This window comes from Telmatherina bonti, assembly GCF_933228915.1.
Source record: "Telmatherina bonti genome assembly, chromosome: 16".
Classification (NCBI taxonomy): domain Eukaryota; kingdom Metazoa; phylum Chordata; class Actinopteri; order Atheriniformes; family Telmatherinidae; genus Telmatherina; species Telmatherina bonti.
This window is the reverse complement of record NC_136614.1, coordinates 13095789-13159904: the sequence shown is the minus strand read 5'-3', so window position 1 is coordinate 13159904 and position 64116 is coordinate 13095789. Positions and strand designations below refer to the sequence as shown.

The window sequence follows — 64116 nt, the reverse complement described above, 5'->3', positions numbered from 1 at the left end:
CGTTGCAAGGCTTGGGCGACAGTAAACCTTCCGAGCTCATGGACAGAATGTTGGCTCTCTTGGGGGACCACACGCCTGACTTCCTCTTCGTACAACTCTTCTTGAGACAGCTGCCTCCCCAGGTACGTGCCACTTTGGCTAATACCACCATAAGTGACTGCCGCGCCCTGGCTGAGGAGGCTGATCGTTTTTTCTGGCAAGTCAGCACCACGGCACAGCTCCCACTGCACTCGCCACATACACAGCTGCTGCTCCGAGCCCGGATTTCCCCACCACCACATCTTTCTCCAGCGGTGCATCGCTTACCGCTACTACGGTAGCACCCCGTCAACACTCCGAACACTGTTTGTGTTACTACCACGCAGGTTTTGGACCCAAGGCCAAGCGCTGCCACGCTCCCTGCAGTTACTCGGACACGGGAAACGCCAGGGCCGGCGCTCAGTAGTGGCCATGAGCGCCGGCCACACTGGTAGGCTGCTTTTCATCCATGATGCCATTTCCGGGTGTTGTTTTTTGTGCGCATCAAAAATAGATATCCTGGCGGATGGACACGGCCCTCCCCTGGAGGCTGCTAATGACAGCCCCATACGGACTTTTGGTACCCATAATACGGAACTGAGTTTTGAGGGACAGTTATTCAACTGGGACTTTGTCACTGCCAAGGTGGCTGTTCCCCTCTTGGGTGATGATTTTCTGTGTGCTTATGGCCTGCTTGTGGATGTCAAAAACCGTCGCTTGTTCAATGACACCACCTACTCTTCCTACAATTGCGCCCTGAGCAGTTTAAATTCCATCAGGCTGTCTGCAGTGCTCCCACAGACTGACGTGTTTCATCACCTGCTGACTGACTTTCCAACGCTCACACAGCCTACCTTCTCATCTACGGCCACGAGACATGGGGTGGAGCACTACATTGCCACCACCGGTCCACCAGTCCATGCCCGCCCGAGGCATTTGGACGCAGCTAAGCTAACCATAGCTAAAGCAGGGTTTGACAACATGGAGCGCCTGGGGATCATTCGCCGCTCCAACACCCCTTGGTCTTCACCTCTCCACATGGTCCCCAAGCCTAATGGGGGGGGGCATGTGGGGATTACAGTCGACTGAATGACGCTACAATTCAAGACCGCTATCCAGTGCCCCACACCCAGGACTTTTCAGCACACCTAGCTGGTAAGGTAATCTTTTCCAAGGTGGACTTAGTCCGTGGCTATCATCAGGTCCCAGTGCACCCGTTGGATGTCCCCAAAACTGCTGTGGTTACGCCTTTTGGACTGTTTGAATTCCTGCGGATGCCGTTTGGCCTTAAAAAGGCCGCTCAGTCATTCCAACGTCTCATGGACTCTGTTCTGCGTGACCTGCCTTTTCTCTTTGTGTACCTGGATGACATTTTGGTGGCGAGTACGTCCACCTCGGAACACCTGTCACATCTGCGAATAATTTTTGACCGCCTCAGCCAACATGGACTGATCATCAACCCAGCCAAGTGTCAGTTTGGATTGACCACCATTGACTTCCTGGGACATCAGATCACCAAGGATGGAGCTATTCCGCTCCCATCTAAGGTACAGGTGGTTTTGGATTTCCCACAGCCAGTTACAGTGCGGTCCCTGCAAGAGTTCCTGGGTATGGTGAACTTCTACCACCATTTCATTCCCAGAGCCGCTGCTCTCATGCAACCACTGTATGAGGCTCTGAAGGGCAGGTCTCCTAAACATTTGGTTGAGTGGTCTGCTGAGAGACTCGCTGCTTTCACAAACGCCAAACTGGCGTTGGCCCAGGCCACAATGCTTGCACACCATTCTCCAGGAGCCCCCATCGCAATCACTACGGATGCTTCGGACTATGCCGTGGGCGCTGTGCATGGGCAGTGGCTGAACGGTTCTTGGCAACCCCTTGCTTTCTTCAGCTGGCAATTGCGCCCTAATGAACGCAAGTATAGTACTTTCGATCAGGAGCTGCTAGCCCTCCACCTGGCCATTTGGCATTTCCGTTCGTTTCTGGAGGGCCGACAGTTCACGGCTTTTGTAGACCACAAACCACTCACTTTTGCTATGGCTAAGGTGTCTGAGCCTTGGTCTGCCCGACAGCAGCGGCAGCTGGCCGACATCTCCGAGTTCACCACAGACATACGGCATGTAGCTGGCAAGACCAATGTTGTTGCAGACTGCCTCTCCCATGCTTTAGCAGGTGCTGTCCACCTGGGGCTTGATTATGCCCGCCTGGCAGCCAATCAAACCACTGACATTGAGGTCCAGTCGCTCCGGACCACAGCTACTGGGTTGCAGCTGAAGGATGGCGCCTTTGGTGGGGGCAACTACACGGTATTTTGTGACTTTTCCACTGTGTTCCGTGCCCCGTCGTTCCGACTGCATGGCGGCGGAGTGTGTTTGATGTGGTACACGGTCTTTCTCATCCAGGCAGGAAAAACGTCCCAAAGGTTGGTCGCCTCCAAGTTTGTCTGGCGCGGTCTAAAGAAGGATGTGCGAGGCTGGGCGGATGCCTGCGTGGACTGTCAGCATTCAAAAGTCCACCACCGCACAAAGGCTCCCCTGGCACCTTTCCCTGTTCCAGGGAGGAGCTTCGACCATGTTAATGTAGACCTAGTGGGCCCCCTCCCTCCCTCCCTTGGTTTCACTTACCTCCTTACTATGGTTGACAGGACCACTCGGTGGCCAGAAGTTGCTCCGCTTACTGCGGCAACAGCGACGGACATGGCATGTGCATTCATTGGAGTTTGGGTGGCCCGGTTTGGGACCTCATCTGACCTCTCCTCAGACCGGGGCTCACAGTTTACCTCCGAGCTCTGGAACGCGGTGGCAAGCAGCCTGGGGGTGAAGCTACACCGTACCACCTCCTATCACCCGCAATCCAATGGCTCGTGTGAACGTTTTCATCGCTCTATGAAGGCGGTGAAGGAGGTGGGGGATAAACACTTTGTGGTTGACATTGGGGGTAAAGTCGAACGCATCTCTGTGGACCGCCTCAAGCCAGCCCACTTGGATAATTCACCATGCAGTAATTAAAAGTATGTTCTCAGTTGCTCAGGAGCCCTGGGCCAGCTTTTGGTCTGCGGAGGACGCTGTCCCTTTAAAGACGGGGTTTCCGGGGGTTTTGGGGTAAAAAGGAGCTGCACCATTTTGTTTTTCTCTCTTCAGTGTTAGACCTCTAATAAACGACACGCTGTTGCGTGATCAAAGTGCGAAATTGCTTCTTCGTCTGTTACAATTTCCACAGTGTACTGAAAAATATTGAACAGATAAATGAAAATATGCAATAATAAATCTTAAAATAAAATAATGAAATAATCATACAGTGAATGCATGGCTTGATATATCCCAGCAAATGTATACATTTTTCTTTCTGATTGGATATTAATTTTAAATGGACTAATCTGGAAGAAGGCCTTAAGGCGAAAACATTGATCAATAAACCTGAATCTGTGAGTCCCAGTCCATGTTGCTTTCACTATGTAAATATTAACTAACCTAAATACACATTATTTATTTATGAAATTATTGTGAGGAAATTCCTGTCATGTTGAGGGTTTGTTGCATGTTCGTTAACTTGACTCTTTCTGTTTGTTCTGCTCTTTTCACAAACACTAATCGACTAGTCATCAATAACCTCCCATTTACACTAATATAGCTAATACATATATATATATATATATATATATATATATATATATATATATATATATATATTAGCTATATTGGTGTAAATGGGAGATTAATGCGGAAGAGACTTTTCTGCATTAAGCCCCGCCTCCCGCCACTGCACTACATCGGGAGTGCGCACCGCAACTGCTTTCACCGTCATTGTAACTTCTCATAAACAGAAGGATTAGGCTAATATGAACTCAATAAAAAAAAAAAAAATACAATGTCAACACATAGCATACAGCCCTATATGTTGGAACCTGAATCAGACCCTGAAAACGAATTGGAAAACAGCAACCCACAGCAACGAATGCAGCAGGATGTCTCTCTTTGGTAAACTCACCAGCCATCGTTCGAAATAACTTTATCCTACGTTTTCCACCTGCCTGATGTATTTGTACATGCCCTTGTTAACCAGTAGAAGGTAACCAATCACCAAACATTATCCCCCAGGACGTCACAAGGATTTCCAAGGAGAAAAAAACTCTCTAAAATGACTCGTTTTTCGTCACCATGGAAACCGAACGGATAAAGTGCTGGAACTCAAACATGCATTCAGGTGATTAAAAAAAAGCGGTGCCGTTGACATGTCTGATGAGGATTCAACACTGTAACACTGTAGAAAGCTCAGAAAACTTAAAATACCATAATAGCACCCCTTTAACTGAACTGAGGAATTTTGGTCATTTTGTTCGATGGGTAAATAAATTTACGTAACATCTGCAAAGTGTGGTAAGAAATACCAAATTGTCTAAAAATGCCACCAAGCAGGATTTCAGCCAAGAGTTGAGGAATTCAGCGTTCAGAGTCTTGTAGAAAACTGCCTGTAAGAGAGTCAAGATTTGAACTACTGGCCCTGTAGCTGCAACATAAGATTTGCATGGCCATCTAATCTATGTGAAACGCAGCAGTGAGGTCTAAAAGCAGCACAAAGTAAGAACAACTATTATTTTAATTACATCATTATTTAAAACCAGAATGAATCTTTTCAAGAATATTCTATGTATTAAAAAACAGAGGAGACCTCTTTAAAGAGATGGGTTGGTACAACATCACCTCCAAATAGGATACGGATGTGGAGCTAACCCAGCCAGACGATGGTGAAGCTTACTGATGTTTCAGTTATTTTTCCGTTTTCTGTGATCTTGCTGTCAGGGGGTGTGGGTTCTTTTCAGGATCCACCAGAGGGAGCCAGAGAAACCATTTTCTGGAGGGTGTTTTCACCACAGGTGTGCAGGTCTGCACACCTGTAGAGAATTAGAGATCTTCTGCCAGCACTATATCTGCAGCTGATTGCCAGTCCTTCGTCGCTTGAGCGTTGAGCCTCTGTGGTAAAACCTAAGCCCTCCAGAGAGTTCCTGTATCCTCTAAACGTTTGAGAGACTTTACAAATTCTTGTTTTTTCCAGAGACACTCCTTTGTGGACTCTCCAGAGCTACCTGCGATTTCCCTCCCAGCAGCCAATCATCACCAGCAACCACTCCCTACCAATAACCTGGCTTTCTCTTCACTGGCTATCCTCCGGATCCGATCAGCTTGTCGCTGCCTATCTGCCCTCCACCGAAAGGACCCTCACTGGCACCCACTGCCAACATCCATCCTCTCGGACCTCCTGACACCACCCGAATTCACGGCAACTCCGAAACAAGTAGGACACCTTCACTTCCCTGAGAATTATTCCATCATTTCCATTACTCATACATCTATCTTTGCAGAGAACCCTGCCTTCGGGTCTTTCCGGAACCATCCCCTCAGTTCACCAAATAAACCATTTTCACATTCTCCAGATTGCTTAATCGTGCATGTGGGTCCAACATCTTCACACCATGACACTTGCATAGCCTTCAGAAAACACCGTAAGAGTTACAGGACAGAAACATAATATGAGCTCTTTTGTTTATAAGTGAAGCTTTATTGTTTTAACCATTAAATGCACAAACTTCCATTCATCAGCATAATATTTTGACACAAGATAACATAAAGTCCTTTACAAACAGGAGGCTAACTTATTAGAAAAATGACTTTGATTTCTTACAGCTTGAAGTTCTGATCTTGGCATAGCTGTTAGAAGAGTAATGAAACATATTAGAAAACACAATCATAAATGGTTAGAACCGAACAGTACCTTGTTCCCATTCCAGCTAGGTGCTCAATCATCAAAGATCCGAAGCTTTGCGATCTAACAGCCATTTCTTAGACCACTGTTTCTCAAATGGGGGTATGCGTACCCCTGGGGGTACTTCAAGGCAATCCAGGGGGTATGTGAAAAAAGGTTTTGAAAACATATATGTTTTTGTGTTTTCTTTAAAACATCCTTAAACAAAACACTAAAAAAAATATTATATAAATATTTAACATATTTTATCCAATGTAAGTATACATTCATAAACTGAATTTACATTTAGATTTACACCATTTCATTCCTCCCAGAATCCCACTTTCCGATATGAATTTTACCCCTTCCATTACAAACAAAAGCATATTTGGCAGTCACTGTCGCCTTGACAACACAAACAATGGAGTCCTGGTTGAGATTTTCATTGTTTTGCACGGTTAAAAGTTTAACAAACCAAACACAGATGACAAAGGACTGTATTTCATGTTTCTTCTTAACCAAAAATACTTTGCAGTAGTTAGGGGTACGTGGTTGAAAAAAATGTTTTACAAAGGGTACTGTGTTGCAAAACTGTTGAGAACGGCTGACTTAGACGATGCAAATTCCCTCTGTTTTTACAGTCATTTTCCTGCTTATAAGATGATAAAACCGGAAGTTCACAGGAACTGTGCCAAAATAAAAGCCTTCAGAGTGCAAAGAGTAACATCAAAATAAAAGCTTCAGGAAGTGGTTACCATACAACCATGTCACAAAGAAGTCACATATTAGGGTTTATTAAGCACCATTTACAGGATGATATTAGGAGATGGATGCATTCTCTTTGCAGTGCGATCACAAGTTGTCCCAACCTATAGTGGTCTGATGTCCTTCCATATAAACATAACACGTATCTGTCTGCATACCCACATGCTACATCGGCACATTTAATGCATTAGGGTCAACATGCTAAACCTAACTGGTTTAATAAATTCAACTTACTGAACCTGTTATAAATGGTTTTGTTACAGCTGCCATCAATACTACCGAATCACTCGTCTGTATGTCAATCATCCTTTCATCACCTAGCTGGGATTGGCTTCTCCTCACCAAACCTGCTAAATGCTTTCCAATTCGCTGCATTCTAGACCAATGGCTGCTGCAGATGCCTCCTCCCCAGGATAAAAAGCGTGGAAACGCTGTGTTCTGTTAAACAGCTCCCCCACAGTGCCTTTTGATTTCAGGACTGATTTCTTTTGTGGAGCCTTTAAGGCTTGTTTCAAACAACAGATCCTGTTGTGTTGTGAATTGTGTGTGGATATTCGGCCAGGATTTTGTTTTGCTTTACTGTTAAGTGGTTCTGCTGCTGTTTATGTTTCTGTTTTGTTGTGGTCTATCTTCCACCATCCGACCGTCCCTCCTGTTTGTTTATTCACTTGTCAACTGGGACAATGAATTTTCTCAAACTACTTTTTAAGATTATGTTCCATCCCAGTGAACTGGTTCATAATGGGTATCGTTATGCTTTTTGTTTTTAGTCTTTACACCTAATTTTGCTTTTGACGTCAAGAGGGTATGAGGCTGTGCTGAAAAATTCATGTTTTAATCTCAAATATTGAAGAATTGTACTGTCTTTGCATTATCTGACATGTTTAAACTCCAGTTTGGACATATTTCAATAATCCACTTAGCTGATTTCAAGCTTCCTGATATTGTATGAAGAAATGTGAATTGGCTCAAGAGTATTGTAATTTTTTCACAAGCAGGGATACAGTATGAAACGTCTGAAAAATTCAACATGAATAATGCCATTTGTCCCAATGTTAGGAATGTCATTTAGGCAGCAATTATGTCTGTCAAATGGATTTCTTATAACTGATCTCTAAATATATTTCAGTTTTCATGGCAACAGTTTGTTTGCATACAAATTAAATGACACTGAGCCGAAATACTCAAATCTGCAAATGTTTATTCAAGTTATGACACAAAAACTGCATTGTGGTGAGTGCATTCAACATCTTATACAGCAGACATTTTCAGCATTGTGATATTTCAACAGCTTAAATGTCACTCGCAGCATATAATTAGCTCCTTAAATGTGACTGGATCAGGCTGCCAGCCCTATTAAATCATTCAATCTGCTTTATCTTACATGCAACATGTAGAATATGTTGACTTTTTCTGAAAGAGTTAAAGAAATCGCTCTCATTGTCTCTTATTATTCTGAACAAACAAACATGTCACTCTCTAACGTAAATACATGGCAGGACTTTTCAGTTACTGGACCGAGTGAAGCCACGACTCTTCAGAGTTCAACAAATAAAAAGCAAACCATTGTAAATGCAACACCTGAGTGACTAGTTGTATTTTACACTGGGGTGATATTCACCAGAATTAAAGCTGAATCACAACAACAACAACAACAAAAATTCTTTTTTTATCATTCAAATTGCATTGTCATGCATAAAACTTTACATATTATTAACAATATATAAGTGACACATTTTCATAAACCAAGCAACTTTAAACTTAAGTTCTAGATTAAAATGAAACATTACTCTTATATGCACTTTTAACAATTAGTTCACTCTTATTGCTGCAATTAGTCTATAAAACAATTATATAACTTAATTTCAGATGTTTGTTATTTTTGACCAGTGCTGTTATTGTCAAAACAAACAAACCTGGGATATCCATGTATGCTACAGATTAGTGAGTCAACATGAGAAATATGAAGAATAAAAACTGAGTAATTCCAATCACTGACTATCGGTGTTATGAAATAACAAATAATTGCCTTGCTTACAACCAAGGCAATGCTTTACATTTAAAAACTGTTTGTCACAACAGAAACCATCATGCAAACATCCATTCTTGATAGTTTTAGATCATATTCATGCAAAAGAGCAGAGACAATAAGATGTGGGACTTTCTGTGCATGTGTTAGAGGTGCCGCTTCATAACTTGGCAAAGGTATAATTTGCCTTTTAATGCTGGGAGTTAGATGAGAAGATTTACATCACTGTCCTGTCAGTCTGTTACTACGTACAGGAGGTGATAAGCCTAGCTTAGCAGGACATTTTCCCACTGTATGTAGCATAAAACAAATAACATGTAATGTTAGTCAGCTTTAAAAGTGAAAAGCAATATAGCTGTAAAATTCTGACAAAATCATATTTTTGTATCCAAATAACCAAAATGACCAAATAGATTGCTTGCTCATGACCTTAAATATGACCCATAAAGGTGTTGTCTACACTATCAGCTCGACAAAGAGAAGGAGGGATTTACCACTCATAAACGCTTTATGCTGATGTATTTCCTCCCACAAAGTACTGAAGGACACAAGATGTTGCAGAGAGGATAGATTACAATGCTCTGTCACACTTTGAGCTGTGGGATAGGAGTTTGATTTGTGCTTTTCTAAGAAATAGATCCAGTTTACAGCCTGCTTTGATTAATTCATCAATGTGTAAAACTTCTCAACATTTATGGACTGAATGCATATTTCTCTTCATGTCTGGTTTAATTCTAACAATCCAAACACTGATTTCTAAACGACAGTTCAACAATGTGTTCCAGAGGCTAAAAGCTCAGCAGGAATCCTTTCATTGGTCAAGTGGTTGGTCGGAAGAGGGTGAGATTGTTGCAGCAATAAGAGAATTAAAAAGTTAATTTAAAATCGAATACATATGTATGAGATTTCACCACTGAGCCGCTTTGTTGAAGGATTTCACTAGTCTGTGATGCTCTTTTGTCAAGCTGTCCAATCATTTTTCTGCTCAGAGGATACAGGTCAGTACAAATGATGAAAAACATGTTTAAAGAAAACGTCCAGCCAAATGGATAGAAGAAAATGAAAGAAAAATAAAACATCAATCATTCAAAAGTACCCCAGTGATAAAACATACAAACGTCACATAGTATATTTTCAAAAGAACATGCATAACAAAAATCAGGTCACTTGATTTTAACGGCATCAATCAAACACGTGTTTAAACCCTGGAGGTCTTCAAGCTTTGACCCAATTTTCCACCTCTGTGCTCACATGAATATGTATGAAGACATTAAATTTTTAGCAAACACAGAGGTTACATCAGATTAGATTGATGTCTGATTGCTTCATGTTCCTTTTAATGTTTTTTTCCCTCTATGCAATAATAACTCATCCAACTGTAACTCACATAAAATCAGCAATAACAACATTTAAATACATAATAACAGCATGAGCCTACAGCTGTACAGTGTAATTACTGTCCTCTCTTTGAACACATTCTCAGTCCCCGCACACCTTGGGGGCAAAAACCAGACCACTGCTGTATACTTTAAAAAGAAAAAACAGCTATTTGTTTCTTTCACACCTGAAGTAAACACCACTTTTTAAGGTGTGTTTTAAAAGGACACTTCAGCAAACACATTGGCTGGTTGTCACATCTCATCTAGCCATGACACATGATGACTTTTCACACATGGATTTCTCAGGCCTGCAGGAAAACAGAACATCCAGGGCTTCCTATAACCCATCACACATGTGGCGTGTAACAGCCCACCACTGATGTCCTGTATATGATAAGCAAATATCATATTGACTTTGATCTGACAGCAAACAGTACATTGCTGCTTTTAATTAGGATTTACACCCTTGATGGAGTGATAATGAAGCAATTAGCTTTATCTGGCGAATGAATGCAGGCAAACGGGCAATCGCAGGTTTGAGCTGTTGCCACGAGCTTCAGGTCTTTAAAAGCAGCTCAGATTTCCTGTTTTTTGCCTTTTTAAATCCTCAGCTTAGTGTGCATCTATGAATGATGTTGTCATCTTCCTGTTTTCTTCCATACTTTGCCATTTACTTTGTGTGGCTTTGGATGACATCTAGAATGGATCTTCTTTTTATGACAATGCGTCTTTACATATTTGTAGCCTGAAAAGTGACGGATTGGCATCAAACGATGAGAATCACAAAACACACAGCTAAAGGTCAGTCACCCCCACTTCAATGCCATGACTCACTTGTCAGTTTATCATTCAATAAATAATTCATTTCACCAGGTGAAAGAAAAAAAGCCTGATGGAAAATCATTCATATGAAACCATTCCAGCTGAATAAACTAGAGTAAATCTCCAGGTAATCATGGGGTAGAATGGCTTGTAGATATCTGGATTTAAACCCCCTTTTGGTTCTTTACATTTAAAGTTTTCTTTCAGTAAGACAAGATAATAAATGGCTGGTATAGCTCAGCAACGGCCGTGTAGCACCAACGAGGCTGAGCCACAAAACCAGAGCCATGAAGGACTGAGGTAAATGAAAATAGAACACATCGGTCTTATTTAATATCCCGATGATGAACACAAATGACATTCATTCACTTTAGCAGACATCACAGTGTCTCCTGAGTTGGTCACTTTATGGTTGTCCCAAACAGATTCTCCGTCTCTGAACATGCAAAGGTAGAATAACTTAGTCTAGAAGAGAACCGCAGTTAATTAAAGCTCTTTTGTTATAAATGCTACAAACTGAACACACGGACTTTCCCTCAGTAGAACAGTTTTAACATGATGTCTTTGGTTTTAAGGAAAGTGCGATCAGTTTTTCAATAGTTTTTATGGTGAACATGCAAATAAAAATAAAAATGGAGACGGCCTCTTCAGACTAATTTATGGCTTTTATTTTATCTCTGATGCCTATACATATACATGTTCTACTTGATCTTAATTTTGGCAACTTTATTTTTCATCTACACCTTTGTTGTGAAAGGTTTTGTGTGTCAAATGATTTGCTTTTACAGCAAGTCTGTTTTTGCGATATTACTATCCATATTTTCATTATTGAATGATGGTAATTCTGGATGATATAAGGGATATTATGGTGGCTGTAGCTCAGCAGGAAGAGTAGTCGTCTTTCAAATGGAAAGTTGGCAGATCGATTCCACTGACTATGTGCCGAAGTGTCCTTGGCCAAGACACTGAACCCCAAATTGCCCCCCATCGCTTTAGATAAAAGCATCTGCTACACCAGTGTTTTTCAACCACTGTGCCGTGGAACACTAGTGTGCCATGAGAGATCATCCAGTTGCACCTAATTGGTCTAAAAAATAAAGGGGAAAATAACTAAATTCCCTTTTCTTGTGTTTATCTGATGGCTATGTAAGAATCTTTGATAAGATGGACTATAAATGATTAATGATGATAATGATAATGATAATGATGATGATTTTTTTTTTTTAACAATTTGGTTTGTGCTGTGCCTTGTGACTTTTTCTGTGGAAAAAGTGTACCTTCGCTCAAATAAGGTTGAAAAACACTGTGCTAAACAACTGTAGAATCAGATAGAATAAAAGCTGCATCGCATTAAAACAGATCTTGTGAAAGTATTGCTTCAAACTAAGAAAATGGAAACACTTTAGATTTCTAAAAATAAACACATGACGTGGAATTGGATCTGTGTGTGTCAGTCTGTGTGTAGGAGAGCGTGTCATTGCTCATCGGCGTTGCCCTGCATGTCTGTGAGACTGATGAATGTTCAGTGACGGGGATGCTGCTGGGATCGATGTGGGAGCTCCTGGAGGTTGACTCTCCAACTGTTGCATGCTAATATTTTAAAGCCACAGCTAAGCAGCGGAAATGAGCAGGAAAGTCACGGCTGCAATGTTGTAAAATGTAATTATGTAAATCCAATCTAAAACTGGGAGGGAAAAGAGTTTAAAATTGGTAGTTTGGTGTCGTTATCAAATTTCAGTTCAGGACATTGATTCACAACACTGCATTGTGAAATGGTTTGTTATTAGCATGCTCACTGGACTGATGTTTCATCTCATAAATCATTGCATGCTCTTTTCTTCATGGTTTCTCTACTAAATTTACTTTTTATATTTCAGTATAAGAGAAAAGATCTCTTATACGCTGTGACTCATTCTTCCAACAGCAAACATTTACAATATCTACATTATAAATGTTCTTAAATCATTTTAAAGAGTTTTTATATCTAAATCACAAGCAAAGCATGTATGTGCTGGAATACAGGAAATATAAACAGCAACTCCAGGAGCTCAACCATTAAACAAATACATCAATAAATTAAAGACAAAGTAGTACTGTCCATTTTTTCTCCCAGTGGTTGTCCTCTGAGACAGAAGATACCACAGATTCAAACATCTTCCACTGCTAAAGCGGGAGCTGTAGGATAACGAGAAGTCAGGTTATCCTAGTGCCCCGATGCCCTGGCTGCTCGCTGCTGCTCCAGCATCGACCTGAAAGCAGGGGACAACATGGCGGGGGACATGGCGGGGGTGAATGGTCGTAAAGGGTACTGTGTATTCTTGCCCGGGATGTAGACACACTGGAAGTATCTCTGGCCTGAGAAGAGAGCGAAGTGGAATGTGTAAATGAACACTGTGGGATGTGATTTAATGTGAAGTTAGTGTTTAGATGTAAGCAGGTTAGAACAGAAAACCACTCCAGTCGTAATAAAATAAACTGCTGCAAACATGCAAATCCATTTTCTAAGTATGTTGAGTTGATTATCATTAGTACTTTGTGTCAAACATGTGTTTCATAGATTCTTAAGTTAAATTTGGTGACAAAAATTTGAAATGTGGCTATAAAGACATCTTCAGGAGAAACAATTCCTCTCTAGAAGCAAGGCGTCATCATTACTAATAAAGTGCAGCATCACTGCGACAGAGAACGGAACAAAGTGTGGCGTCCAACAGCATCCAAAGAGAGTAAAGCAGAAGACAAGAAGTGCTTCTTTTTGGTTGATAGATTAAAATACTTTCTAGGTGCTCTTTGGTAGATGGTCAATAACTGTGGCAAAGAAAGAAAAAGGTGACTAAGGTATTCTTAAGATCCAAAATTTACAAAAGCCATTATGAAAAGTGTCTAATGCATGGAAAAAGTTCAAATGTTCCCACACGTTGTGGCAAAATGCCGTCATCAGGGTGACAAGTCATTAAAGTGTGGATTTTTTCATCCAAGAAGAGCTTTAGAAAGTTTTAGAAGAAGCCTGGAGAACTGTTCCTGAAGATTACTTCAATTGCAAGAAAGTTTGTTCAAGACCAAATATTTTCTCTCAAGCTTCTCAGAATGATACAGACTGTTTATGGCCGATATACTGGACTTATGGTTGCACATCTGTCACTGCTATGTGCATCAATAACAAAAATATTTCCTGTTTCTCTGGCAGTATGTAAAAACAAAAAGGTCAATGCTTTTGCAAAGTTCTGTTAAACATGAGAGAATTAATGTAAGTTTGCAGTTTATTGATTCACGTTTTTTCCATCCTGCTCTGCTTGTGGAAACTCTGAGGCAGGACTGTAAACAATAAAATAATAGAGTGACTAATTTCAACAACTCTTACCTGTTTTCTTCTTTTCTGTAATATCGTCTTCAGCCTCAGGCTCTTCTGCAAGAAAAAGATTAAACAAACTAAAATATGAGAAAAATTTGCTGCTTGTTTCATACAATCAGAGAGAAGGAGTGTCCACATGCTTTGCCGGAGGATAAGAAAAAACGTGCTCTTGGTTTTATTCTGAAATACAGTGATTTTAATTAGCATTCTTGTGTTGTTCAAGCATCAAAATCTAATTTGCTAAAAAATTAAAAGTAGAAAAGAATGGAGAGAAAAAAAAGCTTCGTGATCCATTTCTTCTGTGAGATATAAATTTATCTTTTATCAAAATAAAAGTACATTTTATTTGGAGGCTTGCTTTTCAGCATGACAATGTAAGTATGCGCTAAACAACGTAGCGTTAAATATAGGTGATGATTATCATTTTCTGTTCATAACAGAATCAGGTAGGGTCATTCTATCATTTAATACTATATACAAGCTTTGGCAGATATAGGAAAAAATATGTGATTTTATATATGCTTCTTTCTTAAAATACTTATATATGGATAAATTAGGGGAAGAGTTCTGGGGAGAAAAATTATGTATAAATGTTTACTTTGTAATATTGCCTTTTAAATACTACTTTGTTCTTGCTGATGAAGACGTTTGTAACAAACTAGAGAGCTACAATCCATCATCACATTGAAAGACTTTGTCTTTTAGTGGACACTCTTTTTTATACCTAAGCGTGACACCCTCACCTGTCACCATCATGTTCTTATATTATCAATCATTACACTGTGACTCCTCCTTTAAAATTCTCTCTGTGGCTCTTTCTCTTCTTTTTCACTGTTTTGCTGGAAATAAATTGGGTTTACTCAGATTGTAAAGATGTAACCTCTGTTATCAAAAGACTGAAAGCATTTAAAATGTCAGGTTGCTTTTGAAGGCAATTCATGACTTGAACATCCTAGGCCTTCAAAAGGAGTCGGCTTCGCTGTTGTTGTTCTGAAAACTCACAAAGACAGACCACTGATAGAGTTCTGATCATGGTTGGTCTAGTTTCAGCAACATCAATAAACCAACAGAGGAAAAAACAATCTAATTGTTATAAAGTTGAAGGAAAGAAATGCAATAAAATTATTTTTTATGATCACAGCCTCAGAAACAGGAACTGCAGTGTCGGGTATTAGGAACGTGTGGGGACACTCGGGGGCAGTGTTGATAATCCACTCAATGACTCAATATGAACAGAACACTAAAACCCCAAATTAGGTATTTAATCTATCAAGTTAAGTATTATTGTTGCTAAAAAGCCATAATAATTTCATGTAATAATTTCAGATAGGTCATAAAGCCTGTTATCTCCGCTCAATCAGCTCATCTTTTTAGATTTTATTTTCTTCTCCTCGTCATGCTGTTAAACTAAATGTCTTTTCATATTGAGTTATTTAGTGGAAAGATGAAAAGGGTGAAATCTGACTGAATACCTCACGCCTTACAGGAAGAATCTTTTTTCCTTTTCTCTATTAACAACAAGCACATGGTACACAGCATGTCAGAAAATGAAGCGGTTTCCTGCATCATGTCACTGTTTGCATAATTAAGAATCTGCAATAAATAATTATTGTTTAATTTTTACCCAAGAGGTTAAATCAGTTCTTCTAAAAGTAGAACTAGAACCTCAGATGGGACCACTTTTCCATTATCAGTCAACTTTATTAGTATGTTGCATCAATTTTTAAATTTGCTACAATACAAGAATAAATTCTTATTTCTGACCCTCCTCTTTCTTAATCAAAAAGGAGAAAAAGACATCAAAGAAATTAGTATTTTGCAGGATGACAACAAAATATGTGGTTAAGTAACCAACTACAGCACAGCTAGAAGTACTGATTAGTGTTGGTAGTAATGTCTTACTGGTGTTAAATCTCATCAAATCATCTAGTTAGCAGAAGCAAAACTCAGGAAGACACCAGTCAGTTAAAATGTCTGAGATTTCATCTCTGTTTACACCAGTTTCACTTCAACCCCTGGACTTCTGGTGGCCAAACATAATGATGCATAAAACCTGCATAAAAAGGATCTACAAGCTGCCAGAGGAGCTTTGAATGTCTGAAGTCGTCAGAAGAACTGATGAAGCCTGCATAAAACATGATTAGACTTCTGCAGATGGATAATGTTCATGCTCCTGCAACTTACGAGCCTGTGGTCGTTTCTCTGCATCTGAAAGGAAAAACAGGAGTTGTTGAATATTGTCAGATGAACACAGATGATATTTCATTTTATTTCAAGTCCAAACCTTCTTTGGCAGATTTCTTTTCGGCCTTTGCAGCTTTGCCTGTGTGAGAGGAGTGCTGTTAAATCCTTGCAAACAGCTTGCCATTATGATGGTTTATTCAATACTCTTGTAATATTATTTTCCCTCTGTGTAATACAGTGTGACATGTCCCTCATTACGGCTTTATCATGCATTAAACAGCCTGGTAAATCACATAATCTGCATCTCTTTCCAGGATATCTTTTTCTTAGAGATTAATCTACAGGAGAGCTTCAACATGTTTCAGATGCATCTAATTGGCTTAGCTGTTGGAGCTTAAATGCAACCCTGTCACTTCCATTCCTGTTTTAGACTGAAGGTACTTTGGCTTTAAGATATCGATCTGTTGGAACAGTCTGTCTGGTTCCCCCCCCAGAGCCAAAATCTCTTTTATAGAACTTGTTTCCCGTGCTCCAGCAGCTGCCTCTGACTTAGAAAGAGATCCCCGTGTCTCATGAGGAGAACTCCACAGGCCTCACACTAGGTTTCAATGACATTCATGAACACTTTTTTTTATGAAAATAATATTTTGGTGTGGGATGTGCAATATCTGTCTTCATCACTCTTATAAAAAGTGAGTCATTGTGAGTCACAAGGCAGGAAAGTAGCAGGGTACGTTTTTAGACACGTAATGTTACTTTTTTCCTGCAGTAACACTGAGAATAGAAACCAGCTGAACATTTCCTGGAATTCAGTCTTATAATTTAAGAATTATACAAATTAGCACATACAAATTGTAGCTTTTTTAGTTTTTTATCAAGATTTTCTATTTCCTGTATTATTTCAATACCTGCCTTGTTTATTTTTATTGTGCTTATATATTTTCTACATCCTTGCTTCACTGTTGTACCTGAAACTGACATGTTTTCCCAACCATGTAACTTCAGTTCCAATTTGCAGTGAAAAGCAAGAACAAGTAGAAAAGAAGACTTAAATTTTGTGGTTTAAACACATTTTTGGGCAGCTGTGGCTCAAGAGGAAGAGCAGTCACCTAACAACCTGAAAGTTGGAGGATAAAGTCCAGGCTTCCCCTGAATGGATGTCGTTTGGCAAGACATTGAACCCAGCATCACCCACAGAAATGCCTATCAAGGCATGCATGTGTGTGTGTGTGTGTGAATGAGTCACTGTGACATGTAGTGTAAACCGCTTTGACTGGTTGGCATAACTGGAAAAGTACTATATAAGTACAAGTCTATTTACCATTTTTGAACGATGCTTCTAAAACAATCGCATTGATTACGGTGATATTTGATCCACAAATTCATGATCAGCTGAGCGTGTAGTCCACCGGATACTTACTTCTTTTCTCTGCCGATGACTTTGAACTTGTTTTAGCTGGAAACAAAAAGAAACAAATAGGAATAAACTTTATCAAAAACACAGAAATAAACAGTAAAAAAAAAAGGAAGTCTTAAATGTTAGAAGGTCTTTTTATCTAAATTAACATTGATCTAATAACGAGTTGCCTGGTTCAGATGAAGCTCTGGTGGGCTTCTCTTCTCTGGCCTGAGATGTTATATTTGCCCTCTTGCCAACTTCCATCCTCATCCTCATACTTATCCTCTGTGGATGATGTTCTGCACCTGAAACTTTTTAACACAAAGACCATTTTTATCCATCGATAGGTGTTTTGAATAAAGATGAACAGATCCACTAAATAAGATGAGATAAACTTTATTTATATAGCTCTTTTCAGAGACACAAGGTCACAAAGTGCTTCACAACAATAAAAAGATAGAAAATCTGAAAGCACAGGGTTTGTTTTTTAATGTTGTTTAACTTTAACTTTTAAACAAACCTTCATCAGGCGAAGGACTTGTGTTCATCAGAAACCAGTTTACACAGGAAGTGAAATTAAGATCATCCAAATGTCAGAAAGATCATCAGTCACTGTAATCTGAACTGATGTCAAACCCAGTTGTCGTCACACACCCGGATGTCTTAGACTGAAACTAGAAACTGAAATCTTCCATCTTACTCATGGTGTGGTCTGACTTTTACCTTTCTCATCTTTAGACGCTTTCACTTTCCTCTTGACAGCTGAAGCTCCAGCTGAAGAATAAAAACAAAGTTTCCAATCATCTCCCCCCATCACTGACATGAATAATGATTGATTTTGGGCGGGTGAATCCATGTCAGTGTGTGTTTTTACCTGCACGTTCAGACACTGGTTTCCTCCTCTGTTTTACAGCCGCAGGCTCTAAAATAATAAGGAAAAGTTGTGATTATTGCCGTCAATTATTTCTTAAGTACAAATTCTCCCTCTCACCAGAGAAGGTTGATTCCACCTGCATGTAATTTGATTAAATAATACAAATTATGTTTACAAACTTTGATTTATTTGAAGCTGCAGGAGATTTAGTTTCGTCTCTTACAATCAGCTTCATGCAAACAAACAACGGAGCCAAATATTAAGACTTTACAATCCCTCACTGTGCTGGTGCTTCTGTTTGATGTAAACATGACAATGCGAGTATTTTTTATTATAAATGAGGACAAAGATTTTCAGGAGGATAAATACAACCTCTGGTAAATGTCTTTATGTCATGATGTGGAGTTTGTGTTGTCTTTAGTTCCGGTTTCTTGTTATATTTTGTAGTTTTCCTTGTTTATTTCCCTCATGTCCTGTTTTGCCTACCTTTGGTTAGTTCACCTGGTTTCAGGTAATCTGTTTATTACACCTGTGTCTTGTTCTGTTTCTGTATTTTAACCACTCGGTTTCTGTTCCGAGTGCTGGTTCATAGTCGCCTGTGACGTCTATGTTCTGTCTTCTGTTCCGTTTCTGCTGAGGATTACATTTAGTTCCTGCATCTGCTTCTCTGTGCTGCATTTGGGTCCCCACACCTCCACAAACCTTGAGCTTCATTTATTTTTAAAAGCATTAAGCCAAACTTCAGCAGCCGTGTGTGAAAGACTAAACATTTAAGCTGATCTGACAGCTTTTAGCAGCAGAGATAGACGCAGCAGAGCTCAGCGAGGTGGTTTGTTGCTGTGTGTCATGACCACACACTTTGGTATCATCTGTCCAAACATTGTTGCTACAGTTTTTGCTCTGATTCAACTTTGTTAACCTAAGCTGTGCGACATTGTTCATTTTAACCGACTGCAGCTCCTCCAAACACACCATCCAGCCTCCCATTTCTGTCCCCGCCTGTTCAGACGCAGGGCTCTGGGAGAGCTGGATCCTATCCCAGCGGTTATCAGGTCAAAGGCAGAATTCACCCTGGAAAGATACACACCTGATCAGATTATTTTTCTCTCATTTTACTGTCTTTGATGTTTAAGATGCTAACTGCAGCTTTCAGAGTCCAGGATGTAGCTGTTAGGTTTAGCAATGAACTACTGCGTGGTCTGACTTTGGGATGACATGGTGAGAAGTCCATGTTTCCCTTTGTTTATAATCTTTCTCACAGCAGAATGACGGACAAATAGTTTGGAAAGGGTCGGTAACTCTTCTCATACTGATGCACTGCTGCAACACGTGCTTCTCTGAGACCAATGCTGATGGATTTTCTCCTCTGCATGGTGTTAAAACACAACTAAATGATCCAGAACAGTGAAAATACCAACGTCAACAATGACAACACACTTCGTATCTTCGTTCCTATAGGTGGCAGTGGGGCCAGATGTGGTGCTTTTTTATTTGTAAGCTGCTTTTATATATTACTGACACTGTAAAATGGGTCATGTTGATCATCTGAGGTTATATTTGCCTCACTTTGAAACCTTGTAAATCATTTTTGATTTTTTTTTAATACCTTAATGTTGTGTTCACGTGGATTTATAGGCTGCCAAGATCTTTACCTTTCTTTATCGCAGCTTGAACTTTTCTTTTCTCTTTTTTTGCAGATGGCGCTGGAAAACAAAAACCATGTAATAATAAATGTCAACAATTAAATATGTTTCACATATCAAACATTCAGAACTGGTAATTATTCTTAACGTTGTTTGTTATTTATTGAACACTTCTGATCAAATTAAATCTGTTTACAAATTGAAAACAAAGCACGGCTGGAATTGCAGTCCGTGGTGTGTTTTTGTTTGTTTGAGTATTTTTAATAACCCTCAAGGGGGGTTTTTATAACAACACTAAATTACCCAGCTGTAAACAGGAATTACCTTTCTTTGTTTCATCCGCGGATGCTGCGGGCTCTGAGGGGATAATTGCAGTGAAATGACCATGGAGAGTTAATTTTCCTTAATGAATGCATTCATAGCACATCATGTCGTTGCATATTACTGTTTTATGCTGCAGCTGTAGTTTCTTACAGGGAACATCACACTGAGTGTTAAATCTTTCTGGAGAAGCATGCAGTACCTTTTGCTGCATCTGTAGCCTTGGTTTTCTTTTTTGCAGCTGGAAATGATGAAATATGCAGTAATTATGGGAAATAACTGCATAGCTGCTGCATGTTTAAGTTGTTTAACAGTTTGTACCTTTCTTAGAGGCGCCCTTGACTTCTTCCACAACCGTCTCAGGTTCTGCAAGGAGGAAACGTTTTGGACAGAATGACTTTGCTGGTTTATCCGGACATGTAGGATCAGTAAAATCCTAAAATCAAAATTTTAATCGAAACAAAAAAACATTAAAACAATTTTCTTTAATTAACCATGAAAAGATTTATTTGTATTGTAGTTGAGTTTCTGTTTCGTGCTTTTGTTTTCCGACAGAATTCTTCAGTCATCGCTGCTGGCCGACAGGAAGTCCCACAGTGTGGTGCCACTTTGGATGGATTCTAGTTTTTACAGGTTTTAACTTCGCATTGTGTTAACTGTGTTTGGCCCCAACGGTGCCTCCGACAACAAAAATATTCCATATCTATCGGTGGGTAGGGTGGGATGGAATGCTGGTCCGGGGACGGGGGGCTTCAGACAGGTTCTGGTCTGCAGGGGTTCTGGTCTGCAGGGGTTTTGCTCTTGGGGAGCTGGTCCCGCTCAGTTCTGGTCTTGGCTCTGCTGGGGGGAATGGATGGTCCTGGGGCCTGTGGGGCCCTGGCTCTCCATGCGGCCTGCACTTCGGCGATCTCAGGCTCCTCCCTGACACTGTGGGCTCTGGCTGTGGTCCCCTTCCAAAGTCAAGGCTCACCGTTGCCGCATGATCACACACGTGCACATTCACACGTGCATTCCCATAAAGAACTTTGTTTTCTATCTGCTTTCTACTGAATGTTTCTGATATTTATATGTTGTCAGGTTCCCCTCAGCTGTGTTTGCGTGTACTCTTACATATCATTAGGTATCCTGTAGTACCATAGTACTGTTTGTGTGTGTGTGTATATATATATATATATATATATATATATATATATATATATACATATATATATATATATATATATATATATATATATATATATATATATATATACTTTTGGCTCTTTAATTCTGCACCTTTCTCTTCTTTCTTTTTTCCCTCTTCCTTTCCTTCCCCTGCCAGGTTCAGCATTGTCATGTCAGGACTGATAATTACTACAAAAATAATAACAAAAAATATTTAGATTATCAAGGCCAGCTATATACAAGACAAGTCTCCCTTGAGTGAATCTGTCTGGCTAAACAAAACTTGACAATTTGCCCTTCATTTCTGCAACAACATCCAGTCTTGCTTCTTTTACATTGCAGGCATCATCTCGGTGCAGTAAGCGAGGTACTGCACTCTATTTCTCAAATATATTAATGTATAAATATATGCCAATATTGCCGTCTCTAACTTATTTCTCCTTTTTTCTGCAGGTCTTCCTGAATAAGTGCAGTTGTACATGTTGTTCTGTCTTTCCTGTCGGCTGCCCTCCCTGAGCCGGGTTCTGCCGGAGGTTTTCTTCCTGTTAAAGGGGAGTTTTTTCCTTCCCACTGTCGCCACGTGCATCTCAGGATGAGGGGTTGGATCGAAGTCATGACTCGATGCAAACAGTTGGTTTCTATTACAGGATATGTATGAATTAGCTTGAAATGATGTGCATGTAAAGTGTCCTGTGACAACATTGTTGTGAAGTGGCGCTATACAAATAAAGCTGAATTGAATTGAATTTCATTCAGCAAAAGGCATTCACACATCTTTATTACAAGAGCTAATAATTTGAGTATATTCTAGCATTCATGTCTAATTAATCTATTCAACCATGACTCAGCAAAGTCTAAACCTGGAACAATCTGCAATGTAACACCATCATCCATAATCTCCTGCATTTTTAACTTCTTCATGTAACTATAACTGGTGATGTTGGTGAAAAACATGTTTGACCAGTAAAGATGTAGCAAAACCACAATTTTTGTGGGTATTTCATGTCCAACCATTTCTCTTCCCCAAAAGTGCCTTTATTTTTCTGTTTTTGTCGGTTTATTGTGAGACTGCAACATTTTGTGCTGTGGATTATCAGAAATAATCCACAATATGGATTCTGTCCATATTGTTCTGTCCACAATATGGACAGAATTTCTAGGCGCAGCCGAGGTGTTGAGGGGATCCGACTTGGTGGCCTCAGGATTGGGTCCCTGCTTTTTGCAGATGATGTGGTCCTGTTGGCTTCATCTGGTCGTGATCTCCAGCTCTCGCTTGAGCGATTCGCGGCCGAGTGTGAAGCGGCTGGGATGAGAATCAGCACCTCCAAATCTGAGACCATGGTCCTCAGCCGGAATAGGGTGGATTGCCCTCTCCGGGTCGGGGGTCAGGTCCTGCCTCAAGTGGAGGAGTTTAAATATCTCGGGGTCTTGTTCACGAGTGAGGGAAGGATGGAGCGCGAGATCGACAGACGGATCGGTGCGGCGTCTGCAGTAATACGGGCTCTGCGCCGGTCTGTCGTGGTGAAGAAGGAGCTGAGCCAGAAGTCGAAGCTCTCGATTTACCAATCGATCTACGTTCCTACCCTCACCTATGGTCATGAGCTGTGGGTCGTGACCGAAAGAACGAGATCTCGTATACAGGCGGCTGAAATGGGTTTCCTCCGCAGGGTGGCCGGGCTCTCCCTTAGAGATAGGGTGAAGAGCTCGGTCATCCGGGAGGAGATCAGAGTAGAGCCGCTGCTCCTCCGCATCGAGAGGAACCAGTTGAGGTGGCTTGGGCATCTAGTCATGATGGCTCCTGGACGCCTCCCTGGTGAGGTGTTCCAGGCACGTCCCTCTGGGAGGAGACCCCGGGGAAGACCCAGGACACGCTGGAGGGATTACATCTCTCGGCTGGCCTGGGAACGCCTCGGGATCCCCCCGCAGAGTTGGCATGTGGCTGGAGAGAGGGAAGTCTGGGCTTCCCTGCTTAGGCTGCTGCCCCCGCGACCCGACCCCGGATAAGCTGCTGAAGATGGATGGATGGATGGATGGATTATCAGAAATAGTTGATACTTGTGGGGGAACGCTTTCTATGTCTGTTTAATTGTTTTGTCAACCTAATGCAGTTTTACTATCTGAGGTTAAAAAAAAAAAATTGTAACTTTTTAAAAAATATTTTGCAAGTAGTTTGATTGTTGTTCATTAATAATAAACAGATCAGATGAAACCAGTGGTTGGGATTTCAACAGGGTCTGTTTTCATCAAGTTTCAGTCCACCTGTGATTTTGGTAAAACATGCAAACCTCATCCTCACCTGGAGCATCAGCAGGTGGAGCCTCAGCATCTGGCGTCACACTCTCAGCCTGAACTTCCTGTTCTGACACCTTCGCTGGTTCAGGTTGGACTGGTTGAACTGGCTGAGCTGGTTCAGGTTGGACTGGTTGAACTGGCTGAGCCGGTTCTGGTTGAGGAGGCATGACTGGCTGCAGAGGTGGCTGATAGGGCTGAAACTGTGCATACAGGGGCTGCATCAGAGGTGGAGGCGGTTGTTGCTGATAAGGAGGCTGCATTGGAGGAGCTCCAGGATGGACAGTTAGAACGGGAGCAGATGGAGCTGAAAATATGAAAATTAAGTTTTCTCTTGCAGGAAAGTGGGAAAAATCTATAATCACACAGTTCAAAGCGTATCAGCAGTGTTACCTGTCATGGTGGGAGGAGGGTACGGGTTGTCTGTGACTATGTGATGAACTGGAAAGTAAGATATGTTCAGCAGATTAATAAAATAATGCAAAAACACACAAACATAAGAAAGGTTTTAATATTTGCTGGAGGCTAATAATAATAACCCCCAGGGTGTATTTAGTATCGTTTAATTCTGTGGTACTTACCATACCAACCAGGAGGGGAAGGACAGTAAACCGGTGCAGGTCTGCAGGGACTGACTGCGACAAACATAAAACCAGAGTTTATTTATGTAATACAATTAATCAAATCATCAGATTATACTGAGCATAATATAAATCATTATGTAACTAAACAGATGTTAGTTTCTGTGTACAAACACACAAACTAAATCAAATGGATTAATGGTTTTATTTTTCATTTTGGAATTTTAATCTACATAAATAAAGGAACCCAGAGCGTATTTAGTATAGTTTGATTCTGTGATAGAAGATGACCATTAGAAGATGCTCCTGTTGGAGACGTTACTGTTGCATTTAGGATAAACACACAAATGTCAGCTTGGGACATGTGTCACATTGTGAGACACATTTCCCATTTCAGAAGTGATTCTGACGGCTTCAGGTGGTTCAATCTGGTCGAAAGTCGCTTCAAAAAGTTGCTCTCAGAAGAAAACAAACTTTATCATTTCTGCTCACAAGTAAAATGAGAATAAAATGTCTCACTTCAGAAGCATTTTCACCTTCTGATACAATTGGGATGAAACATTTGAGTCTTTCCTGTTTTCTCTGAAGTTCCTGGAACTCGTTCACTCAGTTTGTATTCTTCTGGCTTAGAGATTCTACTGTAACTAAATAAATAAATCCATACACATCCAGTCAAAGTTTGAACACACTTTTTATGTTTTTGTGCTTCAGAATTTATTGTAAAGGAATTTACAAGCAATAAAAATAATAATGGGAATTTTTTTACCTTCTTGTTCAGATTCTGTCGCCTGTTCTTGCTGTTTTGTCTCTGCTGCTGTTGAAAACACATGATAATAAAAATAAACAATACAAATAACAGCATAAGTCACTACAGATAAAAGTGCATCTATAGGTGTGTCACCTGCTTTTGCGGTCTTTGCCTTCTCCTTTATCTTAGCTTTTATGATTTAGAGAAAAGCATTGATAGTTAAAAATAATGAAGCAAATTTTGTGGGTTTTTTTCTGTTTATTGACTCTCTTCAAAATAAAAGCACTTTTAGAATACCTTTAAGAAGAGGAGCGATCTTTCTGATTCTTCTTACTTTTGGCTCCAAACCTGGAATTCTAGGAAGAGCTGGACGACAGCATCACAATTAAAACAGATTATAAAAAAAGATATGAGTAGTTGTGTTTTTCTGCAGAAAAGTTATATAAAAGCAATATCCAGTGTTTTACCTTCTCTTCTGAGCTTCTCGTCTGTCTTCACAACTTGATGCTCTTGAATTAAGAATAAAACGATTAAAAGCGTCTCAACAAATGAAAAGAAATTAATTTTTTCTTCTTTTTATGTTAGTGGAAATCTCTTTAGCCAAAAACCTTTTTTTTTTTTTTTTTTTTTTATTAGTTACCTTTCTTCCGTCTCACAGCTGAGACCCTCCTGGGAGGAGCTGGAAACATAAACATGACATTTAAACCATAAAGCAACAACATGGAAGAAGAAATGATCAGTGCAGACCTGCAGCTGTAACACCAACATTCAGTTCATACTTCGGGTTTAAAGGTGGACTATGTAAGATTTTCAATATTTTCAAAATAAATTAACTCATAAAATAACTACCATCATAATTAGATAGTTTTTTGAACATGTAGGTTCCAGTCTGTCCATATCTGATGCGTTATTAAATTACAAGTTTAATTAATGACAAATGACAAAAAGCACTTTTTTTTACGGGTAGGCAAACATTTAAGAAGAGTCTTTGTCATTAATTAAACTTTTAATTTAATAACACATCAAATATGGACAGACTGGAACCTACATGTTTAAAAAAAAAAACTACCTAATTATGATTTTAGTTATTTTGCTCCATGAAAATGGCATGATGCAAGTTATTTGCATCATGTAACGTTCAGCGTTCAGTGCAATGAAAACGCTGAAAACAAACCTTTTGTCTCTGCAGGCTTGCCGGCGGACTCTCTGGTCTTTGCAGAATGCATGCAGGGACACACTGAAAACACACAACACGCCGTTAAAGTTCAACTGAAAACAAATGAGGCCTGCAGGGTTCCTTCATCCGCAGACCTGCAGGTTCGGGTTCCTCCTCTGGTTCAGGCACAGGTTTCATCACATCCACTGCTGCTTTCTCCTCTTCATCGTCTTCATCATACTCCTCTTTCTTATCTTCAGATTCATCCACAGATTTCTGAGGCTCCGTCTCCAGCTTTTCAACTTCTCCCTCCTCCTCTTCCTCCTCAGGAGCAGCTGATGGAGAAAGCAGCAAGTGGCTCTGAATGTATTGATTCAGCATCATTCATACAAGGCTTGCATAGTTCTAGACGAACGAGGCGAACGAGGATCAGAGGTGAAATCTTAGCAGGTGTTTAGAAGTTTTTTTCTCCTTAACAACCAAAAGAAGATAGCTCGTCTGTTTTCTACCCACCAGCTTCTTCTGCTTCACCGTCCTCCACCTCGTCTTCATCACCAGAGTCTATGAGCTCATCCCCGTCCTGAGCATCATCTGCCTCAGTCTTTGCTGCCTCCTCCTGGGAAGTTACTGCTGCTGCAATGGCAGCTTCAGAAACACGGTAAGTACATGATTATAAGCATCACGTCATTGTGGGCAGAATTTTAGGTGGATGAACTTGTTTAGCTGGACTGTGTCAATAAAGTTTGCAAATTAAGACAAAAAGAACACATAATTGTGCAAAAACGAAACAATTTTATCTTCAATCTTTTAATCATTATCAGTTTTGCCAAAGTAGCAAAACTATATAGAAAACTGCACATGACATATTTTATATTTAGTCATTTTGAGCTGTAGAGTTTGATATATAATATGTGCAAGTAGGGTTATTAAAAAATTAGAAACCCATACCAATATTTTTTTTATATTGTATTTTAACGTCAATATCGTCAATATCTCTAGTAATTAGGTTTAAAAATGTAATTATATCGATTGAAAAGTTCATTTGAATATAATGAAATCTAAAAACAAAAACGAAAAAAAAAATAGAAATAAAAGCTGACAAAACATTCAAAAGGAGTGGGTAGAAGCATAAGCTTAATATGTAATCCCACCCCAGTGATGAGTAATACAATACCTATAACAACAATATTAACCCGTAGTAATACAACAGTAATACAACCCAGCATATTAGTAATACCTGTATAATAATAATGACAATCATAATGGTAATAATGATCATAACAATAACAATAATAAAAAAAAATAAAAAAATAAAAAAAAAATAATAATAATAATAATAATAATAATAATAATTGTTATTATCATTGTAATAACAATAATAATAATAATAATAATAATAATAATATAATTGTTATTATTATTGTAATAACAATAATGATGATAATAATGATAATAATAATAATGACAATAATAATCACAATAATAATAATAATAATAATAATAATAATAATAATGAAAATAATAATAAAAATAATAATAATGACAATAATAATAATATCAGTGTTCTATGTATATATGTTCTGTAGACCGTCATGCTGAATCTGCGACAGCGCTTATTATTTTATAGGATAAAAATTTCTGTAAGTGTGAAATTTCTTTTTTTTTTATTTCTGTGAGTTTTATTGTTTATAAACTAAAAGTTAAAAATGTCTCGTTTGCACTGAGCTGCTGTTTGCCGGGAATAAACCGACAATACAAGACCGATCTGGTCAAAGCAAAGTAATATTGGAATATCTTAAACTTTACCTGCCCGCATGATGTCATCATCTTCATCATCTTCATCATCGTCATCCTCAGCCTCCTCTTCATCAGCTAAGGGTTCTGCTTCTACATCTTTTAGCTCGTCCTTATCTTCATCAGAGTCAAATGTCTCAATAAATATCGTTTCCTCTTCATCCTCAAGAGGAAGCTCTAGAGAGCTTGTGTCGATATCGTCATCTTCATCAGTGTCATCTTCATCAATTGTCTCATAGGAGAAATCATCGCTGAGGACGGTGTCTCCAACGAATTCTTCATCAAGTTTCAGAGAAATGTCATCTTCATCTCCGTCACCCAGAACTCCACTGTCTGAGCTGACATAGGGAGGAATGTCCTCTTCATCCTCATCCTCTTCCTTTGTTTCATCAGCTTCATCCTCATCCTCACCAAAGAGATCCTCAGTGGCATCGTGAGGTTTGTCCAGATCATCTTCATCTTCAGCACCTTTGTCAAAGTCATCTTCGTCTTCATCTTCATCATCTGCGAAGTGTTCAGAGGATGCCACCGAAAGGTCATCATCCTCAGCATCATCATCATCATCATCGCCGTCTTCAGCTAGTTTTAGGTCTTCCTTCAGGTCTTCCTCATCATCATCATCAGCAAGTAGAGGAGAAAGATCTTCCTCTTCCACCGGTTTATCATCATCATCATCCTCATCCTCACTAGCAACTGCAGGAGGAAGATCAAGACCCACGTCATCATCAGCAACGACGTCTTCTTCATCGATGTCTTCGTCACTGGACAGAGGTGCTGAATCCCGGATGTCTGAGGTGTCAGTAAACGCATCATCGCTGGTTGTATCTTCATCATCTTCTTGAGATTTGACATCATCTTCATCAGGCAGAGTTCCATCTTCATCGCTGTCTTTGAAGTCAGCAGGTACGTCGGACTCAGAGTCAAGAGCCAGAGCCAACTCTTCATCCTCAGAGGTGGAAGAAGGTTCAGGAGAAACTTCATCATCATCATCATCATCAGCTGCAGGTTCCTCGGAGGATTCTTCATCATCATCATCATCATCTGCTGCAGGTTCCTCGGAGGATTCTTCATCATCATCATCATCATGCTCTTCAGCAGCTTCTAGTTTCTCTTCTTTTTCATCCTCATCATCCTCTTCGTCTTTGTCTCCAACTTCCTCTGCTGCTTCCTCTGTCAGTTTATCTTCATCATCATCATCGTCTTTGGGTTCTGGTGCAGCTGACTCGGGTTCTTTCTCATCTTCATCAGTTTCCTCCTCTTCCTCAGCTGCTTTAACCTCAGTTTCATCCTCTTCCTCCTCTTCATCATCTTGCTCCTCTTTCTCCTTCACCTCTTCTTCTACCTCTTCATCATCCTCTTCCTCTGCCTCTGTTTTCTCCTCCTCTGCCTCCTCTTCCTCTTTGACTTCTGCCTCTTCCTCCTCTTCCTCCCCAGTCTCTTCAGTCCCTCCTTCCTCCTCCTCTCTGCCCTCCTCCTCTTCATCTTCCTCATCTTCTTCCTTTTCCTCCTCCTCATCTCCTTCCTCCTCTTCCTCCTTTTCTTCCTCCTCCACCTCTTCAACTCCTCCTTCCTCCTCCTCTTTCTTCTCCTCTTCCTCTCCTGCCTCCTCTTCCTTTTGCTCTCCTTCTTCTTCCTCCTCTTCCTCCTCTTCATCTTCTGCTTCACCCCCCTTTTCCTCCTCTTCTTCCTCATCATCTCCAGTCTCCTCCTCCTCCACTCCTCCTGCTTCCTCCTCCTTTTCCTCCTCCTCATCATCTTCCTCTCCTTCCTTTTCTACCTTTCCTTCCTCCTCATTATCAGCTTTTCCTTCTGCCTCCTCCTCCTGTTCTTCAACTCCTGCTTCTTCCTCCTCCTCCTCCTCCTCCTCCTCCACTTCTTCTTCAAGTCCTGCTTCCTCCTCCTCCTCCTCCTCCACTTCTTCTTCAAGTCCTGCTTCCTCCTCCTCCTCCTCCTCCTCCACTTCTTCTTCAAGTCCTGCTTCCTCCTCCTCCTCCTCCTCCTCCTCCACTTCTTCTTCAAGTCCTGCTTCCTCCTCCTCCTCCTCCACTTCTTCTTCAAGTCCTGCTTCCTCCTCCTCCTCCTCCTCCTCCACTTCTTCTTCAACTCCTGCTTCTTCCTCCTCCTCCTCCTCCTCCACTTCTTCTTCAAGTCCTGCTTCCTCCTCCTCCTCCTCCTCCTCCTCCTCCACTTCTTCTTCAACTCCTGCTTCCTCCTCCTCCTCCTCTTCTTCCTCTTCAACTCCTCCTGCATCTTCTTCTTCTTCACCTTCTTCTTCTGTTTCCTCATCATCATCTACTCCTTCATCTTCTTCCTCTTCCTCCTCATATTCTTCCTCCTCATACTCTTCCTCATATTCTTCATCATATTCTTCATAATATTCGTCATCATATTCCTCTTCATACTCTTCATCATATTCCTCTTCTTCCTCTTCAAGTTGTTCTTCCTCTTCTGCTAATCCCTCCTCCTCCTCCTCCTCTTCAACCAAAACCTCTGCTTCATCTCCTTTTTCCTCCTCCTCCTCCTCTCCTTGCTCCTCCTCCTCCTCTCCCTGCTCCTCCTCCTCCTCTACAACTTCAATCGCTGGCGGTGTTGTTTTTCCGTGCATTCCAACAACTGTGTGAAAACAAGAATAATCTGAAATCAGCAACATAGAAAATCATTTGGGATCAATATTTATACTAAAACAGCAACTTTAAGAATTTGACTTTTTTTTTTACAGCTATCCAATAAACCGATGTTGTCCAGCTCTTAATTTACTATTCCAATATCAACAGCTTGTCAGACATCTGGGTTTTCTGAGGTATTTTTCAGGTTCCACCAGAGGGTGCCAGAGGAACCTTTTCTGGAGGGTGATGTTTTTCCCACAGGTGTGCTGGCCTGCACACCTGTGGAGGATTTGTGATCAACTACCCAGCACTATATCTGGAGCTGACTGCCAGTCCTTGTGGTAAAACCTAAACCCTCCAGTGATTTCTTGTGTAGTCTTGCTTTCTTGAGAAACTTTAAGAATTCTTGTTTTTTTCCCAGAATCCCACATCTTGGATTCCCCTGAGCTCCCCGTGGTTTTCTCCCAGCGGTCAATCATCTCCAGCAATTATTTCTTCAATAACCAACAACCTGGAATTTTCTTCACTGGCAATCCTCTGGATCTGGTAATCCTGGTGCTGCCTGTCCGCCCTCCATCGAAAAGACCCTCACAGGCTCCCACTACCAACACCAGTCTTCTCAGATCACCTGACACCACCCTAATTCACTGCAACTCCAAACAAAGAACCCAGCCTTCGGATCTTCAGGAACCACACCCCTTCATTCTCCAATAAAACTTATTCTAATTCTCCATAATTGCTTGATTTTGCATGTGGGTCAAACATCATCACATCATGACACCAATAACAATATTTTTGGATCAATTTGTACCAAACAAATATGTCAGGAAAACAATACATGACATTTTTATTTAGTCATTTTGAGTTAGAGGAGATGCTGCTGTAGAGTTTGATATATAATACATACACGATGTGTAAAAGTTCTGTCATTAAAAAAAAGTACAAAATTATGCCAATCATTTCTGATATTGGATCTTCATGTTAATATCAGACGATAATAACGATATCCTGAAAGCTTGGATGTCCTTGGACAAGACACTGAACCCATGTTGTCTCTTCATGTGTCTATCTGGGCATGAATGTGTGTGATCAAGCAAAAAGCACTTGGTGAATAAAATGTAGGAGTGTGTGAATGTGACTGAGAGTTAAAATTCTTTGTGAAGACACTAGAAAAGCACCATATAGGTAAAAAGTCTGTTTATTTTAATAAAAAACTGTGAAAACTGTTATGGAGCGCTCCCTGAATCAGTGTCTCACACGTTATAACATCCAGCTCAACAATGCCTTCTGGCAAACTAAAGGGTTTGTTTTTTTTTTAATTCACACCAAACTTTCTGAGGCATCTCAGGATAATATATTCTCACTATTAGCATATCCTGGAAGATACCTCACGGTTTCATTAGAGTAAAATAATATTGAATGATTAGAACAGGATCAGGATTTTGCTTCCTGGTTTCCTCTTTTATTTGTAGTTTGTTCCTGTTTGGACTTCGTCTGTGTTCATTAGTTCACCTGACTTTATTTGTTTCCCCTCAGTTTTGTTTTTCTTTTCCCTTTCCAGCATTTAGGTCCACACTTCTACTACACCGTGACAAACAGGAGGTTTTGCGATACTGAATCGTGTGTGCAGATTTCACACACTGGGCTGTGATTGGTTCGTTCTCCAGCAGCTCACTGTGGACAGCGTGTAAAACCTCAACCGTTTGCACTCATTTAATGTAACCCTGAGTTTGTTGCGGTTGTCTGCCATTTTTTTGTCATTCTCTTTTCTCATGTTTTGGCAGATAAATGAAGTCTTGAGTTCATCCTTTGATTTAGTTTATAATAGAAAGTAGAATATCTGTAAGTGAATAAAGTATTTTTTTACTTCTCTGTCTTGCTGTAGTTACACCTTCTGCTCTGCTCACACAGCTTTTTTTGGATTCGAACCCACTTTGAAATCATTTCTAACTCAGTCTAGAATGATGAAGCTCTCAGTCAGCTCCACTCTGGTAAAGAAAATTAATAAAAACACCACATCATCATCATTCACTGGTGTTTCCAGGTCATACGGAAAATGGACAACTGCTGAATCTTGTTGGTTTTAATTTCTTTCTTATTAAAGAACAAGTTTATTGAAATTTGTGTGGCAGAGTTCGTTTTTCTATCATTGTAATGAAAATGTCTCTGCGTTTTAGATGGACTGGCAACCTGCTCAGCGTTGACAACTGCCTAAAAATAGCTGATTTTCATTTTATAAGCAGATAGACCTTAAAAACATTGTTCAGAGAATCCCAATATCCTTTCAGTGAGTGAATATGAGTCATTTTAACAGTGTTCACAGTAAAGATAAAAATGTTTTTGGTAACAATAACTAATCGCTTATAAAACATAAAGAAATAAACCATGCATGCAAGCAAAAGGCAGCCAGTTAACAGACCTTTACTTCTTGATGGTAGAAATTCTCCTGCATGGAAGATATAAACATTTTAAGCTACAAAAGTTAATATTCACATATACTGAAGTGAAAAAACATTCCAGATACTATTTAACACTTTAATGTGGGATTAAAAGCTTAGTATCAGCAGGTAAGATTGGTAATTAGTTAAAATTCACAACATGCTGTTGGGAAAACTTATATTACAGCAGCTACAACAAACCAAACACGCTGGTTTTAAGTTGTTTCATTTCCTTTTGTTGACTGTTTTAGTGGACTGTTACAGGGTGGGGTTCAGGAATCACCACTTATTATCAAAGTTTAATTAAAGCTGGGCGAAGTAATGTTGATATGAAAGCGGCGCCCTGTCTTGGCTCCTTCCCTTCTGGTGATGCTCCGTGCGTGATGAGAGTTTTTTTTTCTCCCCTCTGCCAAGGAGGTTGATTTTACCGGCGTCTATCTGTTTATCTGTTTGTGTTCAAGATAACTCAAAAAGTAATGGATGGATTTAAATGAAATTTTCAGGAGTTGTTGGAAATGTGAAAAAGAAGAACTGATTTAATTCTGGTAGTGATCCGGATCACTGTTTTGTTCCAGGAATTTTTTAAATGCCGTGGCGGAGGTTTGCACTCTCCGAATGCTTTTCTAGTTCGCAGCTTTTTCCACCAACCATTTTCTCTTTCTCCACTGTTTAGCAGGAGGAGGCAAATAAACCGAGCCGGGTCGGGAAATCCTTCCTGTTTTTTATCAGCCATGTTTGCCTTCCGAGTTTCTTTTTCACTAATTTGTATTTTCATCCTAACACACTATTTATATGCAGGGTGTGGCTATCAGGTATGCACTGCTGGAGGGGGAGGAGGGGAGCCGGGAGAAGAAGCTTACAAAAAAAAAAGAAATGAACAACTCCAATTCGGCCCCAACATTTGGATTAGTCAGAGTTTTTACAGATTCACAGTAAACTGAGGGGTGTAACTATATTTCTTATTGTTCATGATTACAAAATGTACAGACTACTATCAGGACCAGGAACCACTTCACCCAGAGTAAAATATGTCTCTGAGCAAGATTACCTCCCCCAGCTTTAATATACACATTTACAGAAATATGTTGATCGAATACCTTTTGTTTTCTTACTCTTCACCTTCACCTTCTCCTCCTCATCCTCTTCTAACCATCTTGAATCTTTGAGATGGTTCATAAATATTAATAATCTACCACAACATAAACAGTTTGTGCCTTTATCTTTTCACTTGTCACCATTAAGTCAGTGTTTTTTTAATAGACCATGCAGTTTCTGCACTTTCAACTAATCCAAGACTAATTCCAAAGTTTTATCTATTCTAATAATAATAATAATCATAATAATAATAATAAAAACTTTTTTTACTGGGGCTTAAAACAGGACCAAGAAAACCTCATATCAACAATAAGAAATAACTTGAAACACGACGTCCTCATTCATTTAAAATGACAAAAAACAAGAAGACAAAATTAAACAAAATGAAGAAAGTATGTGGAAACACTGAGTCCACCTTTCTGGGTTCTTTGGGAAATAATGAAGTTTGAGCCAAAAGCTGCAAATCAAATGCACCTCATTACCTGATCATACGCAGGTGTGTGTGGGCACCTCTATAAAAGCAGCAGTGCCATGAGTTCACTGCTCTGAGTAAGAGGTGTGTTCATACGATGATGAGAAGGAACAAACGAAACAAACAGAAAACTCTACACAATAAGGAGTGATTATCTGAGCAACTGTTTCCCTTCAGCCTGCAGGAGTTTATGTCCAAAACATTTAATCATCATTCTGCAGTCAGAAACATCAAGTGGAAAACTTTCAAGAAAGCTGCCAAGACTGCACATTCCTGCAAGTTCAATGTAAGTTCATGTTTAATCAAACTGCCAACAGGCTGAAAGCTGCAGCTCAGACTCTGCCCACCTCAGAACAATACATGCCCGAGTTCCTGAGCAGGCAGTTCTGGAAAGACTAAAACATGTTTTTAGAGGGGAAGAAACCAAAGAACATGGCAGCACCACTTAGGTTTAAAAAGCTCCATCAGAGCAAACCACAAGGCGTCTTTATTTATGTCCTAAATGCAAAATATTACAGTTGAGTTTGTATTTTATTTTCATATGACTGTAAAAGCTGTTGCGGCTTGCAGTGGTGGTGTTTCTTTGACCATCTTATGAGGAATTTAGTTTTTAGTCAGATCAACATGTGGCAAACTGTGGCAAACATATTTCTGGCAGCAGACTGCGTTTCATTCAGAGCTCATTGTGAACTCTCATGAAGATGACATGCACAACAACATATACAGCATGAAAAAGACATTTAAGTGCTGCAAACATGGCATTTTTCATGGAAACTTGTTCAGAAGCAACAAGAATACAAACCTTTTTTCCTCACTGCATATAAATTTCCTGGACAGAGAGGAAGAGAGTAAATGTAATGTCACCACATGTCAACCTATCGCAGTATTTCTAACATGTTCACTGTGGAAAACACTGCAGTTATAGCTGAGCTGCTGAGAGTACCTTCGTCTTCATCAGGAGCAATCAAGTTGGCAGCAAAGCTTAATACAGCAGAGATCATGTTTGTTGATTCGTCCACAGCGTCGTTCACCGCCTTCATGGGATCTGAGCTGATCTTGCTGAGACCTCCTGCCACAGTGAACAGAAATGCAAGCACATAAACGCACCACGTCCTTTAGACACGCTTTAATTTAGTTCTTTTTCTGGATGTTCGAAACCAAGACCAATAAATCCACATTCAGTTTTGCTAGTTGAGTTTATGTGGACATTTCCTCAAAGCTGTAATCATTCAGGATTGAGGAAATGTTGGAAAATATCAAATAAATGATGGAGGATTAAGCTGGGATAAGGTTACAGGGACTGAAGCCGAGGTATCAATTTTAGGAACTGATTGGTGTCCAGTTAGAATATTGGAAATAAAGGAAACCCATTTCCCAGTTTAACCACCTAAAGGGGCATTTTGTTGCGCATACTGCTATATGCAAAGCTTTTGCAAACAAATTTTTACCCTCATTCATCAATTTTTAAAAACTTTCTTTGAATAATTCACCCAAAATATATATATATATATATATATTTTTTTTATCATTATATAAATTCCTGAACAGTGCATTTAGAGATTTCATAAAATTTCACGTGTATGTATATTTGATGAAAGAGGGTCTCTGTTCCTTCTAAACATTTTCTATGGTTCTTTATTCTCAGTACTTTAACTATAGGCAGTAAACAGATTTTTACCTTAGTTTTTTTACAAGGCAAAATAAGCAAATATGTACAAAAGAAAGTAGAAGTGCAGCTATAAACTACTTTTACAAAAGCTAAAACTTATCTTTAAATGTTTTCAAATACTTGAGCTGCTTTTGACACAGGAATATGCAGTTGGAGATGGAAAGACGATGCACATTGCAAGCAAAGAGGAAACTTTTCACTGATGTTCATCTGAACATTTGAAGTCCTGTCAGCATGAAGGCGTCACCAGACAGAAAACAGCTTGTAACGCAGCATCCTACTAGTCTACAGATCTTAACTAGCAGTCTTCTGAAAGCTGGAAGCGAATGATTGCAGCATTAGTAGTTTTAATCAGCATCTTTAGGGAAGCTTGTGGTTGGAGCAGTTAGTAGCAGACAAGGTGCCTTGCCTCTACGCCCTGAATCCTTTAAAACCTTCCTGATGACAGGAGGTGGTTGACCTGGTTGGATGAAAAACAGTGGCAGTAAGCAAACAACGATCCCATCACTGTAAGATTTCATGTTTTGTTTTTTTTTTAAATCCAGTGACAAAATAAATTTAAAGGACTATTTTATTTTTCTTAAATCATGAAACCATTGATTTGTTTCCATTTGATATTTTCTGATTTAAATTGCAACCATTGGAAGACGACTGCTTCAGCTCAGCCTTGTGAGAAATAGTCCAATATACATGCTTGTCCATAAATGGTTCACAAAACAGGCTTCAAACCCCTGACATGAAATCAGACCAATGTCTAGTGGAAGAGAGCACCACGTAACAGGAACCATGACCAGTGAGCTTTAAGGTTTCTTGTCTTTAAATGTTTCTTTTTCTTTACACTACTGTTGTATTTTATAACATCTAAACCCAGTTCTGTACTAATAACTCCTGGCCAAATCAGGATGGAAGTGACAGAGAAATATTAGTGCAAATTAAAAATTAAGGTAATAATTAAAAGCCTGTTTAGGGTGGATCTTGAATGAAGGAATGAATGAAAAATACTTTTGAATTTTAGTTGAATTTTCAATTTGAACTTCAATTTGTATTTCAATTGAATCAAACCATCAATGTCCTGCTTGACTGTCCAATATGGCTCCTAATAATAATTGTTTTATGAATAGAAGTTTTTTAAAAATGGACATGAAGCACAGTGAACAAAATATATGTCCACAAAAAGAACTCTTCCTGCCAGGAGCGTGTCTGTCAGCCATAGATTTGTATGCATAATCATGGTCCCAGTAATATCTGAGTCCAGGCCACCTGGTGGCGAGCTGGGTGGGAAAGTTTTCACTCCATTTAAAACAGGCAACAAGCTGGGACATCAGCAGGATGACCAGAGTTTTCCTTTTAACCACATGGGTGGAAGAAACAAATCAGTCTTTCTGCAGTTAAACCTAGAAACTTAAAAGATCATGTTGATGTATGGCTTTAATTGAAGTTCAGTATATAACTTTACATCAGGATGATTCCTAGCATGTTTAGTATGATTTTGTTTCTTTTGAGCGGCTCTCTGCTGTAAACTTAAGTTCTAATCTAACCTGCTATGTTATGTTTAATATTTGTTAAGAAACCCTTCGATGGACACTCTTGAACTTTACAGTTTACAACCTGAAAGAAATGTCTACAAAATTATGGCTTTGTTAATAAGTTTAAAAAATTATAATCAGTTTTTATCCGAACAGATAAACCCTTCTTTGTTTTGGGAAGGCTTCTTTCAGCAAAACTAATTGGTTCAAAGTTTTTTTTTAACATAATGATCAAATATAAAACTGAAAGTTAGAAAAGAAATAAAGATAGTGTTGTTTTTTTCTTGTTTCTGTACATTTCTTAAATAAATCTTGTTTTTGTTGAGACTACAATAAGGATTTTGTTGTCAAACTTAGCAACTGTTGACAATATTGCATGAATAATAATAAAAAATAAGAATATTTATTACATTTTATTTGTTGGGCGCCTTTCTAGGCACTCAACGTCGCCTTACATCACACATGATGGATGAAGAATGCAGGTGTGTGACAGGAGGTGTGTAATGTTAATACTGTTGGACAGTTTTGGAGCCTTTTTTGTGAATATATTTATTGTTGTATGGACAAATACGGGCATGAGTCAGGAAATGTGTCAGGGTTGGTATTGCTCTGGCATCACAATGTCTTGTCAGAATTTTTATTAGATTTATTTAAGAATCATTCAGACTTTAGGAAGTCAAAGATGAATGGATTAAGCTGTGAATGACACAGTTAGAAAACTTAGTATCGGTGTGCAACGCTTAATGTTAATTAATTTTAGTGATTCTGCAGAAACATACTGAATGGAAATCTAACTTTTATCAAAGGAAGTGATGTTCTATTCCAGTGTGTCAACAAAGGCCCTTCACGGAGAAAATAAGTAAAACAAAAACATAAAAAAAATACAACAATGATGACAGAAATATTTAAAACATCAGACTGAGAAGAAGCCACCTCTAGATTTCTGTGCATCATTACGTCAGTTTGTCTGTTGAGTCATTATCAGCATAATGTTGGCTAAAGGTTGCAGTTTTCAAGCCGACTTAATTTTCATCTAAATGTAGAATAAATGGGCTTCACATCTTGGTGAGAAGTATCGATGGACAGAAAGCGTACCTGAAATGGTCTTGTAGTCTGTCAGATCAAACATAATAACAAAAACACACGACCAGGTTATGATGAGTGCCAGAACCAGGATCCAGGCCAGCGGTGAGCTGAAAGTAGAGTACAGGTCTTCTGTGAAACTTTTCTTGGACCCCCGCGCGAGAAGTGACCCAGCTTCTCCGGCCTTGCTGTCGATGACCATGGTGGTCGTCACTGACGACCGCGCTGAGGAAGAAAATGCGAGAACGTGGTCAGAAAACTTCACAGAAATGTTGACATTGAACTTTGGACGTTGTTGGTCTTGTGTAGACGTGTTCAGAAGACACTGATGTGATAAGAAGTGTGTCCAAGTCCAGTCCTGCAGAGCTGCTGTCCTGCAACCTTTACATGCATCCGTTCTTTAGAATCCAGCCATCTCCAGATGCAGCCATGTGTGTTTTAATACTGATGCTACAATAATGCTTCGACCGTACTATATCCATACTAATATCTAAACCAGGGGTCTCAAACTCTAGCCTGGCATGCCAGACTGGAGTGCTCTATATAGTCATTACAGAGCGACTCGGTCTGGAGTCCCTCCCCTTCACATCGGTCTGAAACAAACCGACCCATCTGATTGTCCTCTTCACCAAGGGCTGCCCCTGCTCTGACTGCATGGCTGTTGCTGTGTGGGCTGTCCCTGTCTGGTGGGTCAGGATCCAGCGCTGCAGCCTTACAGTTGTGGCGTGGGTCCTGTCTGCCCGGACCCGGTGGCCCCCATCGTGATGGCCTGGGTGGTCTTGGGTGGGGGTAGCCCTTTGTGTAGAGGCTCCCTGAGGATATCTCCTTATCTGGTGCACATCTGGTACACATGTACCTGGCCATTCATCTTCTTTTAACTATTATAGGGCTAATAGGGCATGGGTGAGGATGGTTGTTTTTATCTATTTTGATGTAAATTGTTTTATTATGTAAAGCACTTTGTATTGTTTTTAAGCAAGAAAAGTGCTATACAAATAAAGTTTGATTTGATTGGTTGGTCTGAACAGACTCCTGCCTCTTGCATTGCGTCACTACTTATTCTTCAAGCCCGGACATAGCAGGAGTTTCTCTTGATTAGGTTTAAAAAGCAACACGGAGTTGCCAATAATGGCGTGTAGCCTCAGGTTTTTACACCAAAAACCACGCAGGTCATTTATGTCTTCTGTCCTGCACGCCATGTTTCTTTTCTTCTGTTGCGTTCGCTCCACTGAACACGGACATTGTAGGCTACCGCTTTACTGACATCACGTCCGCCATTTTTCTTATTGGTTCACCCCGCGCTTGTTTGTTCCGCCGTAGAAATCCGTTGATACGAGTGAGTCCCCAGACTCTAAGATGATACAGCGAGAGCTTGCCAGGCTACTCAAACTCCTCCTCGGGGGCTGCATTCTTGCAAGTTGTCATTGTTTTCCTGCTCCAACACATCTGACGTAAATTAATAGATCATTGTGAAGAAGTTGACAAGAAGCTGTTTGATCCATTGATTTGATTTGTTTTTGTCCAATCAAGTATCCAGGTTTATAATTCAGTTTGGGATTTGGGTCGACATTTTACTCAATGAGAAATGATTCTGATTGGCTGTTTAGGATGGTGAATACGTTCTGGTGGGTGCATTTTCATGCATCTGCCTTAAATGTTTTTTATTTAAAGATAAATGAACAAACTATTCAATGTGTTACATCATATTTGGTCTGGATGCATGTAAGTGAGAACAATATTGGACAGAAAAGGCTGATCTAATGATCGAACTTTAGTGCTAATATTTTTGTCTTTTTTAGGTGGAGACTGCAGTTCCCATCCACACTGCCAGTTGTGTCCTCTCGGCATATTGGGAGATGGATGTCGTCTTCCTGGTGAGTTCAAGTGCTACTCTTTTTTTCAATACTTTACTTTCATTCACTGCATCCAAACTAAAGCTCAGACAATAAAGTGTATCTGGGAGCCACAAGATGGTTTGCTTTTGACTCGGTTTACTCAGCCTTCAATACATGTATGCCAGATTTCATCCTACAGAATGTGAGTCAGATACTATAAATGGTCGGCGTTATGAGGGTTTATAAATTCTTTGAAAAGACCGTTAACGGTATCTTTGTTTACACACACATCAATGTTCCACTGTTATCCTGATGAAGAGGTTCCTTTGACTCCGACGCTGCCATGTAAACTGCTTTTTCTGTACTGTAGCCCAAATAGGACATATTAAGCAACATTCTGGTAAAGTTGTGTGGAAAATGCTAACTTTAACTGCATTCTGAATACATGAAAACACCTTAAGATCTTCCACCATGCAGTTAAGCAAAGTTTAGTACAGAACAGGAGGGCTGCAGGATGAAGAAGCACTTTTTATGTGACAGACGTCCTGGTGAGCAATGGGGCATTTTTCTGAACAATGTGACTGTAATCAAATCAAACTTTTAACAACATAAAGTGCTTTGCATGACATAACAAAGTCATACAGATTAAAAATAAAGCAACACAAGGACAGAGAGCAACAACCCCCTGCCCTCCAAAAAACCACGACCCTATAACTACAGTCTCTTTAACTGAATGTCGGTACAACAACTAAGAAAAATAAAATATAAAATTAAATAACAAACATCTGACTTTACACTGATGTGAGGACGTCATATTTTTTGGATCCATCCACACCAGGCAGCAGCACCCCAATGCTCATAGGGACCACTGCCATGGCAACCACCCAGCACCCAGATTAAGGCAGACCAGGGTCTACCCCACAGCCGTAAAGCTGCAGTGATGGACCCCCTGCCACCTTAACAGGAGCAATCACCATGGCAACAATTCCCAGACCAAGCAGGCAGCGCCCCCATCATGAAGGATCTCCATGAGGAAACACTGGAGTTCAAACAAAAGTTAGATAACCTTGAGAAGAACAAATAAGAGCAACAATAACACATGTAAAAGACTGGTTTCCTGCAACTTGGAGCCCTCTGGATCTGTCCCAGACTCTAGGAGGGGTGGGGTTGCATTTGCATGATTATCTAACATAGCTCATCTCTAATATATATAGTAAACACACATCCATGCATGTGGGAGTACAGACACACCCCCATACACCCACACCTCTGCACACATACATACCTAGTTACACAACTACTCTCCCACACACATACATACACGTTAACACACACCCACATCCCTGTACATGTACCGGCTGCTGCTCTGTTTGTAGTTACTTACTGATTTTATTCAGGATATCTGTTGGGCTTTCTTCGAAATTTTAGATACTTGATTCTCTAAGAATGTAAAAGATGATTTTCTGTAGAGACGTGACAGTTGCTGTGGCTTGTTTTCTACTTTTTGGTCAGTTTGTTTTCTTCTTTCCCTCTTTTCTTTCTCTTATTCTTTTTTGTCTATTTTCCTCCATCTCTTTCCATCATCCTTTCTCTCTATGATCTCTTTTTTTTCCGGTCCATTCCAGCAGTTATAAGCTGAAATACCAGACTTATGAAATGAGTAATAAAATAAAGAATAAAGTTTAAGAACCAAGGGGAGCCTTATTATGCACGGGCTCCTCTTGGAAAAGTAAATGTGTTCAGCACAACACAGCATCATTCTACTGTTAGGATGCTGGACAGGACATGTTTTTTAAAAAAAAAAACAAAAAAAAAAAAAAAACATAAAAATAATGTAATTAAAAGAAAAGATGAAATAACATGAAATGAATTTTAAAAAATCAAAATAAAAAAAAAGGATCAAATATAAATTCAGTTAAATACTAAAAAGGTGGGTCTTGAGCCTCTTTTTAAATCCATCTACAGTCTCTGCAGCCCAGCGGCTCTCCGGACTGTTCCACAGTCAAGCCTCATAATAATGGGAAGACTTAAGATGCCTGTAAAGATGCCAGTAGCATGTAAACATCAACATTACTGGCACCTTCAAAGAAAATAAACACCACTGGAAAGTTGTTATTCAGATTGAGGTCAGTTATCTGAATGTTGCTGTTCACAAAAAAAAATCCAGCTTGAGAACAAAAACAAATCAATTTTTTCATGTTCCCAACAAGTGACTCATTCAGTCTCATGAAGCTGGTTTTGGTGGAGTTAATGTCGCTGTGGGTGTGTTAGAGGAACTCGGACCACCTGTTGACTCTCTTCAGCTCACTGCTGGCAGCTACTGATGGTTACTCTCTTACTGCTGACTCAGACAGCTTAGCAGCCCAGTAAACACACACACACACACACACACACACACACACACACACACACACACACACACACACACACACACACACACACACACACACACTCTGTGTCTGTCTAATCTGAGCCCACTGATTCCAACTGGATATAATGTACAAGTGGTCGTAATGTGAAGAGGCTTTTGTGGGAAGAACGTGATTCTCCTGCATGGCTGCTGTGAGATTATGAAAGTTTAGCTTTATGTTGTGTCCTCAGCTGCATTTTAGAGGTTTTTACTTGAAGTTATTTTAAGTTATTTTAAGTCCAAACCTGCTTTTTTTTCCTCTTCAGCTGGAATTGATCATGATTTTAAGTTTTTATTGGTTATTTTCTTTTCTTTCTTGTTTTACTTTAAGTTATGCTTCTTATTATCTACTGTTTTAATGTCTGTAAAGCACTTAATCACTCTGTTGTTGAACTGTGCTGTACAGATACACTTGCCTTGCCTCACTGAAAAATTACCAGTGTAGTTAACCATTCGTGTTTCTCAACCAGTACCAGGCAATACCTTCAACAACAAGTGTGGATATTCTAGAAATGGTCAAACCTTTACTATTCAGAGCTAAATTATAAATGGTGACTGAATTAATTGCATTTTTTCTACTTTTGCTTAAGATTAATGGCACATCAGTCAATCCTTCCTGTAAATAAAGTTCAAATTTAGCATATTTTGTATAACTTTAGACACGTTCATCATGCAAAGCAATGCTTGAGAAAAGAACATAAAGGTCAGAACTGCAACAGATAGCCTACATTTGAAGCATATTTAACAAAAAGAAATGAAATGTCACAAATGCTTGGAAGAATTCTATCAACCCCATTTTCTCCTATTCTCCTACTTGCAGCCTATCCCAGCAATCATTGGCTGAGAGGCAGGGTTCACCATGGTCAGGTCGCCAGGAAGAAATCTTATACTGATGATATTTTCTTGTGTTTTATAAGACAAAGAAAAGATTATATGTCATGTTAAATGGTTTAGGTTATTGATCCTCAACCCTGGTCCTGGAGGGCCGGTGTCCTGCAGGTTTCCAAGTGTCCCTGTGGCAACACACCTGATTCAAATCAATGTGTATTCAGCAGACACGTGCAGAGCTTGTCTGAGTCTGAGTCAGATGTGTTCCAGCAGAGAAAAATAGTTTCCTTAATCAAGCACAAGGAAAAAAAAATCACCTTTTTTCTGTCTTTAAAATGTCATTTACTTTTTTTAATCTTCCCCTTAGACCTTCTGCCAAGTCAGTCGTCCTCAGTTTACCGTCGCTTTTTAACTGTAAAAGGTTTGATCAGCCATCCATGCAGGATTCCTCCTTTTATGGCTGACCTATCTCCATCCTGCCAAGAATTTTTCTCCTCTCGATCCGACTATTTATGCCTGCTCAGCTCAGACCAGTAATACAGAGCAAGTGGCTGCTTGTACAGCGATAGGAAGTGAAAACATTTGCAGAACAAACCACAGCAGAGACCTGAGCAACCTGGATGGTTGAAGGTGGAGGGGTTATTAATCAGGCTGGAGATTTAAAGGAAGGTTTCATTATCTCCAGATGAGTGAATTTACTGTAGTGGAAGTGAGACTTTCTGCATTTCACCCTGAAACACTTCTATTTTGAATGTTATTTATATTGACTGCACTATGTTATGGTTGTACTCAGGCACGTCTGTTGGGTGTATTAACTAATGTAATGAATGTAATGACTTTTATAATAATGATTGCTTAATAATGAAATGATTTTTACAATGTTTTATTTTGTAATTTCAGGGAACATCTGTTAGGGGACAACAGATGGAAATTAGCCTATGGCCATAATCCGGCTTGTTTACGTCTGCAAACTGTACATGACGTTCAATAACGGGCATTGTCCCTTTTAAATAAAAATAAATTGAAATTGAATTGGATTCATACATTAAGATACATGATTAATGTTCAGCTTTAATCTGATTTTCACAATGTTTCAGTCTGTCATTGTAAGATGGAGAAAAAAGTGTTATAGTGTAGATTTTTCCAAAGGCTTTGATCTGGCAGATTGATCAGACATCATTATTACAGGAGTATTTATATTACCTATATATATACATATTACCATGATTAGCAACTTCCATAAACTCTCCTTTGGACACACTTCAATTTCAATCATTGCTTTTCATGAAATAATATAAATTTTATCATTTGAGCTTTGAACTGTACCTTAAAACAAAATGCAGCTTTTCTTATTATTTATATTTAGTGAATTTCTGTGGGCAACAATTGTGAAAATCCCTCCTTCAGGAGTTTAACAATGTCAGTCATCAGCGGGAGGTAAAAGACATCTCTAGAATGGCACACACGAGTATTAAAAGAAATTTGATAATACTGTAGAGCATTATAAGGGTTTTTTTATATTTTTTATTTCTTATGATAAAAAGAAGTTCTTAAAATAATTTTAGATTATATACATCTATCGCAGCTCGTCTTAGCATGTGGACTCGACCTAGTTCATCCACTTTGAATGTATTAAAACTTTATATTTGCTAACAATCTTTACAACAGCGCAAAGCTCCGCCAAGCACAATGTTAAAGAATCTTTTAAAAAGTTCCTGGATCCAAACGGTGATCTGGATCACCACCAAAATTGAATCAGTTCTTCCTTTTCACATTTCCAACAACTCCAGAAACTTTTAATGAAAATCTGTGTATAACTTTTTGAGTTATCTTGAACACAAACAGGTGGTAAAAACATAACCTCCTTGCCAGATGTAATAATCCTGTAATATCCGGAAAGTAATTATATATCAGTGGATATGCACCCCATCTAATTTTATTGGCCTTCATGGTTACAGTTATGCTTTATTTCAGGTTTATCTGGTTGGTTGCAGGTAGATGTTGAATAATTTCAGCTTAGCTTCTACAGTTTACTAAACCAAATAAAAATGTCTGCCATGCCAACACATCACCACATAGCTGCTTCAGCTCAGCGGACTCCTGCAAATTTAATCATTTATGATTTCAATAAATTCAAATATTCCTCCCACTTTAGGCACTTTTACTGCTTATATCAAAATAAAATAATCTTGCAGTTAATTAATGACTCATGACTATTGCAACATATTCTTATTGAAGAGAAACTTTTACATGATTTGCTGTTCAGCTAATTGCATTAAGGGACAGAACTATAAATATGACCTGTTAATGCAGGAGGAAAATCAGTCATGCACTTCTCAGCTCACTTTTAATTCTTTTGGTTTAAATTTAAGATGCTCTGCCATTATTTCAATATTTTGAACTGCTGACTTCTTCTCGATGGCAAAGTTCCCCAAACCTCAGAGATGCCTGCTTAGAGATGTCGGCTCAAACCGTCTGCCGGGCCAAAATAACAAAGTTTAAATAAAACCAAATGCTGTATAAAACTTCACACTATCAGCAGGTTTTAATGTCTAAAAAGCAACTTCAGAGTCTGCAGACAACTCTGAAGTCCTAAAAGTGTATTCAACCTGCCAAATTAACTCTATATTTTCAATGCGTTTTACTGGTCTGTAATTTGGTTTAAAATAAGACGTATGCACACATAATATAATCATACAGACTCTCATTTTTCATTTGTATGATGGAAAAGTTCCATCATTCGATGTCAGCTGATGAGCTTCTTTGCTACCAGAGGCTCAGCATTAATGTTTACTGCTCCTATTAAACACATCAAAAGCATATCTTAAAGGTGCATTACAAAGAGCAGATACATGATAGCAGCATATTTTTAGATTCTAAAGATCATTTTCTGACTGACTTCAGGGTCAAGACTTAAACATGCATTTCCATGCTAGAACTTCATGAGAAACATATTTCATGTAATGTGTTTATTGAAATGAAAGTTATGAGTGGGGTTACTTTACCTTCACCCGATTCAGCCATAGCTCCACAGTCGGATTTATTTCCACTGTTAATCCTTTCTGCACATTGTTGCCATGAAAACAAACGTCATGAATATCCTCAAACTTCTGTGCACGGTTTAATCCCACTGATTAGTTCCAGTTTCAGAAGGACCAGTCCTGAGAGGAGGTGGAAAATTTAAACCCTTTAGCCACTGGGGGGGGGACCCTACTGCTCCTTTTCCACTCTCTGGACTTCAATGTGGACCTTATGTTTCAGAAGTCAAAAACTCTAACTGTGTCCAAGTTATTCCATTCAATGACTTGCTTCCCAGTGGATGAAGTGGGGAAGACAAAGACCAAGTTTAGATGGTCAGGTGGCGTCTCTGCCCTTTGCCTGGTTGGAGCTGGGGTTGTAGATAGAGCAGCCCCCCCTTTACAGGCTCAGACAGAATTAGATCGACCAGGAGGACTGACGGACGAAGGGAAAAGGGATGAGAGATTGGGAGTGAGAGCTTCCAAGTAACTTTATCCCACCAGCCAGTGTTGCTGCTGAAATCACATGGTCACAGTGTGGACGGTGGCTTCACACTCAACATACATGTCCAGATTCTTCATGCTTTCATCCTGATGATAAAAATCTGTCTTTCTAGTTGTCAGTGTGAAGAATAATCAGTTGTCTGGTGTAAAAGTGGACCTAATTAGGTGTTGTTACAGTCATGTCATGTTTCTAAGCCTCATGCGCAGAGTTATTTTTAGGAGCTCGCTGCTGCTGGTATTCTGCTTCGCCTTTTTAGGCCAGAGGCGTGACCTTAACATTGCACCCACCCACTTCCCCCAGTGCTCTCTAATCCATCTCCTCTCGACATCCACTGGTCTGTGCAGAGCTGTCATCAAGCGGTGGGGTTCAGAATGGCTGAGATGTCCCCATTTAGAGGAAATCTGCTTTGTTGTTCTTTGCAAAACATGACATGAATGTTTTTATGCTCTTATGACAGCATGTTGCTTTTGTGTTTGTCCTTTTGACTCCTGATTATCAAAATGTTTGGCTTGGTTACTCGAATGAAATGGTTGCTTCTGGTAATTTTGGTAAATCTGTCCATTTATGTAATGTTAGATCTCAAGAAATCAGAAAAAAATGAGAGGAAGAGTTTAATGTAAAAGGTGTAAGAACAGGAAAAATGAACAGGCAGTTAGACTGTGACTTCATGTATGTTAAGTTTTTATTATTGCTATTATTTTATTATTAAATTATTGCTGCATTTGCTTTTATAAACAGAAGATAAAGATAGCATGTTTATTTAGGCATATTAAACACAGAAATTAACAATTATAATACAAAGACAGGGTCACCAGGGTCACCTATAGGGAACGGGAGGGGGGAATGCAAGCAAGCTCTTAAATCTGACCAGACAACCCCCCCCCCCCCCCCCCCCCCCAGGTTTCACCTCCAAAAATGAACATCGAATTTCAACAAACATTTGCGTAAACTTTTAAATAAGTAACCCTTATTTTTGCTTTTTAGCATGAAGTATACAGATACAAAGTACAGCATCCCTCCATCTGCTTTGCCTCTTCAAACTGTTATTTTTTTACAAATAGGATGTAAAAATTATGGAAAAAGAAAAAAACAGATTGACTGTGCAACGTTAAGCGCCAATAATGCAAAACACAAATATAAAATGTGTGACTTCTTGTCCTCAGTGACGTTTCAGTGTGCAGAAGTCATGAGTCACACATAATGCAGGATAATCAGAAGTAAACAATTGTTAAAAATCGTATTTTTCCATTAGATATCCACCTAAACCTGTCCAGGGTGTACCTGCCTCTCGGCCACTGACTCCTGGGAGAGGCTCCAGAGACAGCGGTTAAGAAAATGGATGGATTGATATGCGCTTATTTAATAATCAGATGATTATTTCCAAACATCTAGACAGTCTTTGTTTGTGGTTTTTTGTAGACCAAGTTCTTATTTGCGTGTGCCACTCTTTCTTAAGCTGTACAAGCGAGAGGAAATTTATAAAATGACTTAAGTAAAATATGACATGATCATGACAGGAATGTGTGACAACAAAAAGCATTTTTTCCTTAAATAAACTACAAATATATCAATCATACAAAGATGAAAACACGAATACCTAATTTGTGTTCATTAACAATCACCAGATGTTCTGGTATCAATATAGATTATTTTTAAAATAAAAAAAACAGCTGTTGTAGAAATTACTTTTTATAAAAATGTCTTTTGATATGTGACATTACCAAGACTTAAACTTTGAGCGTTAGATGACATGATGAATGTTATCTAAAAAACACATTTTCATAGTGAGCAGAAATCCCGACATCATCATGAAAATGATGATTCTGTTTGTGTCTGCAGTTATAAAATGTATTAACTTCAACAGCAGAAGACACATTTTGTTTTTGCCTTAAGACGGAGAGCTCTAAAATGTTTTTGTACACTGGATCTTCTTCATCCCTGTGTGCCTGTGGAAAATCACAAGATGCACCATAAGACATGTCAGCACAGTTTTTCTACGTACCATCTCATTTTTATCTCCCCTAAATACAGTTATATACAGATGAATAAAAACATAGTTTTTGCTCAGTCAGGTAAAACTTGTATCATCACTTTCATATTTATTATATAAACTCACATCTCTGTCCGTGTTCTCCATCTGCGTTGTGTTCCCTGAAAGCAAAAGACTGAGACTTGACTTAAGCTTCAACAATAACATGCAGGTTTATCATAACTTTTTATATCTATAAATTTAATCTTGTAAAAGTTCTCACTTCTCCTTTTAATCCAGATGCTGACTGCAACAACAGCTGCCAGGAGAGCTGAAAAAGCCGCAGTCACAATAACATAGAGCCACAACCATAACCAAGCTGCAAAGAATGACAGAGGATCATAAGTCAGAAACGGTTACTGCACAACAAAAACATTTGAAGCAACAACGCACTGAAACAGAGGAAACGTCACCCGCAGCCGAGTGGTTTAGACCCCCGTTTCTCAAATCGGGGTACCCGTACCCCTGGGGGTACTTCAAACCATTCCAGTGGGTACATGAAATTTTTTGAAAAAGTATATCTTTTTAAGTTTTCTTTAAAACATCCTTAAATAAAAAAATATAAATATAACATTGTATAAATATTTATTAAATCTCAAAAAAGGTAAGTGTACGTTAATAAAGTTAATGTACATTTACACCATTTCATTCCTCCCAAAATCCCACATTCTGGCGTGAATCCCACATGTAACAAGTCAAATCATATCCGTCAGTCGCTGTCGCCTTGACAACGCAAACAACGGAGTCCTGGTTGAAGCGAAGTAGAGATGTGCAAAACAACTGCCATTGTTTAGCGCGATTAAAGTTTGATAAAAACAAACACAAATGACAAAGTGCTGTATTTCATGTTTTATCTTAACCAAAACTACTTTGCAGTGGTGAGGGAACACTTGGCTGAAAAAATATTTAACAAGGGGTGTGTTGTGTTGCAGAAAGTTTGAGAACCCCTGGTTCAGATTGTAGAAAATGACAGATTTTTTCTCTACATTGTTTCAGGAAAATGTTGTATGTAGGTGGGATTATGTTTTACACATGATGTCCCTTTTTTTTTTAATCTCGTTGCTGATGTTGAATTTATTTTCCTTGCAGTAGGTGGTTCCGTCACCTGGGTAAATACAGTCACAAAGCGCAACAAATAATACAGTAAGACCATGCTCCACTAAGTTACCCAAAGTGATATTTAAACATTTTGTCTTTGAAATAAACAATCGTTTCAGGTTGTTATAAACTATTCTTGTTCTCATCCGTTTTCTCAGCCAATAACTGAAGCATGACACAGCACTTTTTTTAAGCACTTTGTCAGTCCGAGTGAGACGTATTCTGGGACACGGTAAGGTTGAAATGGCTTCATGTTCATGAAATCTTGACATTCATGGTTCATAAAATCATGTATTTTATCAGCACATTCTTTGTATAGTATATTTACATTTCCATATGTATATTATACTTTAGTTTCTCCACTCATTTGGCAGAACTTTTATTAAAGCAACATGTGAGAAGTGATCAATTAATCAAAGCAAATAACCTAACATGCATGTCTTGCGGGTGGGAGGAAGCCAGATTACCCAGAGAGAACTCGCGCATGCAAACTGCACAGAAAGTCCGATGTTTAAACATCTCCCCAGCTGAGGCTTGAACCAGTGACCTTACTGCTGTGAGACCATACTGCTTGCCACTACGCCACTGTGCACTTCTGCACTTAGTGGAGAGGGAGGGATGCAGCAGGGAAAAAATAATTTCGTCATATTATAGAGCAAGTCATGATAACTGCTTTGCCTGATTCATGTCATTCATACTTTAACTTCATCATGTGTATTATTACACCTAACTAAGTCATACTTAATACCTAGCAGCTTTGTTTTTAGGAGTGGGAAAACAACACAATGAAACTGTGGTATCTGGGGACACACTAGTTCAAATGCAAAATCAACATTAACACATTTGCTACGTTTACATTGGAGTTTTAATTCCTGTTTAATTCCGAATAAAAGTTTATTACGCTTTAAACTGATGAAAAATAACCATGTAAACAATTAATTCCTAATGCAAATTTCTATTTGTAGTTAAACTTAATTCTGATGTAAGCTTCTGGTTTATTCACATTTTAATTCCGAACTATTTAATTCCTCTGTCATGTAAACCTTCATTCTGCTCTAAGTTAATTCTGGTCGTTCTGAGCATGCTCGTTACCTTGTCCTGTCCGGATGACAGGCGTTATTTTGCCTCCCGTGTTCGGTGGTCTATCTTTCTTCTTCTTCTCAGTTGCTGCAAAAAGTGTAGTAGTATGCTCGTGTTGAGCTGCTACTTCAAAATTATAATGAAAATAGCGGTGAAACTGGTACTTATTATGTAGTTTTTAAAACTATTACGTAGTTTTTAAAAGACGAGAAGCAGGGAACCAACTTTATTTCCAGTATACGTCATACGTCACATGCACCCTCTGTCCAATCAGAACCCTTCCCAACCCGTCGCTCTAAAGAGGAATTAAGGACGTTTTCATGTAAACCTTCATTCTGAATTATTTTTGTGAAAACACATAGAATACGGTAATTCCAAATTATTTAATTCTGAATTATTCATTCTGAATTAAAAAACATCATGTTACCGTCGCCAATGACTGCCAGTCATCTTTATAGAAGATGCCAGCCAGTGAGGTAACAGCAAAGTAACTTAAAAGCAAGCATGAATAAACTGTGGAAATTGTTAATGAAAACTAAATCAGTAGTCTGAATAAACGTGACTGACATTGTAGGCTTTTAGATTATAAGACCAAATCACCAAAGACACCCCGACACACACACCCAGCCAAATGTGTCCTTCGTATCTCTCGTCCGAGACTTCAACACAATGTATGTCCTAAAAGATGAGCCCAAACAGAACGGGGTTTTCTGATATAATAATGGCCGCTGAGTTAATCTAGTCACTCTGTTTTACACTGAGGATGCCAAAAGGTAAAATGTGCCGCTCACCTTGGCAAAAGTCCCCCAGCTAGTTATAAAGCAAGAGCTAAGTCTTGCACAAAGTTAAGTTTTTTCTCTAAAACATCCCTTCATAACAAATCCTGTTTGTGGTGTTCATAGATGAGATCTCATGGGATAGTTGGGGAGAGGAAGGTCTATAGATTAGGAATGTCAGGGTTTCATTCTAGCTTTTTACAGATGATGCAGTTTTTGACAAAAGAGAGGTGTAAAAATAACCCCACTAACTAAAACAATATTGAGTGAATCTGTCAGTTCTTACAGTCTAAACCACTCGGCTGTCGGTGAAGTTCTCTTTTCTTTTGGGGTGGTTTCAGAATGAAGTCAGCTCTGTCTCCATTCCAACCCTTATCTAAGCTCACATGACTGGTTGTGACCAAAACCATGAGATGTTAGATACAAGCAGCTGAAATTAGCTTTTATCAAAAGGTGGTCAAGCTCAGCCTGATAGATCGGATAAAGAGTAGAAGTCTGGACAGTCTGGAATGTTACTGCTCCTCCATGTAATAAGGAGTTGGCTGAGGAGGTCAGGACATGTCCTACTGGGAGGAGACCTCTGGGTCATCCCAGGACCCATACATATTGCTTGAGCTGGGGAACAACGTGGGGTCTCCAAAAAAGACCTTGAGTGCTGTTCAGTCCGAGTCTCACTCCCGAATTTGTTTCCAAGACAACCTAACCTCAGATAAGCAGAAAAGGATGGATGGATGGATGGAAGGATGAACTGCAGCGCACTGCAGGGGACAAATGACATTATGATGTAAATACTTACTGGTAAGAACAAACAGATCAAACTGAGAGTCTGGTCCATGTTGTTGTCCTGATGCAAACACTCTGCAGGTGTAACGACCAGCATCCTCATCCGTCACCTTCTTTACAACCAGAGAACAGTTTGCTGTAACACTCAGCCTGTCTGATTCAGTCGCTGCATCTCTGTGGATCCGTCCATGTTCAAACAGTGTAACTGCCTTCATCCCGCTGGTGAAGAGCCAGGTGGTTCCGTCACAGTGACGCCGATTAGGTGTCTCATTTTCACAAGGCAAAGTGACTTCTTCACCAGCTCTGACATAGACCAAAGATGGAGGTTTTCTGTCTGCGGGTGACAAAAAAAGAACAAAATGTGTTTGATAGCACCTTGATGCACCTATTTAAAGGCTGTTTCCTTGTATAAATTCATAAATGAGGATGGTATATTTGCAAATGTGCCACTTCAGTGGACATTAGGGAGTCGGCCAACAAAGTGCCGCTCACTGAACAATAAAGTAATTTAGCATAAAATTTCATATATACACAGGCCTACATGTAATAACTAACTTCACCTCTATGATAAACAGTACAGGAAAATGACATTAGCCATTTTTTATGGAATACTTCTATTTATTACATCAATATGACAATATATTATAAATGTTTCTAGAGAATATATCAATTAAATAGAAGCCAAATAATATCAAAGAAAAGTGTCTGTATATGTCTGCAGAAGTAAAATGCATGTAAAAATAAATGTGGCATTCATTTTTTTACATGTTTAACATGTTCAGAGTTGGTGTGAAAATGGTACAGCACAAAATTGGTTTTGGTTTGTAAAATGATAGAAACCTAAAAAACAAAACTCATCGATTAGTTAAGGGAATGACACTGAAGTTAGATGATGCTATGCTGTATTGGAACAGTTTATGACATTCAGGCCTCTAGGGGGCATTGTTCTTTTTGTACTGCTTTCTCCATGTGACAAAGTCTGGGCCAATAGTGAGTTGTAAGGAAGTGAGGTAACAGGAACTTCCTGTTTTCTCAATTAGTCAGGAGGATGGTGTGTTTACCAAGCTGAAAGTTCATCTAAAGCCATCTGTTTGTTTTCAGCCCTCTGAGTGGCAATATAAGTAAGTCTACATGTTGTCTGCATTATTAGAAAGTAGTTTTGTGGATTATGGTGTACCATTATCTGATTATATGCTTGCTGCTGCAAATTAGTTTCCATGTTTATCTTGGTAGCCCTGATATGCTAAATTGCATTTTTCCATTTGTGTATTTCAGTTTCACACTTCCATGTATTAAATTCAGTTCAACTCCAACATTTGTCTGTTCCTTGGAGGATGGAGTGCATGGGAGAGTTTAGCTGGCTGTGACTCTCAGTAAAGAACAATTGAGTGCAACAGTACATATGCATTGTGTGCTTATATAATTACTGATTAATGAAGTTGTGCTTAAAAAGAAACGCTCTTAACTTGATCCCATCTTTTAGCTGAAGTGTCAGTTCTACTGATTGCAGTTAACAGATTAGCTGCTCAGTTTTATTCATTTCATACAAGAATAACTAACTGGTTTAAAAAGTCATGACAATGGGATATCAAAGATTAGTGTGGTGATCAAATATTGTGATGTAAGTACTCACTGTTTATAACGGACAGATCAACATGGAGGTCCGACCCATCTTGTCGCCCTGATACAAACACTCTGCAGGTGTAACGACCAGCATCCTCATCAGTCACCTTCTTTATAACCAGAGAACAGTTTGCTGTAACGCTCAGCCTGTCTGATTTAGTCGCTGCAGCTCTGTGGATTCGTCTATTTTTAAACACCGTAACAGAGCTGTTGTTTTTACCAAAGCTCCATCTCGTAGTGTCACAGCTTGACTGGTGAGGTGTCCCATTTCCACAAGGCAAGGTGACTTCATCACCAGCTCTGACAGAGACCAAGGATGACGGTTTCCTTTCTGCAGTTGACAAAAAATAGCAACGTGAGAGATTAACATTTTCAGAGTTGGTGTGAAAATCATACAGAACAAATTTGGTTTTGGTTTGTAAAAGAATAAAAACCTCAAACGCATCGATTTGTAAAGGAAATTATACTAAAATTAGATAATGCTATGCATTGTGTGCTTATATGTATTATTACTGGTAAGATGAAGTATTGCCTAAAAAGAATTACTCTTAACCCTTTATGGGGCAAGTGACTATTTTTGATCACTTGGTTTTCTTTCATATTCAGCATGAATTTTTTTTTGTTTTTTTTTTGTTAATATAATAGATTAGAGGTCTTGGTAAATACCAGAATTTAAGGTTAAAATTTCTAATTTCAAGGTATTTCATTGAGTTCCCAATAAAGGGTCAACTTGACCCTATCTTTTAGCTGAAGTCCCAGTTCTTCTGATTACAGTAAACAGATCAGCTGCTCACATTTGACTTCATTAAACACAAGAATAACTAACTGGTTTTAACAGTCATCACGTGCGGGGATGTGAAAGATTAAATGAGGCTATCAAACATTATGATATAAATACTCACTGTTATTAACGGACAGATAAACCTGAGAGTCTGGTCCTTGTTGTCGTCCTGATACAAACACTCTGCAGGTGTAACGACCAGCATCCTCATCCGTCACCTTCTTTACAACCAGAGAACAGTCTGCTGTAACACTCAGCCTGTCTGATTTAGTCGCTGCATCTCTGTGGATCCGTCCATGTTCAAACACCGTAACAGAGCTGTTGTTTTTACCAAAGATCCATGTCGTAGTGTCACAGCTGGACTGGTGTGGTGTCCCATTTCCACAAGGCAAAATGACTTTGTCACCAGCTGCCACAGTGATTCTTTGCCCAACAACTAATGCTGAAAAAAAGAAGAAAAAAAGAAAGATAAAAGCATAAAACACAAACTGCAGCATGATCACCATGGAGATCATTTCAGTTTATTGGCAATGCGCTGTTAAAGGTAGAATAATGAAGCTACAAAAAGCACTTTTTAAACCCTTATGCTGCATCAGGGCTCTTTCAGAGATGACAATCTTGGGCAAAAAAACATTTATCTTTTATTTGTTTGTTTTAAAGACACGACAGAACTTTTGCCATTGTCCCTGTCATGCACCCCCCATTCAACGGCTAATTCAGCATCCATCTTGCATCCTTACGTGCTCAAAACAACCAGTGTTTTCTAGCATGAAGGGAAACTCTGCGGCAACATCATGAATGAAAAAGGTGTGTAGTGCTAGTGTATAGATAGATGTCACTGTGACAATAAACAAGTTTTAAGGTCAGAAAGTTACGAAATGCGTGTTAGCATTGATCCATGGCCTGTTGTGTGCAGTAGTAGTGAAATATGAAATGTCTCACAGATTGTACAAGATTTTATATGAAAAAAAAAACACAGCCAGTTGGTCTCCATTAGTTAAAGGGTTAAAGATATATATATATATATTTTTTTAAATAAAGATTATTATTTTACCTGTAAACTGAAGCGTCAGGAATACAGACAATTTGATCCATCCAAACAGAACCATTGTGCTTCGTTGTTGCTTGTCTTTCTCACAAATGACAAAGTCTCAAATGATGTTTTTCTGTCTAACAGAAATACATTAATGCGGGGAAGGTGCCAATTCCTCGTAATGACTTCACTCTTTCAGGTCGTATGCTAGAGTAATATTTAGTTCTTACTATATCTGGCAATGATGCAGATTCTTTATCAGCGTATCAACTGTGCTGGTTTGATGTTGTCTACTTCCTTCTGACGTAGTTTTTTCTTTGTCTTTCTGAGGGCTGAAAGGGAAGTGAGCTGGTGAAAGAGCAGGAACGGCAGCAGAAGTCTGCAAAACGTGAAAATGAAGTTTTGATGTTTTTCTTTCATAGACATTTAGCTAACACCAGTACTTTACCTTTCTGAGCAAAGTAAAAAATGTTGATGCTTTAGAATTTACTTGGATTAGGATCAGAGTTACACTTTTTTTTTATTCTGCCCAAACCACAAAGATTAAAGCTAAATGTGTGATTTAGTCACCAATGCCCTTGCTTATTGTCATTGCTGAACATGCATACAGGGTGAATATACATAAAGGTGTGAAGTCATGTGGTATGTAATGCTTTTCCATCTGTGGTTAAGGAGGTGTTAATGAGGTTTATGTGACACCTCAGCCTGCGTGAGAGGGTCTGCAAGACTTGCTGCTAAAAGTCAGGACTGAGATATCAGTTTATCACATCTATTTATCTCGGAAGAAATAACGTCTTTAAAATCTATCCACTCCTCTTTGAAATTCTGCAGCAGTGCAAAAGGACAGGAAGCCATCTGCTCTCTGATTGGGCAGTTTGGTTTGTCATTATCCAATCACATAAGTCCAACTTAAAGTCTTGCAGTTTTTCACTTTAAATCTATGAAAATATTTTCAAAAGCATTTTTTTCTGTACATCTGTTTTCCAACATAGCGCATCCTTTTCTACACATTCACAGATATGAATTTCTCTGACAGTTTTATCTTACATGGTATCAAAACTTGCAAATTTGCAAACTTTGAATTAGCAAATTCATTTGCAGCTGCAAAATCTTCCTCTTTCAGTGCCGCTGATCTGCAGTTTGGTTAATGATAACTTCCACACAAACCAACTTATAACCACTGATAATGTTGAGTGTGAACATCTGAATGGGAGCTCATTCAATGTCCTACTTCCTACTTAACCCTCCTGCTATAATCAATATTGACCATAAATTAATAATGTGAGAAAAGAAAAAGGAATAAAGCTCGCACACAAAAATGACTAAATTTCTTTCTTTTGTATCGAGATTAGCAGCAGCAGCCTTCCTGGTGTCCACATATACACCAGCAATACAAGAAATTGGCTTCAAACGATTTGGTAAAGATATAATTAAAAATCTACAACTAAAAACCTCCAACCTACCCCATACCCCCTTCACACCATGGCTAAAACATAGGAAATCAAATTAAAAAAAATCATTTTTGAAAGGATTAGAAATACTGAAAAATCAAAGTCAAGCACTAGCAAAAGACAGAAAAGATTATGTCCAAGTTAATTATATATCCTTGCAGGAAATCACACTACGAACAGTATTTTCTACAAAGGCAGTGTGACGTGCACATCGCTACGCTGCTGTGAGGACTTTGGGCCACGTGTCCACAGTGGTCAACTCTCATATGAGGGTGAATAAATACTGTCATGCTCTCGCAGGTCAGAAACACCTCCTCGTGATGTGCACTTTTATTCTCTGGAACTAGTTCACTCGCTTGTCAGATGTACACGAGCCTGGTGTTTACTGTGCACGCTCTTCTTTGGTCAGTTTTTAAACACACACCTTGTTGAACTAAAACTATAGAAATACAGCATTTAGGGCAAACACACAAACGCCGGGCTCTCAGTGCACAGTGCAATGACGTTAATCCTTACCGCAATGTTTACTGCCTCATCTGGGGGGACGGGGGGGACTGGTGTCACTGCACATGAGGGGGACATGTCCCAGCTTTCCCTCCTGCCACGTGCGCCAATGCTCAAATTAGAAATTTGTTCAAATTCAATATACTCTTTTTACAGCTGCAATTTAGTGTGTCTGCAACCTTTATTGTTGTGCATGAGTTAGCATGAGCCATGAACTAATCAGACAATGTACATATTTAAATTCTTGTATTTACCAAAACTATCAGCAAAAAAAAAAGTTAGTGCATCTGACAAACTCCTGGTTCACATTTTTTTCAAGAACAAGAAAAAAGAATTCATATTAAAATAAAATAATCATTCACATTTTGAGTATCGAGTATGACTTATATTTTCAGTTCTCCAAATAAAAAAAAAGGAAATTGGATTAATTTCAACACTTAACAAGTCTTGCATTAATATTTCTCCATGAGAGGAACAAACACAGAAATGAGAAAATCCATGCAGTAGTCATTTTTATTTTTCCAGCTGAACTTTGAGTCTGAAGATAAATTTAAGGAGAAAACCTTTGTATCATTTACATGAATTTATGTCCAGCTCCTTGAGTGAACCCCGCATTTACAGACTTATTAGTCTCACATTATTATATCTGTGGGGGTGTCAGATGAGTGATCAAGCCCATCTGTCTGCACAGAAACATGCATTATGATAAACTTTATTTATCAGGCTTCTGAAAGTAAGAAAACATGTAAGCAAATACAGATTTTGTCAATTTAACAAAATAGGAGAGACATGGGATTTTTTCATGATAATAGAAAATCCAACAAGGCAAACAGACGAGACCAATAAGTTTCCATGGCAGACGACTCAGCCCTGAAAAGAAAACAGACATTAGTTGTTGTCTGGTCTGAACAGTGTTCAAGTTATTTAAGCATCATTAAACGACTTATACTGCAAGAAGATTAAAGAAATCCTTCTTTAAAACTCCATTTTCAATGTTTTATTTTTTTTTTTGTGTGTGTAAAATAGATGAACAGAAAAAATTTACTCATTTTTTTCAAATGAGTGTCAATGTAAAAAAAAAAAAGTCAAATTTTGACTAATCAATATTATGCAGGGAAAGATGAAGTCATCAGAAACAGCCCTAAATCTGCAGGATTAACGGGAGGAATATTTTCATCCATAACAACTTACCGACAAAGACTTACCTAATCTCTACAGGATTTTCACACACTATGGTTCAACATTTTAAGTTTTTATCAAAATATTATTGATTTTATATTTCCTTGTCATTGGTTTTAGTACTTTTTACATTGTTTTGTGTTTCATATATATATAGTAGTCAACTTTTGAAGTGGATCAAGAAATTTCATCACAGCAAGTCTGACATCATTTATTCTTGCTGCGCAATTTTGGGACAAAATGTTAACTTGATGTCATGGTAATGTGTTTGACCAAGACTGTCATTCTTCAGTGACTGTGATGGTCACCATCCCATGATTGTTTGAAGCAAAGTGCAAAATAACCTGTCGCACAATAGTAAAGGCACCGAGGAACCAAAAAGTGGTGAATTCAGAGCTTTGGCGATTCAATGTAAGAATCAACTGAAAATGAATCTCAATCTTCGGTACCCGTAATGCCGTGTGAACTTTACTGTGGAGTGTGTGGCTAGAAGTAAAGCTGTGCACAGCTCCACTCGGGTTCTTGGAGGAGTGAAACGCACAGCCGATTCTGTAATTCAGTCCAAATATGCTTAATTGGGTTGAGGTCAGCTCCATTCTTGTGATGCCTTCTTCAAAAAAATTTCCCAACCAACCTTGCCTGATGTGGCCGGGTATTGTGATCCATCAGCAGGAAATAAGGGCCATGTTGCCCCTGCCTAAGGTCGAACAACAGCCCGGAGGATTTCATCCCTTCATCTTTGTCCAATGAGGCCGCCGTTTTCAACGATCACAAGATCTGTCCTGCCTCCCATGGAGATTCCTCTCCACACCATTACTGAAGCTCCCCCAAAGCTGTCGTGCTGCACAATGTTCTGTTGCTAATTTTGCTCTCCAGGGCATTACAGACTCTCCTACACCTGTCCAAGAAGTCTACACAGAAACGAGACTCATCAGTGAAGAGCACATCGCCCCAGTCACGCAAGGTCCACCTGCGGTGCTCTGTGGCAAACTGAAGTCATGCTTTAGTCAGTGGTACCCTCACTGTTGGTCTTCGAGCCCTCAAGTCAGCTTCATGCAGTTGCTTTCGTACTGTTTAAGTGGAAACAAGCACTCCTGTTGCATTCTGCAGTTGTTCCACAGGCTGACTGCAGGCAAGAACTGGTTCCTTTGGGCTTGTAGGCTAAGGAATCTGTCTTTGGCAGGTGTTGTAGCCCTCTGTTGTCCACCATCATGACTTTGACACTACCAAGCCTCCTGTGTAAAACCCATGCCCTGGAAATGACACTTTGTGCTGTCCCAATGGCAGCTGAAACTTTCCACTGTGTCTTTCCTCCTTGCAGCATCCAAACAGACCTATTTAGGTCAGCATCACTTATTCTTCCTCTATCATTACACGTGGCATTGTTGATGCTTTCCGACTCAAAAGAAGCTGTTGAAGTCTAAAACGATCACCTGTGCTCAGTTAAAGTCATCACTGCTTGATTGTGTTACAGACCATGCTGCACCTTGTTTCAGACAATCATGTTTGGAGGTGACACAAACTAATGAAGTATTAAGTTTTGTTCCCCAAGACATTGCCAATACATGACACGAAGAGGCTGCATTGAGATAATGTACCAATAATTTCTGCTGTTCATTTACCTTCTATGAGAAATCTTGATCCACTTCAAAAGTTGACTACTGTGTGTGTGTGTGTGTGTGTGTGTGTGTGTGTGTGTGTGTGTGTGTGTGTGTGTGTGTGTGTGTGTGTGTGTGTATATATATATACATATATATATATATATATATATATATGTGTGTATATATATATATATATATATATATATATATATATATATATATATATATATATATAATATAATATAATATAATATTAGGGGTCGGATCTGGATTTTTTTGTTTCACAATTTCAAAATCTTTTTTTTTTCTTTTGTTTTTTATTGAAGTTCTTATTTCAATTGAATTATTCATTCATTAATTTTCTAAACCGCTTAATCCATTCAGGTTGCTGGAGCCTATCCCAACCGTCTATGGGCGAAGGCAGTGTACACTGGACAGCTCGCCAGTTGATCGCAGGGCCACACAGAGAAACACAACTACTCACACTCACTCCTAGGGGCAATTTAGAGTTCCAATTAACCTAACATGCATGTCTTTGGACGGTGGGAGGAAGCCGGAGTACCCGGGGAGAACATGCAAACTCCACACAGAAAGGCCACTGCCCATACCTTCAATTAAATTAATCCACTATAATAGTTTTGTCATTTTAATTGGTTTTGTTGATATTTTTACTTGTTTTCTTTGGTATTATAGCTGCAGAATGATGGTCTGGCTACTGTGTTGTTTTTTTCTGACTGAAATCAAGAAAAATTACCAGCAAAAAATAAGTTTTAAATTTTTTTTTTTTTGTTTTTAATCCACAAAAATCAGCAAAATTGAAGAATTTTGAGAATCGCAATTTAAATCGAATCGACACCCAAAAAATCGGAGTTGAATCAAATTGGGACAAAAGCATATCGTAACAGCCCGAACATATATAAATGTCATATGTCCGACTTTGACCTGCATATAGTTTTTCATATTTAAGTGAATGATTTATCTAAACATACATGAACTATGCCTGATTTCTTTTTTTTTTTTTTTAATCAAATAATAAATTATTCCATTGAAGAAATGTTGCAATGATTATAGAAATCAGACTCAGTAATAATTAAGATATCTCTTTCAGAATGAATTGACTTAAAACTATAAAAACTATGATGTTCTTTACTTTAAGTCTGGATATAATTACACAAACATTTTAGGACATAAACAAAAATTGAATCTTTAATCTCAAATTCGTGACTCCTGATACACTTACATGTTTTGCCTTTTTTTGGGGAAGAGTTCTGAAAAACAAAATGCAGACAGTCATTTCAGTAAGTTGGACAAACTGACGGTAACTTGTGCGAAGTAAACTTCATATTTATTGTGTTTGTAAACATAGTAGATGATTAAATCGAGTTACCAGTTCAATGGGAAGTTGGAGAAATCTCAAGATGTGACTCCATGAGATTTGATTGAATTCACAGTTGAGGATTCTGTGCTCATGAAACAGATAATCCACTGTGAAGAGGACCCTCCGGTCGGTCACTACCCTCCTACTTTCTGCTACGATGCGGTTTGGATCGAAGGTGTGATGCATCACCACCAGGATAATCGGTTTACAAGCTGAAACAGAACATGCAAAATAATCAGAAGAAACTCTGACACAGTTTGGTTCTTATGTTACAGAATAAAGTCCAATTTCAGTTCAATTTCATTATTATCCACTTATTACACCAATAAGTCTGAAATAGTTTATTTCATAATGACAATCTTCATAAAACCCCATTTTTCTGTATTTCGCTTATTATTTTCCATTTTTCAGGTAAACTTCTCCCCCCTTCCTTAAAAGTCAGTGATTTATTAGTTGTATTATTCATGAAGTCAACCCAGTTTAAACCCCAGATCTCAAAAGGTGGTGAGATCTGACTGACCAGCAGAAAACTGGCCAAAAATTAACTTACCAGGAGTTCTGCTGAGTCCATCGTTGATATCCGACTGAACACGCGAAGCGATGGGACAGAAAACCAGAAGGTAGTCGCAATCGTCAGGAGAGTCCACTTCATTGTGCTGAGCTTGTGACAACATGTTCACGATGAACTGATGCGCCCCGTTTGTTTTTCCAGTCACGAACACAAAGAAGTACCTCCATGTCTCTGAATATAAATGATGAAAAATATTTAGCTAATTCTTGAGCTGAAACATGAATTAAATTAAAACTTAGTCAGAAATGACACCAAGAAAGATTAAAAAAAAAAAAAAAAAACACCAACTTTCCTTTCTCATGCATTCTTTTTTTTTTTTTATTTCAAGACATCATTCTTTTTTTTGTTTAAGAGTGCGATGATGATCCTCGCAGGAGTCATTAGTCCGCAGGACTTTCTGCCAGTGATTTTCAGTCCAGTTCTCTTGTCCTTTTAATGTACTTTAGCCTTTTCTACAACAGCCTTGGCTCAGGCAGGTTTATTTCTACTAA

General features: G+C 39.1%; 2 protein-coding genes across 2 annotated transcripts in view; both read right to left on the bottom strand.

Moving 5' to 3' along the window:
- Positions 1–7705: 7705 nt before the first annotated feature.
- Positions 7706–47673, bottom strand: LOC306767649 (uncharacterized protein). Its single transcript, XM_079255723.1, has 31 exons — positions 47222–47673; positions 39156–39368; positions 36944–36994; positions 35809–35934; positions 35668–35694; positions 33280–33306; positions 30326–30867; positions 28267–30115; positions 26974–27105; positions 26616–26795; positions 26479–26541; positions 25945–25983; positions 25772–25813; positions 25602–25670; positions 25458–25493; positions 25323–25370; positions 24557–24610; positions 24369–24416; positions 23983–24282; positions 20844–20888; positions 20725–20763; positions 20526–20558; positions 20211–20261; positions 18559–18606; positions 18408–18458; positions 17873–17995; positions 17706–17741; positions 16386–16424; positions 16286–16309; positions 14111–14155; positions 7706–13107 (listed from the first exon to the last, which is right to left on the bottom strand). Exons 1-31 carry the CDS (start codon positions 47238–47240, stop codon positions 12956–12958), a joined length of 4551 nt encoding a protein of 1516 aa, XP_079111849.1. The 5' UTR covers positions 47241–47673; the 3' UTR covers positions 7706–12955.
- Positions 47674–59128: 11455 nt separating this feature from the next.
- LOC306767692 (uncharacterized protein) overlaps positions 59129–64116 on the bottom strand; it is a 5999-nt gene continuing 1011 nt past the window's right edge. The window contains exons 3-6 of the mRNA XM_079255777.1: positions 63605–63796; positions 63064–63266; positions 62917–62944; positions 59129–59766 (exon numbers count right to left, since the gene is read on the bottom strand). Coding sequence (XP_079111903.1) covers positions 59609–59766; positions 62917–62944; positions 63064–63266; positions 63605–63796 — 581 coding nt within the window. The 3' untranslated portion in view covers positions 59129–59608. The remainder of the gene's footprint in view (positions 59767–62916; positions 62945–63063; positions 63267–63604; positions 63797–64116) is intronic.

What these genes read in the sequence shown, in the direction of transcription:
- LOC306767649 (XM_079255723.1), bottom strand. An exon ending in CGGTGAAGCAGAAGAAGCTG is followed by an intron (nt 26,796 to 26,973) that starts GTGGGTAGAAAA and finishes TTTCTCCATCAG; the next exon opens with CTGCTCCTGAGGAGGAAGAG. An exon ending in TCCACCTGCTGATGCTCCAG is followed by an intron (nt 20,889 to 23,982) that starts GTGAGGATGAGG and finishes TCCTCCTTGCAG; the next exon opens with AACCTGAGACGGTTGTGGAA.